Here is a 69,060-nt window from a genome sequence, read left to right as displayed (position 1 = left end):
AAAAAGATACATATTGATATCCTGATTGAAACAAAAGTTAGTACCCAACAAAACTACTAAAACTACAAATGATATTGAAACTGTGCAATGTCAATTGATGGTAATACTAATAGTCTGAAATTGATAACTACATCAGAAAATCAAGAAACCGGTTAGGACAAAGATACACAATGACGTCTTGACTTGTTTTTCAAATCCTTAAGATGTTAGATCAATAGAAAAACTGTTATTAATGACAATTCAACTCTGTAAAAAGAAAGAGCTGCACTTGAAATCATGTCAATAAGCACAAAAAAAAAAAAAAAAATCCAATCCAAAGAAAAAAGAACTAGTCAACAACATCCTAAGAATTAGCATTATGGTAACTTCATTAGATATGTAGTGACATTGCCATAACATACAAAACAAATGGGAATTCAACTAGAAGGATAAGCCATAACATGATGTAAACACACATGTACACAGTAATAATTTGTGATTAGTAGGAAGAAGTTAACAATGTTAAAAAAAACAAGTTACTGTTCATTCACTGCTTTTGGCAATCAAAGAGGACAAAAAAGGCAACAAGAAAAACAAAAAAGAAAGACTAGATAGAAGAAAGTAGAAAATAGACCATTACTAGAAATTAAAATGAATTAGATTGCAAGTCTAGAGATGTCTGACGAAAAATTTTTCTTAGAAAAAGGCAAAGCAACTAAAGAATTATTTAGAGGGCAATAAAGAGGTCAAAATTCAAAGGATACTATTCAGATACAAAAGGTCAAATTCAGAGGATACCATTCAAATACAAACTTATGATGCAAGACATACATTTACAAAACAAATTTGGTAATAGATAACACATTCAAAGATACATACTTGTGATTCAAACTACACTTAGTCAAGGAGACAAAACAACAAATTTCCAAAAAAAAAAATTCAAATAACATACATTAATCAGGTCAAATTTTATAGACCATCATTTATAATAGAGTCTAAAAGCTCCCAACTACCAAAATTAAAGACACCAAACAATCACTCAATCTTGAAAGCATAACAAACATTTAAGGTAGTTCTACATTTTTCAAATTTGTGAGCATGAAAGGATATTGTTAAAATGTCAGCTTTCTGATGTTCAGTAAGGACATATTGAACGACAACATTTTTGGCAACCACTTGGTCTCTTTTTAATGGGCATCAATTGCAATATGCTTGGTTCTCTCATGAAAAAACAGGATTGAAAGATAGAACAATGACACTCTAATTGCCATACCAAAGAATAGGTGGAGTTAGAAACTCTAGCCCAATAAAGTTTCAATCCAAGCCATTTCAGTGGTAGTGTGAGTAAATGCTCTATACTTTGCTTCAATGGAGGATAATGCTAAAGCTTTTTGTTTCTTAGAGCACCGTTGAATCAAATTGGTGTCAAGAAATAAACAATAACTAGTAGTAGATCTTCTATTTTGAAGACTATTGGCCTAATTAGAATCTAAGTAGCACTTTAATTGAAGATTGGAGTTTGAGTGAAATAAAAGACCATAATTCAAGGTGCCTTTTATATACCTCAATACATTTTTACAAGCTTTCCACTATAACTGAGTGGAGGCTTAAAGAAACTACCTGAGTTTATTTACAAAGTATGAAATGTTTGATCTTGTTAAAGTAAGATACTAAAGAGCTCCTATTAAGCTTTTGTAAAGGTAAGGATGGTCAAAATTTTCATTATCTTTTAGATAAAGTTTGGAGTTAGTGACACAAGGAGTGGAGTAGGGTTTAGAATCCTACATATTTGCTTTTACAAGAATGTCCCTAGCATACTTAGTTTTACATAGGTATAGACAAGTGGAATCCTTAGTGAAGTGAAGGAAGCATAGATCTTTTAAAGCAAATTGACTATTTAACTGAGAGATAAGTTTTTCAATAAGAGCAATGTCATTTCTAGTTAAAAGAATATTATCAACATATACCAACACACGGACATTAATCTGACCTATAGATAAACAGACTAGTGTCTGCAATAGAGGGAATAAATCCCTAGTTCAGTAAGGCAACCTTAAGTTTTTTAAACTAGGCTCTTGAAATATCTTTGAGACAATATAAGGCTTTGTTCAGTTTGCACACAAGTTTATATTTTAGAGTATTGGTGGAAAAATCTTTAGGTTATTGCATAAACACAATATTAGATAATTCTCCATTTAGAAAGGCATTATTGACATCTATCTGTCTAACATCCCAATTATAACTGATAGTTAAACTTAAGATAACCCTAATTGTAGTAGACTTAACAATAAGATTAAATGTCTCAAAATAGACTATTCTAGCCTAGCTTTGTATCTTTGAATGGTCTTATCAAAATTATGCTTGACTCTAAAATCCTACTTACAACCTTCTACTTGCATATTCTCAGACTAGGGAATAAGAGTCCAACTATTATTTTACACAAGTATATCATAATCAAATTACATAGCTTGTTTACAGTCAGAGTCTAGCAATGCTTCTATAACTGATTGTGGTTTAGGTTTAGTGAAAAAGGAGACTAATGTATTGAGACATAAAGGAATTGGATGTCTAGTGATAGTGGAAGTGATGCACTGTTTTGGTTTTGATAACTTTCCAACTTTATTTCTAGTTAGCATGGGGTGAATGTTAGTAGTAAAGAGAACAATTGTAGGTTGAATAGGAATGACAAGTGGGCTTGAAAAAGGTGTAGAAGAGGAATCTTAAGGAGAAAGAGAGTTGTGAGAGTTATTTAAGGACATAATGTGTATAAGACTATGCTGAAGATTTGGTAAGTCAATAACATGATGAATAGTTGGGGAAAAACATATGGTAGATAGAAATATGTTGCTCTCAGAAGTCTTCTAAACAAAATCACATGTAAGTGTAGGTAAATTGACTTCTAGAGAGCTTATTGATATAGGGTTGGATGGCATATTAGACTTATTCATGACAAAGAATTTAGACAAACTAAGAGGTAGGAACCTAAATATGGCTTAAGACTCTTGTAAACATGAAAGATTTCGAGCAGACTATAATGAATTATCTTGTCTAAATAGTAAATAATGAAAGGAAATTCATTTTCATTAAACTTGACACTTTGATCAACATAAATCCTTCTAGTAATAGAAAAAACTTTTTAACCTTTATAAGACAGACTATACCCTATAAAGACACATTTTTTAGTGTGAAAGTTAAATTTATAAGAGTTATAAGGCTAGAGACAAGGAATGATAACACACCCAAACACCCTAAGTGTAGAATAATTTGGGGTTTTTGAGAAATAACACTTAGAAAAGGGATTCAAAATTTAACACTGTGGACGAAAACTTGTTAATAAGATACACAGAGGTCGAGAATGCAAACCATTAGAACTTTAGTGGCATACCATAGTGAGCTAATAAAATTAGCCAATTCTTAACAATCTGTCTATGCTTACACTTAACCCTCCATTTTGTTGATAGTGTGAGGATAGAGGTGTTTGAGACCTATGCCATGAATTACTAAGTATTAAGCTAATGGCCTATACTCCCCTCTCCAATCAAATTGCACACATTTGACTTTAGTACCAAATTGTTTCTTAACTAAAAACAACCTTAGTTTCATGCTTAAGTTTTAATAGGAAAATCCATGTAAACCTATTGTAATCATCAATGAAATAGATATAATACTTATACCTTTTTGATGAAATAGTAGGTGAGAGACCCCAGAGATTAGTGTGTATAAGTTCTAAAGGTTAAACAACCCTAAAGGTGGATGAATGGAAAGTATTTTGTTGCAACTTGTTATATTGGAAAGTAGTACAAAAGGTTTTGTTAGTTGTTGTAGTATGAGATAGGCTTATGAGTTTTAGAATAGATGATACAATTTTGAAATGTTGATTTATTAGCTTATAGTGCCATAGATCATAAGTAGACAATGCATTATAGTGAACACTAACATTCTACATTTTATTACTATCATCAGAAGTGGCACAATCAGAATTATGAATAGAGTTTAAAGCAATAGTTTGAGGTAAACTATTCATATTATAATTGAGTAGAATAGAATTACATATGATAAAGTAGGAGCAAAGTAATGCACTTTCTTTACACAAAGAGAGAAAACAGACTACTTGGGTAGAGGTAGTGTTAGCCTATATAGGTCATCCTTAAGTGTTCCCTGCAACAATGCAATATGTCTTAGTTTATCTTTGATGACACATTAGTCAGCAAAGAACTCAACTAACACACTATTATCTATGGTGATTTTGGATATACTTAGTAGGTTTCTAGTTATGTCAAGGACGCACAAAACATTTTTCAAATGCAAAACTTTATTATGAATAAGCCTAGGTAAGGATAGATGACCAGCATGAGAAATCATCAAATTCTGAAAGTATATGATAAAGTAAATAGAAAACAAACTATATTTTACATGGTTTGGACAAAAAGATCAATAGCCTAAGTTAATGTTGTTGTTATCATCTCAGTTATATAAAATTACAACATGAGTAGACAATAATACAAAAGCATTGCCAAGTATCTTTAGGTATCAAACGTGTATTTCCTTTTCCCATTGTTTTTTATTTATAGTAATTAAAGTTGAGGTTTCATAAGTTTAGAATAGTACAATAATTAATAAAGGGTGTCATAATGGTCCTAATATGGTAGAAGAGTAATTGAACTTTAATTGTGATTGTTAAAATTGGTGAGGATGATTCTTCGGCAATAAAAACACCTAAATAATACAAGATAACTATTGCGATCATGACAAATTCTGTCATTATTTCATGTTTTGTAGATTTTCTAGAAGAAAAGATATCCAACTCGAGGATGTTACCAATATTACTATTGAGACAAAATTAAAGAAAATAGAAAAAATAAAAAAAACAACACACTTCCGTATGAATCCAAACAACAACCGCCAACCGAAGTTCAATGAAATACTAACAACCAAAACATTTATCGTCCTGTCGATAAAAGATATCAACTAATTAAAAGAAAAAATTCCTTAAGGATCAAAAGCCGGAGGATTCGACGGGTCTATCTCTCCAATATTAAGCCACGGGAAATCATCAAAATGTGTAAGAGGCTGAGGGTCTTGTGGCATAAGGCAAGGCACAACAATGTTGGCGGCAGAACCAGTGGTATTATTTGGGCCATAATTTATTCCTTGGTCATAAGTCTGTGCTAGTTCTGCATTGGAAAAGTAAATTGTATAACCATCACTCTCCTCAAAGATGTTTATTTCCTTGGGCGCATGGCTCGTCGGACGAACAATTTCTAGCGCATTGCCCTCGGAAGGATTAGTGCTAGTTGAATCAACATTATCACTTGCCACATCATTCACGTCCTCCTCTACTTTCTCTGGCTTCTTATGGATCCTATATAACACACAATCATCCAGCTGCCAAAAAATATAAATTATTATCAATGATACTACAAGAAAATACATCTTTAATAGTAGAAAAATTGTATTGTAAATACTATAAAATTATATGTATATACTTCTAGGTATATAGATAATATATCATCATGTGATTTGATCATTATCTATGTATCTATTTGTATACTCAAAAGTGTATAAATATGTTATTTGTAACAAAATTAACTAATAATGAAGCAAGCGCTGCAAAAACTATGTAACACAATTTTTTCATAAAAAATTAATTATTTGTTATGGATATTTTATTTGTAAGGAAAAAAAATGCAAATTTATCTCAATAATCTTCTTTACAATAAATATACATTTGTATCAAATCACTTTTGGATGAAAAAAACTGGAATTGTACAAGCATCAAGCCAACTAGATGATGAACGAAAAAAATGCAATTAATTAAGAATTGAAGGGAGAAAAAATCTGTACCCTCATGTCAATAGGAGCAGCAGTATTTGAAGTTGAAGGATTCGGCAACTTTTTTTTGCAAGAATCAGCGGTATTTGAAGCCAATTGATATTCATACATGATCCAATTAGTCTTTACAGAATCTTTATGCGTCCCTTGATAAAAGACCAGACCCTTCCTATGCCCAATTACGATATCATCTTTTTTAATGAGATGGTCAACTCCAGTAGCCTTCCAATAACCATCAGCAGCAGAACGTTTTGGACGTTTCCCTTTGGGGTACTTACGGTCCCTTGAAGAGAAGAAGTACATGTACTTTTCTCCTTCTATCTTGTACATGTCTGTTGTTTAATGCAACATCATTATAATAAATATTATAAGATAAGAACATTGCCACAGGATTAAAACAGAATCTAAATTATACAAAGGGCCAAAAACCATGGAGCTTCTTTTGTATAATTAAGTTTGAGTTTGTAAAGCGGTAATATGCATGGGTCGCCAACATTAAACCCTATCATGAAACCGCTAAATTAAGGATAATTTTCAATATGCTAGGGTTTTAATGCAAACCCTAGAGCGAAGACACTGTAAATAAAGTGTAAACTATGAAGTGTTAGGGTTCACAAATGTTAGCACGATGTAACTAAATTAAGCATAAATTACAATGAGCTAGGGTTTTAACGTAAACCCTAGAACAAAGCCACTAAATAGCATAAATTACAAAATTCAGGCCTCTAAATTACGCATGTGGTGTGGGAGATATCCAACTAACAACTCAAAAGCATTCCAGTGAAAGAACAAAAACAAGTAAACCATGAAAAAGATAAAAACAGGCCAAAAGCAAGTAAACCAAACGATGAAGAAAGATAATGGAAGACGAACCATAAAGTTGTTGAGGATTGTAGTCGTATATATTAACTTCCTTAATCCTGTTTAATGGTAAACTCAAATTTAAGACTTTATTCTTCAGGTAGTATTCAATTAACTCTTCGTCTGTTGGGTAGAATCTATGGCCTGGAGGCATGGAATTAAAATAAGAAATCAAGAAGCTTTCAGTAAGTTGAGGGCTCATCACCGGCCAATTGTGTTCAGTCGTCATCTTTGGTCAACTATTTTCAGCCTTTCATAATCAACGTGATGGTCGAACTTTACGAGAGAGAGAGAGAGGGAGATGGTCGTTTTATGCAGCTTATGACAGTATTTTGCATGGCTAAATTGGCGTTAGGAGGATAAGATGAGTTTTAATCACACTAGGGGACTTTTGTTGTAAGATAATTATGAAATACTGTTGCATTTATGTTGCTTATATTTATTATGGTTTTGGGTTGCCACGTGGCTGAAGAATTTCAATAGTATGAGAACTCCGTATGCATAACGGAAGTAGGATGAGTCAGAAAATGAGTTTGACTTTAATCCAAATACTGGGCAATCAATCAACGAACCAATTAAAAAAAACTACTGTAATATTTAAGATTATCTTTATTTTATTTCTCCTTTTTCTAATTTTTATTAAAAAACTAAATAATTACATATAATATTAAGATCAATTTATTATATCTTTACTTTAAGATTGAATGTTTATCTGAACAAGCATTTGAGATTTGTTATAAAATTCGGGGCACAAAAGGCAAGCTTCTGTAAGTAGCCAGATAGTTAATTGTCATGACTTGGAGCTTTCTATAGTCATAAAAGCCATAAATTAAAATCGAAAAGTTGGGGATGTAATCACGTAATAAAGATCGTAATCAGATTAATCAAAGCTCTTGTGAGAAACTAGCGGGCAAAAAGTGAAGATCTATTGATAAATTATAAGAGGCTTGTTAGTTATAAATTTGATAAATAAGAAAAAACTGAAGCATTTGGAAAAGAGTGGCTCAATTCTGATTCTCTCTTCGTATCTTTTCAGTAGTTTCTCCAAATCACAAATCAATAAAATTATGGGCAAAAATATTAAACATAAATTTATGTATAAATAATAATATGTTATTATATAATTGAATTATTTTAATTTAAAAATAATGTAATATTTAATCGTGTAATAATATATTATTAATTTTACATAAATTTATATTTATTATTTGTAGAAGTAATAATACTCATTGTAAATTTATAGGCAAACAACTAATCAAACAAATGTTATAACAACTAGTTCAAATAATAATTTGCTAATTAAGGTAGATACCACTGACGGTTGAAAGCATGCACAATGGAGGCTTAAGATCCATCTTCTGGAAGCTTATCATTTTTTTTTTTTCACCGGAATTTAAATTAAAAATTTTCATCTTCATCTAACAATGAGACATAGTATGTTTGTGGATTAGCACATTGCAGTCACAGATCTTACTTTTTTTTTGTTTTTTTGAGTACAAAGAATATATTAGTAAGAAAATAACGAGCCTACAAGAGAGACTCACCGACAACAAAGTTCATACCACCAAAAGAAAGGACAACAAACAAAGTAAGACAGACCCAACCTTTGCAACACAAATAGTAACCTAAAGTCAACTATTTTTGAAAACCTATTAAAGTTCTTACAAATATAGAGTTTAAGAGGGGGAGAAAACAGAGACTATTAAAGTTCCTACACTGATAGACTCACTGTGGCTGCAAAAGAAATCGCACGCTAATGATATCACCCCTGTCTTGACCTTTGTTCCTGACCAAAGAGTCTTGTGGCATTGAGATGGCATATTTTGCCTCATAACCAAGTATTTGAGAGCTGCTTTCAGTGGAAATTGCATCAGGATAGGTTCCAGTAGGAATCAGAAGATTGTTTCGTGATTGAGCGTTGCTTCCAACAATCTTTGTTGCAGTTTTATGGGGCAATGAAACTACGTGTTCTCCATTTTTATCAATTACCTGAAAGCTCTGAAAGGACAATGCATTACAACGAGGCATCTTATTAGCCTTTGTTTGCTGTAGTGGGCACTCAAAAGGATTGGTTGCGTGTCTAGCTCCGGATATGCCGGGTAGGCCAAATCGTGAAGACTCTAATTTTGTTGTTACAACTAAATCTAATGTTGAATTCTTATTATGGAAACGAGTTGACAACTTATTAATTAGTTGGCTTTTAGCCTCGATTACGGTAAGTATGTTTAAGATTATTTTGAGTTGTCAATTTTCAATTGAGATCTGGAATACTTTAGAGTCAGTTTGTTGCTAAGTCAAAGTCTCAATTTTTTCATATTAGAAAACTCTGCAGAATACTAGGGAGGAAAACTTTAGCATAAGTGATTATGTTCTTAAGATGAAAGGTTTTGCCAAAATTTTAGTTTCCGGATGATAGATTATAAGTGATTATTAAGTATGTTCTTCATTGTCTAGGCATGGAATATGATATATTGGAAATCATATCACATCCACATCCTTGGAAATCATGCAAATCATATCACATCCACACCCCTGGAAATCATGCAGATTATATCCCAGATTATTAGCTATCACATAGAAATCATATTTACATTGATGAGCAGATTATTTTCTTCCATTCAAAGCATAATTCTTTTTTGTACAAATCTTATGTTACCAAAGATAGATTAGAATTTAAGTATATAAGCCATTGCATATAACAATTGAATATACAAGAAATAGAAAACAAAATTCTTCCTTTACTTTTCTTGAGCTTCTCTGGTTCACCATATTGAACCAACTCTGCTCTCTCAGATTTTAGCATGGTATCAGAGCAAGGTTCCGAATTGCTCCTTCTTTAAGCTTCTGTTCAGTTCCAATACAAGGCAACCTTACTTGCATTCCATTAACCTGCACAAAGAAAAACCGGATTAGATGGAGCCAATCAAAGCAACGTCCGTCGATCTTGTATCGCCTGAATCCACTACTGAAACATCACAAATGCCAACGTTTCGGCTAGTTCATACAAACAAAAATAAACCGGAGCCTGGAGATGTTCTTTATGCTTCACCATCGGATGGACCAGAACTCGTTTTGATAAAACAAACGCTGACCGGAGCTGAGAACTATACACAGTGGGCTAAAGATTTCAGAAGAGCGCTCATTGCAAAGGACAAGATTGGATTCGTCGATGGCACTGTACCCATGCTGTCGGAACCCAATCTTGCCCCATTTTGGGTATGATGTAATACCCTTGTCCGAGCCTGGATCAGTAACTGTTTGACTAAAGAAATTACTGCTAGTTTACCACCTACAGAAGACACTAGCGAGTTATGGGGATTCATCAAAGAAATGTATGAAGCTTTAGATCTTGCAAAGATCTACAGCATTTGACAAACTCTTGCAGAGATCCGACAAGAAAAGCAGAGCGTCACGAACTACTTCAATAGACTTTTCACCGCCTAGAATGAATTGGATGTTGTTGAAGAATCGATTGTTGCACCACCGAGGGTTCTCAGATAGATTCAATGAGCAAAGGAATGGGAGAGATTGACGCGTTTTCTGATGGGGCTGAATGAGGGATTTATAACTTTCAGAACTCATATACTTACCTTTGCAGAAGCACTATCACTACGACGAGCATACCATCTTGTCGTCCAAGATGAAAGTCAGAGAACCATCAACCATGATGAAGAGAAAGGGGTGGCAACTCTTAATGTTCAACAAAGAAAACAGGTGGCTGGAGAAGACAATGAATTAGGGCCACTTCAAGCCTTTAATTTATTTGGCAAAATGAATGGTCAGGATGGAGTCAAGAGATCCAACGACTCATATTCGCCCACAACACAAAATCAAATTAGCACACAAAATTTCAACAATTTTCGTCAAGTCCCAAGCAATTTCAATAATTACAATCAACCACCCAAACAAAAGGAAAAATTATATTGTGATTATTGCAAGCGATGTAATCACACCAAAGACACTTGCTGGAAGCTGCATGGTCATCCTGGATCCAACAAAACAAAGGCAGAAGGGCCCACTGCAAATCAAACTGCTTCAACTAGTTTAGGAGCTACAATCAGACTCTCATCTGAAAAATATGATCAACTGATCCAACTTCTAAATCAGATACTAAAGGGCAGCGACATCTCTACTTCATATGCAGGTATGATTTCGTGCTTTAATACTTTTTTTTCTCTAGATGTTTGGATAATAGATTCAGGGGCTAGTGATCATATAATATGTTTCCCAGAATTCTATAACAACACAAACAAATTTGTCCCCTCCAACATCAGTTAAATTACCTAATGGGACCATAACTCAAGCCACACAAATAGGAGATATCCAATTAGGAAACCTCATACTAAAAAATGACCTTTGTATGCCCACATTCCATTTCAACCTCATATCAGTTTCCAAACTGTGCGTAGATAACAAATGTGTAGTAACCTTTTTACCTACTATATGCGCATTTCAGGACCATTCGACTGGCAATCTGATGGGTTTTGGTAAAGAACAATATGGGTTATACTACTGGACACCAAACCCCAAAACATTTCCTTTGTTGAATAAAAATTGTATTACTTCTCCCTACTGTAATACAAATCAAATTAATAAAGTGTCATTAATTTCTCATCAAAGATTAGGGCATTCGAGTACTATTCCATATCCAAAATGTCTCATTTGCCCCCTTGCTAAGCAAACTCACACTACCTTTCCCACAAGCACTTCTTCAACCACAAAACCATTCAAATTGGTACATTTAGATATTTGGGGACCTTATAGTACACCTAATTATGATGGATCCAAATATTTCCTTACCATAGTAGATGACTTCTCACGTGCCACATGGTTGTACCTCATGAACTCAAAAGCCTAAACACATACTTTCTTCCTAAAATTCGTATCCATGGTCCAAACTCAATTCCACACGAAAATCCAGCAAATCCGAATAGACAATGTAAAAGATTTTTTTTAACCATTCGACCATTACCTACCTTAACTCTCAAGGAATTCTAAATGAAAGTTCTTGTCCTTACACACCACAACAAAAAGGTACTGTGGAACGAAAACATAGACATTTATTGGAAGTAGCCCGTGCTCTCAAACACCAATCCAAAATACCACCTAAACTCTGGGGAAATTGTGTGGTCACGATAGCCTATCTGATCAATAGAATGCCAACTAAGGTTCTGGGTGACAAAACATCTTATGAACTTTTCTTTGGCAAAGAACCAGACATCAAGAACTTAAGAGTATTTGGATGTCTCTGTTACTCCACCAAACTTCAGCAAGCAGACAAATTTAACACTCGAGCAACTCGCTGTGTATTCATGGGATATCCCCCACTACAAAAAGGATATCACCTATATGATATGGTTGCAGATAAATTCTTTATCAGTAGAGACGTCACATTTCATAAAGATGTTTTTCCTTTTGCTAATGAGATTAAGGACATGACATCCACTGGTTCACCACCAATGACACGTACTGAATTCCTTGAAAAAAGGTATGTTGTAATCCCATCATCTCACAACACTAGGATATATCTACAAGATCTGAACAAAATGTTGACTTTACCTATTTTGGATCCAACTTCACAATCCATGGATGTTCTAGTTACCTCTGATGATTTCATACAGGTTCCCTTGAGATGCTCATCACGGACCAAAAAACCTCCTATTTGGAGCACTGACTATATTTGTGTTGTTTCATCTGAACCATATGCTATCTCTCAATATATTAATTATGACAAGTTATCTCCAAGGCACAGAGCCTGCATCAGTTACATCTCTGAACATCGTGAACCCAACTCATATTTAGAAGCAGCTCAATTACCTCATTGGCGTCAAGCGATAGCAGAAGAATTAATAGCTATGTATCTCAACAGAACCTGAGACTTAGTATTATGACTCTCTCATAGGAAACCCATCAATTGCAAATGGGTTTTCAAGATAAAACACCAGGCTGATGGTTCCATTGAATGATATAAAGCTCGATTGGTTGTAAAGGGGTTCACTCAACAGAAAGGACTTGATTACCAAGAGACTTTTTTGCTTATCATTAAACATGTTATAGTCTGCACACTTTTTGCCATCATAGCCTTTCATGATTGGTCTCTTCATCAGATAGACGATCACAATGTCTTTCTTCATGGGGACTTAGATAAAGAAATCTATATGGAAGTTCCACCAAGAGTTCATAGACAGAGGGAGAATCTGATATGTCGACTGTGAAAATCCTTGTATGGCCTGAAGCAAGCATCCTGACAATGGAATACCAAAATTACAGAGGCATTGATCAAACTTGGTTTCAAACAGTCAAGACACGATTATGCCTTGTTCACAAAAAGACAAGGAAATTCATTCATATGCCTCGTGGTTTATGTAGATGATATCCTCATAACTGGGAATGATGCAATCGCCATAGAAGAGTTGAAAACTCACCTCCATAAGTTGTTTAGGATAAAAGATTTAAGATCTTTAAAATATTTTTTGGGAATCGAAATTGCTCGATCTGCAGATAGAATCGCCCTTAGCCAAAAGAAATATGCCTTGGAATTAATAGCAGACATTGGATTATTTGCTTGCAAACCAAGTATAATTCTAGTAGAACAAAATGTCAAACTTACCAGTCAAGAGTATGATCATAATAGTGGAATAGTAAAAGATCCGCTACTACAGGACCATCTTGAATATCAACGACTAGTGGGATGACTAATCTATCTCACAATGACCAGACCAGACATTAGCTATGTAGTTCAGATCCTTAGTCAATTTATGCATACACCAAAACAATCTCACATGGATGCAACCTTAAAGGTGATTAAATACCTAAAAGGATGTCCGGGTCTAGGGTTATTATTTCCTCGAGATAAAAACCTAAAAGTAACGACTTACTGTGATTCAGACTGAGGTACATATCCCATGACAAGGAAATCACTGACAGACTTCTATGTAAAACTTGGGGATTCAATTATCTTATGGAAAACGAAGAAACAATCTACTGTCTCTCTCTCTTCAGCTGATGCAAAATATCGAGCAATGACAAAAACTACTTATGAAATAATATGGATTCGTGGTCTGTTAGAGGTCTGGGCATGACAATCTCAGAATCAGTTGGACTCTACTATGACAATAAGGTAACAAAGGATATCTCTACCAATCCAATCTTTCATGAAAGAATTAAGCATATAAAGATTGACTGTCATTTTGTAAGGGACAAGATATAGAAAGGATTAATAAAACCTTATCACATTCGAACCACAGAATAGTTAGCCAACATATTCACCAAACCTTTGGGATTAAGACAACATTTTTATCTCTTACAAAAGCTTGGAGTTTACGATATCTACAAACCACCAGCTTGAGGGGGAGTATTGGAAATCATATCACATCCACATCCTTGGAAATCATGCAAATCATATCACATCCACACCCTTGGAAATCATGCAGATCATATCCCAGATTATTAGCTATCACATCCCTAGAAATCATATTTACATTGATGAGCATATTATTTTCTTCCATTCAAAGCATAATTCTTTTTTGTACAAATCTTATGTTACCAAAGATATATTAGAATTTACAGTAAATAAGCCATTGCATGTAACGATTGAATATACAAGAAATAGAAAACAAAATTCTTCCTTTACTTTTCTTGAGCTTCTTTGGTTCACCGTATTGAACCAACTCTGCTCTCTCAGATTTTGGCATGATGCAATAGTAGCTAGTTTATCCTCCAGACTTGAATCTAACAATAATTATGTCATTTTTAGATAATTGAATGAGGCAAGAGAGTTGTACTTTAGGGGAATTATCGGAGTAATTGAGGAAATTGGAGAAGGTAAGAAAGTATGAATTAAAGGAGAATGTTAAAATATAAAGCAAAGGAGTCGAGATACTTGAAAATTGTAAAAGAGAAAAACTTTAAAAGGGCGTTTGGTAGAGTTTATTCAAAGACTACTCTGTTAATTTAGAAATATTAATTATAATAGACACCAATTTTTTTTGCATAAATCCTTTTAGAGAAATTTACAGTGATTTTACTTTTATAAACAAATTTAATTTTGATTTCAATAATGCCCCTATCGACTAATTACGTCAAATTTGGTATAGTTTTTTTTCAAAAACCTTTAAACATACTATGTTTGGTTTTTTATGATTCAAAGATTCAAAAACTTATTTAGAAACTAATTAACTTTTGTTTTAATACAAATCAAAATGAAAAAATGAACATAAGTGAGAAGAATGGTGTGACCGTGAGTGCGAGTGGGTGCATATGGGTGCAAGTGGGTGTGCTCGGGTGCGTAATGGTGCATGCGGGTGAGTTTGGATAACTTTAGGTACGTGCGGGTATGTGAGGTGCGGAAAATTACGAGCGAAAATTGCATGCATAAGAAAATTGAAAAATTGAATATAATTGTTATGAAGACACTTGTCATTAAACAATTGCATGAAAACAATTTAGATGAAGAAAATTGATTTTATTTATTAATGATTTTGATGGGGTAGCTTTAGAGGCAGATGAAAATATTTACTATATTAAAACACATCTTTGCTTAGTTGATTTTAAATAAACCATATTTCACTTGTTTCAATTGATTGATTAGCAACTGATTGATCAGAAAAAAAATGGTAGGAGTGATATTCAAGCTTGGATTTGTGGGCAATGACGCAAAGAAGGTGATAATAATTTAAAAAATATTGTTGGAGTTTAGACATTAATTTCAGTCAATAGAAAAATCAATTACAATGGATTTGAAGAAACAATATCTTCTTGATTGAGTATCGATCAAAGTTCTAATGAGATAAAAATTTATATGCCAAATCTAACGAAGTTCAGTGATTTGTTATATTTATTAAAAGATGACTATAATATTCGGATGATGATGAAGCTATCTAGGTCATGTAAAAAGTCCTTATTTCTTGAAATGGTGACACACCAAATTGAATTTCGAGCTAACTGCGAACAACAACATCCAAAAGAATTTCAAGCTAACTATGATTAACAACATCCAGAACCAGAACAAAAAATTCACCAAGGGGTTCATCAAAACCCATCTACTAAAGTTCAGTCTGTAAATAACATATATACGAAATTAGAAAGTATACTAGAAAGGAGTAGGGTAAATGTAAACTTTGGTCATGATGGTATTGGGATTGGTGTTGGTTGGAATCCTTCTCAAGATTAGGCACGTGGTGAAAGAAGTCAAGAACCGCTATGGGGTACACCTGAAAGATGTTATCAAATGGGCGATTTATCAACAAATAATTTTTACTTGAACGAAGAAGATGAATATTATGGTCATGATGATGATGGCGGTAGTGACTATAATGGTAGCAGTGACATTGATTATGCTAAAAGGGGTGATGATATTATTGATGATGTAGGAGTTGGTCCATCAAGGATAGTGCATGAAAGTTCAGTTGACATTGCTCATCACTAATCCAATCCATTTTTTGGTGGTCCAAAGTTGTATAAAGATTTAGAAAATGAGGGAATTGAAATTCATGCAGCTGCACCACGAGATGGCAAATTCAAAGTGAAAGATTAATTTGCTTCTAAACAAGTTTTCATAGATACCTAATATGGGGATGCACTGGAAAGTAGTTATCAATTCAGGGTATTGAGTTCAAATAAAAAGAGATGAGATATAAAGTGTGTGCATGAATAATGCAAATGGAAGGAAGGAAGGGTGAAGTTAAGTAACAGTAACATTTCTATATTGCGAAAGTTAGGAACACACGCTTATTCTCGGGATGTCATAAGACCTCATCATAGGCAACTAGACAAAAAGACACTTAGAAAAATATTACATACATTGTTTATAGCAAGTGATCATATGTATAGGCTGAAAGATATCATAACGGATATGACAGATAAATATCGAATTGATATCTCTTATGTACAAGGTTAGTGTGCTAAGAATTAGGCTTTGAATGAGATAAGAGGTTCATCAGAGGAGTCATTCAGACTATTATCGATATTTTGTTACAATTTTGAATAATGAAACCCTGACACTGGTACACAAATAGACAATGACGTGGATAATAGATTTCATTTTTTCTTTAGGGCTTTAGGATGTTCCACTAAACTATTTTGTAATTATTGTCATCCCGTTATTTGTACTGATGAGACATTCTAGAAAGGTCAAAATTAGGGTACACTTTTTATTATGGTGGGTCAGGATGGAAACAATCAAATTTATCCATTAGCATTTGATGCTGGAGAAAAAAAAGAAATGATAACTTGGACCATGTTTCTGTGAGTGTTACATAGGTGTATTAAAGATCTCCTAAATTTTGCAATCATCTTAGATAGGCATCACGTTATCACTCATTGTGTGAAAGAAGTATTCCTGAATGCACATCAGGGTTGATGCAACCATCATATAAAGGAGAATATGTGTAGTCGATATAAACAAACAAAACATATAGAAGGACTATTTTAGAGAGCCATAAAAACAAATCGAATAAAAGATTTTAAACAGGTTTTATGGATGGTTAAAGCTGAAAATCCCACTACAATAGCTTATTTGGAAGGTATTGACTATCACCGGTGGGCTCGTGCTCATTTTCTCAACATTCGATATAATATCATGACTATAAATATTATTGAGTCATTTAATACTTTGGCATGACATGCACACAAGTTGCTAGTGATAATGCTCCTTGAATTTCTACATAACTACAGATGGAATCAAAATAGGAGTTACAACATCTTGAAAAATGTGTTCAATAACTTAGTTACAAATTTGTAAAAATAGATATTTAATCATATTATATTATAAAATAAATCATAATAACATACTTGAGAAGCTTAAAAAATAAGATAAACATCCTCTTAGCCCCAACCTTCCAAACTCTTCCATCTTAACATTCAGGGAATATTTTCTGTAGACTTACAAGCTACAAAATGCATCAAATTATTAAGAGTTTTGTATATCCACATCTACAGTATTAACAATACCATATTAGTTTACATATTCAATCATAAATATAAAGTAAAATAATATATTATATTATCCGAAATGTTATTACATATCCCATTATTGCATACAATAACATTGGGATATCCTCTGAATATGGTGGATATATCTTTGAAACTTCATCATGCTTTTTCTCTATAGCCCAACTCATAAATTTTGTAGTCATCCTCCAAAAAAGTGTCCCCCATGGATATATATTAAAAGCATCTCAATCATTAACTATACTTAATATGCGTTCTGATATGACTTTCCTATTATCCGCTCCCATCAGCCCATGGTAAAGCAAATAGAATACAACTATTTTTACTGCATCTTCATCATTATTGCCCTATGTTTTCTCTTTAAAGACTTTTCCCAGATCACTGTAGGATACATGTTTGACACCTAGAAAGTACCTATCTCTCAACTATGAATCTTATACCATGTCACTTCTATCCATCTCTTTATCAATTTTCAACTCTGTTATCAGGTCAAACTCAATAGGGCCAAATCTATAATCAATCCTATTCAGTTAAAACCAAAGTTTCTCTCTCAATACTCTATTGTAAGCTTGTCGAAAGAGTACATAATGCATCAAAGTGGAATTATGTTTCAAGATTTCTAGACTCAGAAATTGCCTAAAGCAACTTTCTTTGAACAATTCTTTCTGCCTACAAGTAAAAGTACTCCTAACATGCTTAATTGTTTCTATGTGACTTCTAACTTTTATCTTAACCAGTAAATTATGCACATTATTATAACACCTTTCACCAAGCTAATCATTAACTGAAATTTCCTAAGAAATCCCCTAAAAACAACAAATATATATATATATATATATATATATATATATATATATATATATATATATATATATATATATATATATTCACATATGTTATAAATTGATGAATTTGTTCGTAATGTGAATTATGTTTATATGCGCCTGAATAATGAAGAATGCAATATAGTATAGCTTGAATAGGTGAAGAGATATGTGTATGTACATAGTTACCCTATAAAGTTTGATGGCTAGAGTTTAGATTGAATGAGTTTGGTGATTAACAACTTTTATCACTCATTCATGTTTAGGATTGAATATGTTAACGTTTTAGTCATATTTTCATGCTAAAGAATTGAATAAGTAATGTATGAGTGCTTGGAATCAAATTAGAGATCAAATTTAGGCCTTCTCGATCTGTTGTATGTGTTTGCCACACAATTGTGTGGTTGGACATATACTCTATATGCTTGAGTACCAGAATTTAGGTTGGGTTTTCTTGATGTTTTGATGACTATTGGATGATGTTAACCAATGAGCAATCAACTAGGACTTGTGGACTTCCTATGTATAGTTTAATACGACTGTGTGTAGGGTGAAATGACTAAAATATCCCTAAGAAGTAGTGGTATGATCGAGATAAGAATAAAAAAGAAAAGTGTAATAATTTTAAGGAAGGGCACACCTTCATTTCATTAAGATTACACATCTGTGTATAAGTAAATGGGGATACACCCCCGTGTATCAAAAAGCACATGTTCATGTATAAAAGGCAAAAGAAAGTAAAAAGCAAAAGAACTAAGCTAGAGATTAAGGGGTTGTCCCAAGAGATAGTAAAGAAATTTCAGGTGCATAGCAGCACCTTACATGCCTAAAAGATAAGTTTTAGTAAGACAAGAGATCTATCTTTAGAAGGAAACAAGAGCTAGCTAAGTTGAGTTAAGGCTTAAGTTGTATGCATGTTAGACATTATATGATCATTACGATGGGGAACCATGAGTACACATTCCCTCCACCAACCATAGTAGGACACGTTTTCAGTAGGATATCATACTTGTACTAAGGTACTTGCTTGCAGTAGAGCCTAATTGAGACATGATTTTGGTGTAGTGGAATACAGAGATAACTTACATGGTCAATGTGTCAAATCTCTATATTCGATCCGGTTCAATCAACCTAGTATACAACTTTAGTTATAGCTTCTAGCTAAGGATATTTTCATCAATTAAGGTTATGGTCATGTCAGATAGGATTCTGAGAAATAATACCTTAGTAACTAAGTGGGACATTGTCTGATCCATGAGTTAAGAGATGTAGCCTAGACACTCCTTAGAGTTCAGTATGAATAGAGATGACAAATAGGACCCACAATTATCCTTATGGAGTTTAATGCTGACTCTGGATAAAAGAAGTATATGGGTCGAGATTAAAGACATTTTGAAAATTTTGCAAAAGTTAGTAGTAGAGTTGTTTACTTATTGAGTGTTTTATCACTCACTCATATATTCTTTTCATGTGTTCAGGTACAAGTGATTGATGGCTGTGGGACAAGCGACAATCTACAAGCATAGAACGGTGAAAACATTTCTATCATTTTCTTGTTATTTAGTTTTTACAGTTTCTTTTATTTTTATGTATTTGGCTACTCATATCTTGACTTTTAGTTTGTATTTACTGTTATGATAGTTGTACGCTTCCAATTTCTTGTTTTAATAAGGGTATTTTAGTCATTTTTAAAGATTCATAAATGAGGTTTTATTTAAAGTTTTTATGAGTTTTATAATTTTTTTAAAATAAATGTGTGTTCAAATAGTCAATTTAGTAATGACTTCCTCTGGAAAGCAATACTTTTGAAAAGAGTGTTACAAAAAGTTAATAGTAAAGTTTCATATTTATTGAGTATTTTATCATTCATTTCCCTACTTTCATGTGTGGAAACACATATAATCATGATGGTTGTGGGATGAGTGGCGGTCAATGGGCATAGAAAGCTACAAGGGCATTTTTGTCTTTTTATCTTGTATTAGTTTTTGTTTTATCATAGATCTTTATATATTTGACTACATATATTATGACCTTTCAGTTTATGTTTTAAGTTTGGGATATCTTTTGTACGCTTCTAATGTAAATTTTAATAAAGATATTTTTGTAACTTTTAAGGATTAATAAATGAAGTTTTCTTCAAAGATTTTTATGAGATTTATTATATCTTTTTAAAATAAATGCATGCTTAAATGGTCAAATAAGTGACATCTCTCTTTGGAGGATAATACTTTTAGAGGAGGTGTTACAATTAGTGATTATATGTTAACTTTTATATTTAGAGGACAAATATTGGGTGATGAAGAACTTATTAGCTATATTATAAATGACTTAGGATCGAAGTATGATATTGTTGTAATAATCACTACCTCTAAAATCGGGAAAAAAATTAATTCAATTTCACTTCAAGAAGCCCAATTCCTACTCTAGTTACATGAGTTAAGACTTGAAAGAGCAAATGGAGCTCTAAATTTAATGTCAACCTTATTTTCATAGTGGATTAACGAATTACATTGACTAAGTTTACTGAACACAACTACAATGCACTTGAGCACTCTGCTCCTAAACCAATGAGAGGGTTAGTGCAGTTTGAATACATGAGTAAGTTCCTTACTAATAATACAACTAATTGGTCACTAATTAATCAAATTTCTAACTTCTTTCCAGAATTCATTATGAATAAAGGTAGAGGCAAAGGATTTGGAAGAGGAAAAATCATTTGCCAAGTTTGTGGCAAAACAGGACATATGACACTTTAGTGTTATTATAGTTTTAATGCTAGTTAAAATGTTCACTCTATTATGCCACAATTTTATCCCGGGTTACTAAGTGGAAATTAGTTTTCAAATAAGTTTTATATTCTAGATACAGTGATGTGTCACTTTTCAATCTGATGAAGGAAATTATGGTCTTTCCCCAATTTAGTAGTTTGGCTATATCATGACAAGTTTGTCTGGTTAGTTATGGAAAATTACACCAATTCTCAAAAGATTCTGCTACTTTTTCCATCAACCAAGCTTATCTTGCTTAACGCAATAACAAATATCAGTCCACAACTTTAGTGACAACTATATTAGTAGTACAAGATAGCTCTTGGCTTATGGACTTAAGTGGAACCAATCATGTCACTCCTGACATCTCTTAGCTTCTTGTTGTCTCTAACTATAAAGGATAAAAAAAGGGATATTGAATTTTTTACCCTAATTTGGGTCTACCTAACATTTATACCATACTTTTCATAACTTAAACATTTTTACCACTTTATATGTTAAAATTGCTAAATTGTCTTTTTATTCAATCTTGAGAAATTAGATAAAGCAACACTATTCTCTTTATGCATTGTAGAGAGAAAATATGTATAGATATTTGGTATTAATATTTAAAACAAGATTTATATATATGTTACATAAGATCATGTGAATTTAAAATTTTTTGAGTTTAAATTTTTTAGATTAAATTTAAAAAATTTTAAATTCACTTAATCTTATTTCTGCAAATTCTAATTGACGTTAATCTAATATTGAGGAAACACATAAAAAAATAATCCAATAAACCACCTATGAAGAGCATGCAATATGAAGGAAAGCCTTGGTGTGAGACATAAAAAAAATATAAAACATGTAAAGAAGCAAAGAAGCATAGAATATATCAAAGAATATATTTTTAAGAAATATGAATAATACATCTCTGGATGTTTGTCTACTTTCGTGTGTTCATTCACATGAATGTACATATCTTTGCATACTTTTGCAAATATTTTTTGCAAAAGCAATTGCTTTTCTGTGAAGATCACATAATATATAACATCAAAGTATTAGCCATATATAGCATAAGAGATCATCAAATTGTTTTCTCGTGCATGAAGAAAATTTAATGAACAACTTTATTGATGATCGGTTGACAAAAAAACTTCTTGGATTGGGATGCAATAGCAAGACGATAGGTGAGGTTTCCTTTTAAAATGGAAACACCCATATTGCATCGTACCAAATTTAAATCAATTCGAATTTAATTAAGTCATTCAATGTAAATTATCAATTAAGTAATTCAATGCAAATCTTAATTTGATTCTGATCGAATTATTTTTAAATCAAAAGGTTTTGTTTGTTGTCGAGTTAGAAAGTGAAAGCCCAGGTTGGCGTCGATGCCATCCATTGGCAACACCACTAGGGGTTGGCGTCGCCACCAACCCTTTCTGCCACCAATTTTTATATAAAATTATCTATTTTTTTTACATCTCTCACCTATATCCATTTTACTCAAACTAGTTAGTTGAGTAGAATTTATTTTATGTAAGCTGGTAATTGAAAATCATCAAGTATACGTGATTAAGTTTTAAATTTTTTAAAATTATCAAGTATAGAATTATTCAATCTCTTATCCATCCTTAAGTTGATAGACTGAAAATTATCAAGTATACTGATGATTGAGTTTAAATTTTATAGGTTAGCATATGTGAAATGGCATTTAAACTCAAGCATGCTAATGTAAAACTAGGGTTGTAATTAGTTTATTTTAAAATATTAGAAACACTTATTAGGAAGATAAATAAACACTTGTTGTTATGAATCATGGACTTCGAGTAACATGCACTGACCAATCCTATGCAATCCGAGAGGGTATTGTACCTTGCAACAGTTGTGGCATGTGCACATAGAATCTGGGAAAATTAAAATTTCCCACAGTCACAAGTTTGATGGAGAATATTCACGATAAATACCTACTGTCATAAATCATGAACTTCATATTGTTACATGTTAATTGGTTTAACCACCATATTGGCAGATTTGAGCACATGTCTAGTAAGTATATCCTCAACCTATGACGTTAATGCATGAGATCTTTGACTTATAAAAGCAACTAATAAACATAATGAAAAAAAGAACATCAAACCAATTTTAGTCATACGTACCAGTCATGTTTCACCTATTGAAAAACCAATGTTGAATTGTACTCCTCAAAAACTTAACTAATATGGTGATACGCTAAGCATAAGCAATCTATATCAAAGCGTTAAAGGACTCAACAATATTGGTTATCGTTATATTGTACTGTCATCCTTCAAAGTAGGCACGGGCCAATCTTTCATACCTAATATCAGTCAAATAAGCTATCATAGTAGGATTTACTTGGACAATTCTACTCATGGTAGCTTGAAAGTCTTTGAGGCGATATGGCTTAGCAGCTTTCCAAAATAATCTTTCAATATGTTTGGTTTTTTAAACTGTGTATGTATGTTACCTTTTATATGATAATTACAAAATCTATGATGGGCACGAGGCAATACGTTCACTACTGACGTAATTATTGAATGATCATAATAAGAAAAAAGGGTCAAATCTGACAAATCACCATTGCACATGCGTAAGTATGTCAAAAAGGGGATTTATGTATCAATTCCCTCTTTGTGCCTAATACCGAAGGCGAGCGAGTAATTTGATTATTAATATCATTTATAACAGTAATAAAAAGAGACCCAAGATACTTTCCCTTTAAATGTGAAGCATTAATGCATATCGCCAAATGACAGAATTGTTAAAACCCTCTTATTGAACAACCCGTGCACATAAAGAAAAACTTGAACCTATTTTTTGAATCAATATTAATACATGTTACAGTTTCTAGGTTTTTAAGCTCCAAATTGTGACAATACTCACACAATAGTATGAAAAGCTCTTCGAGAGATCCTCGTAATGCATTTAGTGCATATGTTTTGCCATGTCATGCTTGCATGTAGGAAATATCGATTTTGTATCTGTTTGTTATGTTTGAAATAATTTTCTTCTGACTTGAGTTCAATTTGAATTTAAATCAAATGAATCTGAGCCAAGGTAAATCGAGTCAAATAAGCTTTCAAAACCAAGCTGTTTCGGATCATATTGAGGCCTAAACATACATATATATAACATTTATTTATAATAGCATATCTAAGCTTTCGGCCTTACTATACTTACATATAAGAACATCCTAACTTCCATTTCAAAACAGAAGAATAAGTTTTTGGTTAGGCCTCCAGCCTTTCAATATTTACAAAAAGCTCAAAAAAAAAAAAATCCACATAACATATGCAAAAGGAACACTTACTAGAGATGCTATGTTGTGGTACAACCTTGAGTGGAATCATTGCTCGACACAATCCTAGAGATGTCTTTGAAGGGGAAAAATTCTATAAAGATGAGCTAAAAGTTCAGTAAATAGACAATTTATAAAAGAGTTTTGAAATATTTGATTTCATATCAATAAATAAATATGTAACAGTTCATAATATAATAACCAGTCCAAAGATGTTAAATTTCTAAAGAAAGAATTCGAACCATCAGTATTGAAATAAAATTATTCACTGTTAATAATTAAGACTTATTGGTAAACATCATTTGAATTAAATATTGGAAATTCTATAGAAATGAATATAACAACCTCCTAATAAGAATGCAAAGTTGAATTTACCATTAAACCAGGTTCATAACCACTTGTAGAAATTATTTTTTTTTTAAATTTGATAACATACTCATAACAACAAGATTGTAAACTCTTTCTATGCGTACTAAAACATTTGGATTAAATTTAAAGAAACAAGCATCATATAAGTGATAAAATATACCTATAGAATATTCTACTTGAACAGAAGATATGATTATCAACACTTATATATATGTATATTTATTTATTTCTGAACCTTTCACCAAACAACAGTTTGCACTGTTTCACTACTAGTATTTTCAAGGAGAAAGCTATTATGCCTGATAGGTGTCTTTTACACACGTTGAGTAAATAAGAACTATCATACTCAACATGTTGTAATCTTGATTAGGCATAGCAACTGGAATTTATCATAACTGATGTGAAATACTACACAAGCAAAACAACTAAAATTTGTCATACCTAATGTAAAATATTGTACAGTTGACATGAAATACTATATAGGCAAAGCAATTGAAATTTGTCATACCTGACATGAAATATTGCATAGGCAGAACACTGATCACATCATATCCATTGGCAAAGAATATATATGAATGATACCTTCTCTTAATACTATATTCATAAAATAAAAACTCCATAATAAAATTTTAGAATAATCATCATCAAGTAACCACAATCTCCCCATACTAAATTAATTACATTCTAATCTACATCCAACTACAACGCCTATTTGGTAGCATTCAACAATATAATCATAATCATCACTAAAATAAGATTTTTTAGTTTTACAGCCACATACAATATCAATAAATAATTTATTCAGCAACTTCAATCATCCATGAAACTTAATCATATAACTTACAGCTATACAACCTCACAAAATATCAATTCAATAACATTTAGCAATTTCAGTCCCCCATATAATTGAACTAAATGTCTTTAGCTCTACAACTACACGCAACATCAAATCAATTAACATTTAGCAAATTCAGTCACCCATAGTATTGAAATAAATATCCTTGAGCTCTTAGTTACGCACAATATCGATAAATAATTTATTCAACAATTTCAATCATCCATGAAACTTAATCACATAACTTTGAGCTATACAACCTCACAAAATATCAATTCAATAACATTTAGCAATTTCAGTCCCTCATATAATTGAACTAAATGTCTTTTAGCTCTACAGCTACACACAATATCAAATCAATTAACATTTAGCAAATTCAATCACTCATAGAACTGAAATAAATATCCTTGAGCCCTACAGTTACGCACAATATCAATAAATAATTTATTCAACAATTTTAATCATCCATGAAACTAAATCATACAACTTTAAGCTATACAACCTCACAAAATATCAATTCAAATAACATTAACAATTTCAGTCCCCATATAACTTAACTAAATGTCTTTCAGCTCTACAGCTACAAACAACATCAAATTAATTAACATTTAACAATTTTAGTCACTCATAGAATTGAATTAAATATATTTAAGCTATATAGCTATGCAAAATATAAATAAATAATTTATTCAACAATTTCAATTATTCATGAAATTGAATCATTTAACTTTCAACTATATAACTTCACAAAATATCAATTCAAATAATATTTAGCAATTTCAATCCCTTATACAATTGAACTAAATGTCCTTCAGTTATACAACTATACACAACATTAAATCAATTAATATTTAACAAATTCAGTCTCTCATAAAACTGAATTAAATATATTTTAGCTCTATAGCTATGCTAAATATTATTAAATAATTTATTTTGCAATTTCAATCATCTTTAAAATTGAATCATATAACTTTTAGCTATACAACCTCACAAAATATCAATTCAAATAACATTTAGCAATTTTAATCCCCCATATAATTGAACTAAATATCTTTCAGTTTTACAGTCACACACTATGTAAAATCAATTCACATTTAGCAAATTCAATGACTTATAAAACTAAATTAAACATCATTAAACTCTAAATGTACACATAATATCAATAAATAATTTATTCAGCAAATTCAATCAAACCAATACTAAATCAAACAACTTCAGTTTCACAACCACACATACAACATTAATTAATTTAACATTTAGAAAATTTTCAATAGTATACAATATTAGATTTAATGATCTTCAACTTACAACTATCCACAACCAAAATCAATAACATACTTGAAAGTTTTGTTGTTTTATGAAGAGATTTCCATAAAATCTATAATACCATATGTCAAGGATTTAAATTAAATACTATAAAATTTGTATAAAATACAACTATAGTTAAAAGTTTGTTTCCCACTCACATATTTGAGTAAACCCAAAACTGACACTAGAATCCCTATAAGTCTTCCTCTTTCCTCACCTATTTGCACCAATTTGAAACAACATAACTAAAATTTTGGAAATCCTAATTTGAACAATGAACTTAAACCCTAGAGCTAATATGAGTAAAAATGGATATTCTACCCTCTTTTCCTATAAATTTCTTTTTCTCTTTCATCTTCTTCTTCCTCTTTCTCTTTTTTTATTTTTTTGCTTTTTTTTTTTCTTCTCCTTTCTTCTCTTCTCTCTTTCACTTTCTTTATCTAATAACTCTTCTGTCTCCCGTAAATGAAAAAGAAAGCCTAAATAGCTTTATTTAATAAGACAATGACAATTTACCCTTAGACCCCATACTTGTACACAATTTCACATAACTCTATAAGTTTCACAAAAGAATATTTTGAATTGACCTTTATACCAAAGTAAAATTTACTCCTTGAAAACCAATTTGGGTATTTCAACTTTTCCCCCTTAAAAAAAAATTGCGTCCCCAAAGTTATGCATCTAATTGAAACAATTATGTAATCTCTCTTTTCATTCCTTACCACCCAAAATGTTCCCTTAAGGTATGATACATCTTAGTACTACTTGAATGCAAGGCATACCCTGAAATATAAGCCTTCTCTAAATTTGTCTACTTAACTCTTTAAGATTGAATACACAATTTTGTTCCTTATCATTAGCCTCTCATCTTTCTTTACTGTAAAATTAGCTCACAATTCATAGTCTACTTCTTTCTTCAATTCAATCAGATGAGAGACTAAATGTTGCATTTCACAAATTTGATCAATTAGGACAAGTCACACTTCTTAAATCATTTATACTCAACCTAGTCATTAAGGTCTTCAATTCAATCAACAAGGAATATGGTTTCACTTTCATATGGGTTACAACAGTTAGAGATTCCCTACTAAGTGCATCTGTAGTAACTTTGGCCTTACTCAAATGGTAATGAATCGATCTCTTCTCAAATCATCATCTTTAGCATATAACAAAGTCATTCCATTTTTTTTTCAATTGCAATCAAGTTTGGCTATTCTTAACAAGGAACATAATCATACCCCAGTTATTTAAATTGCATGTAAGCAATTCTAAGGACATGATATTGTAATCATAACCTACAAATACATAACCTAACTCAATAACCACACACTCAAACCCATTTGGTTCACATAAACACGCAATTGAAATTATCTCTGTGCTAATAGTCAGATAAAATCCCACTTGAAAAATTCTAAGTTGTTGATAGTCTAGTTATAATGCAATAGTAAACAAGCGAAACCAATTTAAGTTGCCATTGGACCAACTTGTTGGAAATGCTACAAGGTTTCATTACTTTTTAAGTCAAACTACTTTGGAATTTCGCTTTCAAGGTAACATATGTAAGCCTTTGGCAAACAAACCACCCCAATGTTTTGTTATCTTGCATGTACATCGCTTCTTTAAGTTTTTCATTACTTTGAGATACGCATACAAACACATATTAAACCCCATTTGAATATCTAGTGATGTTATATCATTCAACATTAAAAGTGTGAGAATTGCAAAGTGGTGGATCTATATGTAATTTTTGAATAATAATATGGTGTTAGAAAAGTTTTCATAAACTGATGGACTTGTCTTTGTTTCTCAAAACAAATGATGGTTTTATATATATAAGTTTTAACCAAAACTAACCATCTCAAAATAAAGGGGAGAGTGTAATCTAAAATGGAGAAGGTTCTATTAGGTTTTCATTTCCCCTTCCTAATCTTGATTTTTGTTTTCTCTTTCATCAAACCTGCATTTTTGTTTCATCAAATCTAGGTAACTTTCATCAAACCCTCCTCTAACCTTTCAAACTATTTAAATCGATTACTAACTCATCAATAACTTTGCATCAATTTCCAGTCAACAAAATATTATCCAAATATATAAACACATAGATCATTAACTACTAAAGTTGTGAAAAATAAATGGACTATTATTTGAAACTATATTCATAAACCCTTTATCTATTAAAGGTCTTCTCAATTTCTCATACTAGGCTTTAGAAGCCTATTTTAATCCATAAAAGACCTTTACTAATTTGCACATATGAGTGTGCTTGTCTGAATCAACAAACCCCTGTAACTAACTCATACATACATCTCATTTTCATTCACTAGTCAAAAGTGCATTTTAAAATCAATTTGAAAAATAAGCCATTCAAAATATGACACTACCACTATGATTATTATTTTAATGGTTATGGGTTTCATTACTAGACTAAATATCTCAAAATAATAAACTTCAGGTGTTTGTTGAAACCCCTTAACGACAAGCCTAGCTTTTTAATTTGTGTAAAGAACCATCAAGATGCAACTTTGTCTTAAAAGTAACACTATATGCAACTAAGCCTACAGGTGGTACTTGAGGATTTAGTCCATGGGTGAGTGACTTTCCTATTACTTCATCTATAGGTTCATTTTCCTTTTTTGTAACTCGAGGAGTTAATAAATCTCCAATAAGTCTCATGCGAGGTTGGCTACATCGTCTCATATTGATGTTTATAAGATGTAATTAATTGGACTTTAGAAAAACTCCTATGTATGCTTCATGAAATGGTTGTAGAATCTAAAACCTAAGCTCTAATACCAAATTGACAAGACCCTTCCCAACCAGTTAATCTCATAATATCCTAACACTTTTATGCAACCTGAAAGGTTGAGGTGCATCTTATAAAATTGTTTAAAATATTCTACAACACACATATATATAACACCTATTTGTAACATCATGTCTAGGCCTTTGGCCTTACTATACTTACACTCAAAAACATCCTAACTTCCATTTCAAAACACGAGAATAAGATTTTAGTTGAGCCTCTAGCCTTTCAATATTTACATAAAGCTCCCGAAAAGATCCACATAACATATGCAAAATGAACACATACTAGAGATGTTATGTCCTAGCATAACCTTGAGTGGAATCACTACTAAGGACGGTCCTGAAGGGGAAAATTTCTATAAAGGTAAGCTAAAAGTTCTATGAGTAGGCAATTTATAAAAAAGTTCTGAAATATTTGATTTCATATCGGTAAAGAAATATGCAACAGTTCATAATATAATAACCAATCCAAAAATGTTAAATTTCTAAGGAAAGAATTTGAACCATCACCATTGAAATAAAATTATTTACTACTAATAATTAAAACTTACTGAGAAACACCGTTTGAACTAAATATTAGAAATTCTACTGAAATAAATATAACAACCTCCTAATAAAAATTCAAAGCTGAATTTACCACTAAACTAAAACTAAACTAGGTTTATAACCACTCCTAGATTTTTTTTTTAAACTTTGATAACATACTCCTAACAATGAGATTGTAAATTGTTTCTATGTGTACTAAAATATTTGGATTAAATTTAAAGAAATAACATTACATAGGTGATAAAATATACCTAAGGAATATTCTACTTGAACAGAAGGAATGATTATCAACACTTATATATATTTATTTATTTCTAAACCTCTCATCAAATAAGAGTTTGCATTGTTTCACCATTACTAGTATTCTTAAGGAGAAACCTATCATGCTCGATGGGCATCCCCTACACAAGTAGAGCAAAGAAGAACTATTATACCTGACATGTTGTAATCTTGCTTAGGTAGAACAACTAAAATCTGTCATACCTGATATGAAATACTACACAAGTAGAACAACTAAAATCTATTATACCTTATGTGAAATATCGCATATATAGAGCAATTAAAATCTATCATACCAAACGTGAAATAATGCACAAACAGAGCATTGATCACATCATTGCATTGGCAAAGAATAAATGAATGATATCTTCTCTTACTATTGTATTCATAAAATAAAAACTCAATAATAAATTTTAGAATAATCATTATCAGATAACCACAATCTCTCCATACTAAATTAACTACATTCAAATCTACATACAACTATAACACCAATTTGTTAGCATTCAACAATATAGTCATATTCATCCCTAAAATAAGATTTTTCAGTTTTACAGCCACATACAATATCAATAAATAATTTATTTAGCAATTTCAATCATCCATGAAACTGAATCACATAACTTCTAGCTATACAACCTCACAAAATATCAATTCAATAACATTTAGCAATTTCAATCCCTCATAAAACTAAACTAAATGTCTTTCAGCTCTATAACTACATACAACATCAAATCAATTTACATTTAGCAAATTCAATCACTCATAAAACTGAATTAAATATCTTTCAGCTCTACAATTATACATAATATCAATAAATAATTTATTCAATAATTTCAATCATCAATGAAATTGAATCATATAACTTTCAGCTATACAACTTCACAAAATATTAATTCAATAACATTTAGCAATTTCAATCCCTCATATAACTAAACTAAATGTCTTTCAACTCTCAGCTATACACAATATCAAATCAATTAACATTTAGCTAGTTTAGTCATTTATAGAATTAAATTAAATATCTTTCAACTCTAAGCTTATGCACAATATCAATAAATAATTTATTCAGCAATTTCAATCATTTATAAAACTGAATCATATAACTTTCAACTATATAATCTCACAAAATATCAATTCAACTAACATTTAGCAATTTCAGTCTCTCATATAACTGAACTAAATGTCTTTCAACTCTATAGTTATACACAACATCAAATCAATTAACATTTAATAAATTCAGTCACTCATAGAACTGAATTAAATATCTTTTAATACTACAACTACACACAATATCAATAAATAATTTATTTAACAATTTCAGTTATCCATGAAACTAAATTATATAACTTTAAGCTATACAACCTCACAAAATATCAATTCAAATAACATTTAGCAATTTCAACCCCCATATAACTGAACGAAATGTCTTTCAGCTCTACAACCACATACTACATAAAATCAATTAACATTTAGCAAATTCAATGACTCATAGATTTGAATTAAATATCTTTCAGTTCTACAACTACATACAATGTTAATAAATAATATATTCAGCAATTTCAATCAAACTAATACTAAATCAAACAACTTCAGCTTTGTAACCACATATACAACATTAATTAATTTAAAATTCAGAAAAATTTCAATAATACACAATACTAGATTTAAGTGACTTTCAATTATTAGCTACCTATAACCAAAACCAACAACATACCTGAAAATTCTATTGATTTGTTAAGAAATTTCCATAAACTCTATAATACCATATGTCAAGTATGGTATTAAATAAAATTTGCATAAAATAAAACTATAGTTAAAAGTTTGTTTTCCACTCACATATTTGAGTAAACCCAAAATCGATGTTAGAATCCCTTATGAGTCTTCCTCCTTCCTCACCCATTCTCATCAATTCAAAACAACATAATTAGAATTTTGGAAATCCTTAATTTAAATAGTGAACTTAAACCATAGAGTTAAAATGAGTGAAAAATTGATACCCTATCTTTTTTTCCTATCATTTCCTTTTTCTCTTTCTTCTTCTTTGACCTCTTTCTCTTTCTCTTTTTTGTCTTTTTTTTATCTTCTCCCGTTTTCTCTTCTCTCTTTTTTCTCTGCTTCTTTATTATGCCTCTTTCTCCCGTAAATGAAGAAGAAAGCTTAAATGGCTTTATTTAATGAGACATTGGTAATTTACACCTTAGACCTCATACTTGTACATAATTTTCCATAACTCTTATAAGTTTTCACAAAAGAATATTTTGACTTGACTTTTATACCAAAAGTAAATTTACTCCTTGAAAAGAAATTTGGGTGTTTCACATTGCCATTAACAGTTACCAGACTAGTAGTCGTTGGGTTGACAATCCAATGGCTACTGGCCTTGGTTTTCCTTTTTTATTTATTATTTTTCATTTTCTATATAAACCCCCTTAACATTTCTCACTTCACTTAACTTTCATTCTTAACTTTCTCAATCTCAATATCTATCAATCAATTTTTAATTATTCCCAACAATTTTGTTTCCATTTATATTTATAATTTTGTCAACTAATTTTTTTTTTTCATTCAATATAAATGGATCCAAACACATATGACTTTAATCTTTTTGAATACTTTGATAATGAGAAAACTTAATATATTAATGTAGAATGTCAAATACAAGCATGTGGAGGTGCAACACTATCATTGGGATCAAAAAGAAAATAAAAATTGACAATGTGAGAGCACTTCAATCAAATCAAAAAAACCATTTATGGTAAATTAATTCGATGGCTAATGTGCAAACACTGTTATTCATGTTTAACATGTGTCTGTTTAGAAGACATCGGTAATCTTTGCCTCTATATTAATGAATATTATAAACAAATATCACACCACTTAAGAGAGCAATAACAAAATACCTTCACAAGATCGCAATCACTTGTTGGATCTACTACAATTAATCTGAGCGGTTCAATCATGGGAGAAATGACCAACTTCTCTTATAGTCAACAAAAAATGCACGACTATATGGTGAGGAATATTGTTGCTTTTTATCAACTCTTTGCTAATGCTAAGAATAAAATATTATAATAGATAATGCAAAATAATGTACAACATGTTTTAGAAGAATTCATAGGTCTTCACTAAAATAAGACATGGTTAGGAATTATGAATTGATAAAGTTAAATATTATGAAAAAGCTACTAGATTTTGATGATGTTATTTCTATATGATTTATAGACAAATAGTAACCAAGTGCTAGTATATATTTTTGTAACTATCCATTATATTAAATCTAATTGGTAATTGTGCAAAATAGTTATTACTTTTAGGTCAATAAAATATATTCATTCTTGCATCACAATTTGTCAAACTTAAAAAAATATTTTTAATGAATATAAAATAAATAAATCTATTTTTTCAATTACATGTTATAATGAAAAAATTAATGGCAAATTAGTTGAGTTAATGATGAATCATTTAAATTTACTATTTAGTGGCAAATTATTTTATGCTAAGTGTGCATGTTTACATAATGAATTTATTGGCACAATATGGTATGAGTTTAGCAAAACATCAAATTGGAGCAATAAGGTATGTCATCACATATATTTTATTATCTTTAGCACACATGCAAATATACCATGAAATGTGTAGACAAATGGGTTTAAAACGGAAAAAATAAAAAAACCGATGTCAAAATGTTAATCAATAGTGTCAATAAACTTGGTCCTTTATATTATAATTCTTCTCTGTTTTGGAGCAATTATATAGGAATAATTACATTTTAAAATAGAAAACAATCCTCCTATAAGTAAACTATATATTCGTATATTAATATACAAAATTCCTATAATTAAAGCACAAAGACAACTTATATCAACACTCCACCTGAAGTTGGAGCAAAAATATCAATCATGCCCAACTTGTCAACTATAGCATGAAAGACCTTTCTTGAAACTATTTTTGTGAGTATATTAGCTAGTTAATTTTTTAATTTGACAAATGGGAATTGTATAATCTTTTTATATAACTTCTCTTTAATGAAATGACGATTAACTTCAACATATTTGGTACAGTTATGTTGTATGGGATGTTGTGCAATTGTAATAGTTGTCTTATTATCACAATGAAGATTCATAGGCTTTGTATATTCAATCCCTAAATCTTTGAAACTTTAATCCATAACAATTCACATACACCATGAGCCATACCTCGGAATTCAACTTCTGCACTTGATCATGCAACAACCTTTTGCCTTTTGCTCTTCCAAGTAATGAGATTACCTTCCACAAAAGTAAAGTAATAACTAGAGGTGGATTTTCTAGTTGTTTGATTTTCTGCCCAGTTGACATCCATGTATCCTTTGATGTGAGAGACAACATTCTTTAAGAATAATAAACCTTTTCTCAGAGCACCTTTCAAGCATCTTAGGATTCGATATATTGCATCCATATGTTCTTTACTTGGTGCATGCATGAACTAACTCACAATATTCATAACATATGTTATATTTGGCCTTGTATGTGATAAATAAATTAATCTTCCAACTAACCATTGATAGTGACTTATGTTTGTTGGAACTTGATTTGGAAAAATTCCAAGCTTATGATTCACTTCTATAAGCGTTACCACTGGTTTCCAAGCAAACATTCCACTTTCAATCAGAAGATCTAGCACATATTTTCGTTGTGAAAGAAATATCCCTTGATATGATCTTGCTATTTCAATTTCTATGAAATATTTAAGTTGTCCTAAATTCTTCATTTTGAACTCAATAGCCGAATATTCCTATAACAATTTCATTTCCTCTAGATCATCTCATATCAAGACCATACCATCAAAATATACTATTAAAGTTGTTACCTTCCATTCTTTGTGTTTTATAAACAAAGTATGATCTAAACTACTCTACCTATAACCAAATGCCTTTATTGTAGAGGAGAACCTCCCATGGTCTATCTTTGTTGATACTCCTTCCTTATATATCCATAAATGCTCTTCAAATCAAGTTTTAGATCTTTTTGTAAGATTTCTGTACAAACCTAATCAAATTTAGAATCTGAGTCCACTTAGAAAAATATGAACTTGAAGCCTAGCCATTGTTGAATGTAACTAGACCACTACTTCAACTGTTCCTTCTTGAGAGATTGTCATGTGATCAATCCTTTGAAAAATATCGACAAGTTCATTGTAGTATGTTGACAATGGTTTGCCATCTTATCTGGTTAAAAAAGATTTTTGATTCAATTCAAAGAGATGGGTTTCGTTCAATCCATCATAAAGGTTTTTGACACAACCTCTCATATTTCCTTGACTTTGGAAAGACAAATAAATCACTGCATAAGTAATAGACTCATTAAGTCAATAAGCCAACTTTTAACTCTTTGCTTTTAGTGATCCATGTTGCAAATGTAGGATCTTCAGGTGTAGTTTTTTTGCTTCTCTGATGAGTTATCCAACATTGTTGTGAGCACTAGTGTGCATCTCCATGAGTTGAAACCATAATGGATAACTGGTCTCTTCTAGTATGATATTGGTAGGGAAGGCATAATTGTCTTGGTGGATAAAAATTGGTGGTGTTGGGTTGTTTGGTATAGTTGGGATAATAGAATCGCAATTGGCCATTTAGTTTTCGAGTATGAACTTTGAAAAACAAGAAATTCAATTCGTGTGTAAGCAATTCTATTGGGACTAGAACCATTTTGATACCATGTTAAACAATGGCATCAATGAACTTGTTTTTTCTGTTATAATTCTTCTCCATTTTGGAGCAAATATATAGGTACAATGATATCTTAAATAATGAAATAATCTTATTTTAAGGAAATTATATATTCCTATATTAAATACAAAATTCCTATAATTAGGAAACCAATTCCTATAATTACAACATGCAAACAACTCATGACCAGCACACAGACAACTCAAGTCAACACAAAACTAGATGGAAATAAACATATTTAATATTAAAATCCTATGAAAGATACAAAACTGCTATAACGATCCAATTTTTTTGAATGAGTATGATTGGAACATGGATAGTGCTCTAATGAACATGTTAAAGCCCCTAATCAATATTCAAATGTTTGTTATTCAACAACTTGTTTAATTTTATATTCTTTGATAAAAATTAGTTTTATTTTTAAAGAATATAAATTTTATAATGTTTTTAGAGATATTGCAAGAGAAATAGAAAAGAAATGTTAAAAAAATCGAAAAAAAATTTATTATTTGTTGCAACTACCATTTTAAACCGTAAGACAAAATTATTAGAAGTTCAAAATATTTTAGTAGTTATAAGTGACAATTTATTAGATGTTTTAACTTTTAAAATAAATGATATTCTGGATTTTCTACTTGAAATGTATAATATTTATGAACTTAAATATGGAAAGACTTCAAAGACTTCCAAACTATGAGTAAGTTTGGGATGATTTGCCTAAAGGTAAGTTGCGTTTGTGGTCTATTCTATGCAAAGGTTAGCAACAAGTGAAAATTTCAGTCATAGTGAATTTTATAATTTTATTAATAATAATCTTTTTTCTAAAATTATGAATAAAAAACGTGATGCTTTCGATGCATTGAAATAATAGAAAGCACATTAAAACATTTATCTTGTGTTTTCTACTATGAGACATGATCTATTAACATCTCTAATATTTACTATAGTTTTAGAATTAACTTTCAATATAAGTAGATACAAGCTAAATGATAGACAATCTAACTTACATCTAAGTTTGGTTAAGATAATAACGTACATAGAAGATTAGGTGACTGCAAAATTGAAATTGCAGAATCAAGTGGCGGAGGATATCTTTAAAGAATTTAAACACTTAGATGTTGAAGATAAGATTTAAAAAAATATAGATAAATAGATATTAGAATTTGTATATTTCATAATTGAGTTTATTTTCCTCATGTATGATAACTTTATTGTTTTTTATCATATAGTTACTATGTTCCTCTGTCATAAGATATTTTCAATAAAAATTTTGGGATATTATTCTCATTTCAATTCATTTGAAAGTGAATATCAATTATTTAAATTTAATTATATATTAAAATAAAATATATAATTTATAAATAATCTAGGCCCAATCCACTGAGGGCCTCACATGACACAACCCAAAAAACCAGGAGTCATGTTAGAGTCCTCATGTGTTGACAGGTCAGGTGGTCCACTAAACCCATCAAGTGACTAGCCTAAGCACAATCCAGCTCAACCCACCCCTTTTGGTATGTCTAGTTATAGAGATTTAAGTACTTGAGAATTGGTTGATTTTGTTTGTGGTCATTCCAATTAATATCTATTTTTGAGGGGATGTGTTAAATAATTTGATACTGTCAAATTACTCAGCCCAGACATACTTACTTTGTCAGATTAGTATTATTGTTTGCTAAATTCACTTTCGAAAGAGAAATCTCAACCCAACAGCAATAATTTTTCTTTTTTAAAGAAAAATTAAAAAAAAAAAAAACGCATTAAAAATGGACGCTATTATCCATTTAGTACATATATGATAAAAGCCTGAAATTTACATACAACTCCATCATCACAAATTCACAATGATGGAATGGATAAACAAATATATAAACACTTTATACATCAAATGGCTCAAGGATTTGTTGTAAATAGAAAACCGGAGAGGGATCAATTACAAAATGACTACCCACAAACTCAGCATATGCAAGAAATTCATTTTTCTTTGGAAAAATGATTTGGAAGTAACAAACTCACCAATCTAGATTTGCAACAATGATTCTTCCCGCAAATCCTAGTGTAGAGTAACAGTGTATTCTACTCACCGGGAAGATCAAAAGCTTTCAGAATCAACAAGAAATAATGTGGATTTTGCAGCTTTGAGACCTCCAAGCATTTCAGTGACAACTCAACTAAGTATTGATAGTTTCTTGTCTACCTCAAATAGAAGCATTTTTCTATACTTGAGTAGGATTAACAACCCGCGGCTTTTAGGAAGTTATCATATGGACTTGATGCCGGCAGTCTGAAAAATTGAGGATTATGCTGGTACTCAGCTGCGCATTGCATTGGAACAGAACTGGCTGATGATGTGTTCCAATTGGCTGTGAGATTCTCATCGAGGAATGGATTGCCAGCCTGCAAAGTTTATTAATATTTAAAGAGTGAAGGGGTTAAGCATCATTCACAACAATCTTCAAGAGTTCATTTAATTGAGCAACCAGTTAGTGTAACTCAGAAGTTTACTCCTTAATAAAAGTAAATTTTTGTGTGTATACTTTTATTTGCATATATGTGGAAAATGAAGTGTAAAAGAGCAGGGAAGTACCCCATGGGAACCAACATCAACATGTGAAGGAAAGGTCACAGTTTTAGCCTCAACTGCATGGTTTTGAACTGGGACGTGAATCAAACTTTCTTGCCTCAATTGAGCAATCATCAAATGAGACATCTTCTGCTGCTTTCCCAATAGGAGTGCCTCACAGTGACCAGCCATTTCCTTGTAAGTTATGTCAGGTCCAGTGGAGACCGAAATTCTCCCTACTTCATGTGTCGTCTCCAATACCTGTGGACAAAAATTATGAAGAAAATTATCTGTTGCTTCCTTCTTTTTAATAATGTAATTAATAAGTTTCATGCAGATTCTAGATCTATAAATCCAATTTTGTGCCAATGTGCGTAGCATCTTCATGCAAGAAAGAATAGTGTAATAAGAAACTGATTTTTAAAATAAATCAACCAGGGCCTGTTGTACTTGTTATAGACTTTAGACCGGAAAAAGAAAAGAAAGAAAAAATTTTAAGCAGTAAAAGAGTAAAATGTGAATAGCATACTGATTCTAGAATTTGATCGACAGTCAACAGGTTGGGCATTCCCACGGCCAAATCTGAATTGACTTTTGCTTGACTTTCACTTGGATCTGTAAAACTTTCATCATCTATTGAAAAGAGAAGAGCAGTCTGCACCAAACAATTCAGATTATTTGAGTCCCAAGCATAAATTGTAAGTTGTGGAATATATTTAAACAATTACCTCCTTCAGAGATGTACTATGATTTGGATCAATAAGATATACTTTGTTTGGAGTATCCATGAACTGTGCTCCCAGTGGACATATGTCATCTGGTAAGAATTCATTAAGTAGTTGCTCTTTTATGGAGTGCAATTCAGACTGCAAAAAGATATCAATAATTTTTAGTGAATACATTACAATTTATAATCATAACAGAAAGCATATTAAAATGGTTATAGGGTTCACATAAAAGTACCTCAGACAAGTTTTCCAAGCTATTAACAATCTCAGAAGCAAAGCTTTCCTGTGTTTGGTCCTGTGTGATATCTATTTCAGAGAGGAATTTCAAAGCCAATTTATCATCTTCTTTTGACCCAAATATAATTTTCAGGTGGTCAGTTTCCTTCTTAATAACCTGTAACTTGTGATCTCCAACCAAGCATAGAAAGGGATCCACCTGATTTAAGCACACAGAGATGGTAAAAAGAAGTCACTGAGTTTGATCTTGCATAATTTATCAACTTCAGAACAAAAGAAAACCAGGCATGCTAGCTCTCATGCTTGGAAAGCTACTGGATCTGTCAGACCCAGAAAAAAAAAAAGGACTCCCTTCTGGTACAATATGTTGATAGTTTTATGCACTCTATCACATGCATAAACAGTAATGATAAGTTCTCATGGTAAACATAATAACTTAAATACAAAATAAAGACAGGTCAATTACAGTTCATCAACAATAGCCACTTACATTTTTTTCTGTAAGTGTCACTCTAGAAGACTGAACAAGAGGAAGAATATTAAAAGCTTTTGATGAAAAGAGAATCATAGAAGTTGCCAAGGTGAAGAGGGACCTGCGACATGATGGTGGGAGTGACCCTGTAATAATAGTGGACGTTGGGTTTGAGATTAAGCGTTAATATCTCAATAAAATAGATCATTATTCAGTTTATTACTATCTAAGTGATAAATGGTAAAATACAATTCAAGCACTAGCTATTTTTGCCAAACTACTTTTGAATATATCTATATCTTAAAACACATAAACATGAACCTTAAAACATCCAAAATTTTTTATATGCATTGAGTTCTTGAATATTCTATCAGCTTTGGCTTCCTTCATTTCTTCTTGAGAAAATTTTGCCTTAACATTGTCTGCAGTTAACCAGAGTTTATAGTTGTATTCTATTTGCACCATAGACAATTTAAAGAATATGAAAGCACAGAAAATACGATCATTTGCATTCATAAAACTCTGATTGCTAGATTATAAATAGTTGTCTTAATGGCCTGCAAAATAAGTCCTTTAATTTCTTAAAGCAAAGAGAGCTAATACATGATTGTATGAATGGTAAGGATTCAATCACAATGCTGCAAACATAGAACCTTGGCCAAACTTATGTCATGTACTATCTGCATGTTAGACATTCCTAAAGCACAGTTGAACACTGATAGCACAACCAAGTACCAAGTATCTACTACCAATACATTGATTCGAAACTTAAGTTCACCAAAGACACAGTAAGAAGTTGTTCCAACCCTGGATTGAAATTCTTGAATCAAAATAAGCTAGATGGAATTTGTAGATATTGAATTGAGTATTTTTTATTGAAGGTACAATTATAAAAAAACTCAAATCTTTGACGCTTCATCTAGAGACTCCGCTGGTGCTCCACTTCCCAAAATACAACTCTACAATGAAATTGATTATCACAAAGCTCTCTTAAAAACCCTCCAATTCATATAATTAAAAACCTAACCCTATTGGTAACATTATTTAACTTTTATACTAATTTCTAAAAAACTAATGTTATTAATTGATAATATATTACTAACAATATTCCTAATTAAATCTTAATATCCTAAATCACTAAACCTAGGGGCCTAACTGTTCCTCTCTCGTAACAACAACCTTGTTCCCAAAGCTAAAATATGAAAATTGGTTACACCTTAATTTCACTGAAGTCTTCTCATATCGCCTCTTCCATTTTTTATAGAGAGAATCCATATAAAGGAAATATTATCATATTAAGAAAACCCCCTATCCAAAATGTAACCTGTCACATGTGGGAATTTGCAAGTGGCAGAATAGGTAGGTTGTTTTGGGATGGAATTGAATTGGGGAAATTGATTGTGGGGATGAAATTGATGCATGGTTACGGGTTGTTGCGTGGATGAATTGTTGAATTGAAAATTCTGCAAATAGAATTGAGGATCTAACTTGGGTGGTTGTGTGAATAATTTGTTTAATTGAGCTTTGTGGGCATAAAATCTAAGGTTTCAAAATGTATGAGGTCTGGCGGGTGGATGATGAGGTGGAGTTGAAACTGTTGGACCGTTGTGGCTGATTTAAGTCTCCTGGTGTGTCAACAAGAGTGATTTGTTGGACAACTTTTTATGACTGGGCAGGCAACCAATTTTACACAGGTGCAGTAAAATTGGAGGTTCTAGCGGCTGATGAATTCAGGCCCGTTGTTTGATTAAGGGGTAGATTGTGTGGTTGATTGAAAGTTTGGTGAGGCTTGTGGGTGGAATTGATTGTGAAATTGACTAGGGGTTGTTGTGCAGGCAGGTTGTGGGTGGTTTGATTTGTATTGGATTATGATTGATGATTGGTTCCTGTAGGGTGGTGATTTTGAATCGGGTGTAGTTTGTTTTCCCGCCATGGCTTGTTTTCCTCCCATTGCAGCCAACATGTCTTTTATCACCGTAATCTCCGAGAATTTCTCTTCCAATGTTTAGAATTGAAATTCCAAGAGTTTCTCCTCCACCTTTTAGAACTACTCTTTCAACTCTTTGATTTCTTTTTCCACAGCTTCCACCCTTTCCATCTTGTATTAACAATAGGCTTGAAACAAGGCTCTAATACCAATTGTTGTAGCCTCAGATTGAAATTCTTGAATTAAATTAAAATAAATGGAATTTATAGATATTGAATTGAATATTTAGTGAAAGAAGGATGGAGATTATAAGTAAAAAAAAAGAACTAAAATCCCCGGCACTATGTCTAGAGACTCTCATGGTACTCCACCCCAAGGAATACAAGGCTTCGTAGAAATTGATCATTGAAAAGCTCTCTTAATCCTCCCAAAACCCTACTATTATATAATTAAAAATCTAACTCTGATTGAACTCCTAATCCTAATTGATAATACTATTTAACTTAAATACTAATTCCTAATAAACTAATTTTCCTAATTGTATCGATAATATATAAATAATAATATTCCTAATTAAACTTAATATTCCTAATCAAATCTTAATATGCTAAATTACTAAACCCGGGGGCCTATCACAAGCAATAACCCTATTTTTCTAATTTTGATTCATAATGATGTAGTTGATCATTTCTTTTCTTAGAGTGATAATTTTCTTATATAATTAAAAATCTAACTTTGATTGGACTCCTAATCCTAATTGATAACATTATTTAACTTAAATACTAATTCATAATAAACTAATATTCTTAATTGTTTAAACTAATATTTCTAATTGATAATATATAACTAATAATATTTGCAATTAAATTTAATATTCCAAATCAGATCTTAATATCTTAAATTACTAAGCCTGGGGGCCCATCACAAGCAATAACCCTATTTTTCTAATTTTGATTCGTAATAGCATAGATTGATAATTTCTTTTCCTAGAGTGATAATTTTGTTCACTTTCTTTTATGCTTCTTTTCATTAGGTTTTCAATCCAAATAAAGAGTTTGCTAATTATTGAATGAAGCAACCCATGATCATGATTGGAGTTCAGTTCCCCCACAAAATGCATACATATGCTCTAATTTATTAGCACATTGAAATAAGTTTATTTAGATTCAATTTCTTTATTTAGAATGTCCAAGATTTTTGAAAATTTTATTTTATTTTCAATAAGATATAGCCATATACAAGAATGCAAACCATTTTCTAAACAATAAATAGTTCTTCTGATAAATTAAGGTATATTGCATTCTCACTGGTTTTTAGATATATAATATTTATTTTTAAGAAAAATTATTTGTAGTCATTATGTGCAAAAAAACAATATGTACTTAGTGCATATATAAATATTGTAGAAACTAAACCCTAATCCACCCACCTAAAGCCTGTTTGCTATTTTAAGCACAACTTTGAGAGCTTACCTCCTTCAGTGAGAGAGATCTTTCGTAAGGAAAGTGCTAGCTGAAAACTTCGAATCAGAGCCTCATGACCAGAGTTCTGTTAGACAAATCAAACAAAAATAAACCCTCAAGAGAAAATTAAAAATAAAAGCCAACTCTAAATTCTAGACAATAATTAACTATAACAACATATTATCAGTAGAATGAGTACAATTCCTCAGAAATGTAGTAAGTTCTTCTCATAAATCTGTAAAATCAAAATTCATACATGATATCTATTTAAAATAATGTTGCACAATGGTGAATTAGCAATGCCTACAAGGATGGAGCAACAAAAGTTTTGAGGATAACACTTAAAAGGTGTACAAAGCCAACAAGTTCATGCATTGAAAAGCCATTAACCACAATAATACAAACTGATGGGCTAGATTCAATCCAAGATGCTCAAGCTCGGATCAAACAAGCCAAGTTTGAGCCAAGGGTTGGGCTTGTTTTCATAAAATGAGCTAAATTCGAACTCATATGAGCATTCAAGTTTTGGCCAAGTTAAATTGAATCTAAAGTAAAACTATCTTTTACCTAAGTTCAAGCCACAGCTTATCAGTCTCGACAAAGCCTTGTTCGGGCTTAACCCAAATCGAATACATACCTAGCTATAGTGTTTAAAACTCCACTAAGAAACATGTGCAATTCCAAATTGAATTAATGGGTTTATCACATATATAACGCAAACAATAAAACTGAGGATCCAAGCACAAACCCACACAGTTATGGGTTCATTATTTTTAATGTCAGTAGGGATAAACAATTTCTCCCAAAAACTTGAAGCAAAGAGAAAAGAGTCCAACAATAGTATTTAAACTCGACACTTCAAAGGATAGACACATTTCTCTCTATTGAAAACGAAAACAAGATTCAAGGCATACAACGAAGAAATCCCAACAAACTAGAAAAATTATCAGTAAATAGAAGTGTGTGCTCCAAAAGTTTCAATTAAAATGTAGGAAAAATGAAAAGCCCAACTTTCCCCCTACTATAAAACCTATGGTCAGGTGTTTTATGGGTTCCTAGGAAAGCAATCAAAGATGTGGCAATGATAATTGACATTACAAGGAAGTAAGTTTAGGAAAAGGAATCCGACCAGATCACTAAACAACTCACTACGTCCTTTGAAAGTGCCTAAAATTTGTGAAAACAGTAAAACTCACGAGGTTTATTTGAACGTGTAAGGAGTACTTAATGATGATGATTATAATAATTGATTCGAATATTATTATTAGTATTTCTTTAATTATAATAATTATTATTATTAAGAAAATATTTAATTTGAATAATATTTGATGAGGAAAAAATAATAAAGATTATGATAAGATTTTTTAAATTAAGATAAAATATTTTATATTAGTATAATATATATTTTGGGATAATATATTTGATTAGGATAATGTTAATAATATTTGAATTGAAAATTAAGATATTATTAGAATAAATAAATCTGATTGAATATTATTATTTGAGTATTCTAATAGCATGGGAGGTTACGGTTTTTGATTTAATATTTCTAATATTTGTGCTAACTCTATATAAAAAATTAGTATCAAAGCATTACAATTATCATACAAGATGAGGGTGGACAATGGAGGAAGGTCAGACAACTAATACAACTAGAAGCTTGAGCGATAGGGGAGAATGAAATTTGTCTCCATTGTGAAAGCAAAGAAAAACTTAAGTATTGAAATACAAGTCATAAGATGTCTTATTGATGGATAAAAAAGAATATAACGACACTAAAAACATTGTTAAAATACTTTTACGAAAGGGTTTTTTTCGAAAACATAAGGAAACTTTTTGAAAAACAAGAAATTTTTTTTGGTTTTAACCCTATGACATAAAAGCAATAGAAAAAAAAACTATATAAAATCAGTTTAAATTTAAAACGAATCAATCAGCCTAACCTCTAAATTTATTCGAATTATAAATGAATTTTCATAATTTTAGACAAAATGGGGATTGTCGTCATTTTGATCATAGACGACAAACAACAAAGGATGAAAGAATTTATTTGGTCAAGACAATAAATTCTTATAAAAACAAAAAAAAAGACTATTACTTCCGATGAAGTTATTTTGTTGACAATGAAATAAGAAAAGTCATCAACAAAACCTAGGATTTAATTGGTCAAATACGATGACCAAGGGGTGAAATCAACCAATTCAATGGTTCAATTGATAGATTCAAATGAGTCTCAAGTGATCTGATTTAATTAGTAATAGAGACAAAACGAGCTATGAACGAAGAAGAAAACGTGAAACAAAAAGAAGAAGAAGAAAATAAAATGTTCATGGAGATGTACCAAGGGTTGAATTGTGGCAACTGAATAATAGCAAGATGAAAAGGGTTCTTCAAACTGGGTTGAATAAATGTAAAGATCCAAAAAAAATTCATCAAGATAGGTGCATTAAAAAAATAAAAAAAATGAAATTCAGTTTTGTCCCACCTTGACCACAAGGTTTTTTCAAAGGTACAAATAATGCTAAGATTAGATAATAATAATAGCATTAATATTAGCTTTAATCAATTAAAAAAATATTTAAGATATTTGAGATTAGAATAAGATATTTGAAATTAGGATAAAATATTTCATTTCAAGATCATAAATTTGATTAGGATAGTCTATTTGTTTAAGATTATATTTGAATTTAAAAATTAGATATGGTCAGAATAAACAAAGTTGATTGGATTGAGGAAGAGAATTTTGTTATTTGGGTAACTAATTAGGAGGCTACGGTCTTTGAGAGGAGTTAACAGTTCTTGCTGTTAATATCGTTTTGTGTTAGGAGATGTATGGATGGCTATATGCGGCTGGCTCTAATCTTCCTTGATTGTAGTTTAAAGACTGAACAGCTCTCGCTGTTAATATTGTTTTGTGTTAGGAGATGTATGGATGGCTATATGCGGCTGGCTCTAATCTTCCTTGATTGTAGTTTAAAGACTGAATTTAATGACAGAAACATATAACGGCTATAAAATTTGATTTAAAGCGTTGGGAGATGTATGGATGCAAGAGAAACATCTGAGAAATGAACCTCCAAAAATAGCATCACCAACTTATAGAAAAGGGGATGCAACCATACAAAGTCAATGCAACAATTACCTTGACTGTAGAGAAAAGCATAACAAGGCTGTATGTATGTGAAATTGCTTGAAAGTTTTCAGGTGAATTTGCAGGAGAGAGAGACTCTGCCCAAATTGATGAAAGCAGGAGTGTAATCTGGCGGTTACTCAACCTTAGAGACTTACTATCCTGAGGCAAACCAGAAAGTCACAAAAAACCAGTAAGTAATCATAAGAACACTAAGTGTTAATAAATGCTTATAAAGTCGATTGTTCAGAAATTCAATCTTACAGGACTTAAGGAACACACCAGAAAACTAACTAATCGTCATGCCCAGTAAAGCGTACATGTAAAATAGCCTAGATCCTAATCAATCTAATATATGAACTCTCAATTTTAAACTAAGACCATTGATTATAGAACTTAGACTTCAGAACTGAGCCCAATCCTATGGACAAAAGTCATTGCAGTTGAGGTATGTATTTGTAAAGCTCACCTCACACAAGATCAAATATTGCTCAGACAAGTAGGTAATATGACTTGAGTACCTAACTCAGATCAACCCATCAAAACCAGGTTTCAAGGTCACGGGAGATACAAAAGTTGGACTCAACCTTAATCTAAATGAATGTCAGATGATAATTAATGCAGTGTAAAGTAGATCACATGAGGAAATAACTATACAAGAAACATATTTTTGAGAAAAAAAAGTTTGAGATATTGACTACATTGCCTAAACTTACTTGGTCTTTTTTGGAATTATTCTCAGAATTTCCTTCGGTGGTTGATAGAGGGGGATTTTTCACGCTATAAACTCGATTATAAGATGACTTCAATCGACTAAGCACATCAACTTGGTCTTTTATGGAATTATTCTCAAAATTTTCATCAGTTGCAAATAGAGGGGGATTTTTCACACTATAATATCGACTATAAGATGACTTCAATCGTTTAAGCACTCCATTATTATTGTTTCTAGGTTGTCCCCCATTAACAACATTATCCTTCTTGTCTTGATATGGATTTTTCCTCATCAAAGATTTATCCCTTTTTAGCTTGTCAAAAAGGGCAGCTGAAGAAGAAAAGACAGAGACAGTTCTGGTGAGTGCCCTTGAAAGATCCATTGCCCTCTTCGGCTGAGAATTATCTGTGGATGGATGAACCGAAGAAGGCACAAGAACAACAGAAAATATCTGGTGGGCTCCAACCCTAGTTTCATGGTCTGGATGGACCATAGCAGGGAGTAACTGATGAAATAAAGCCTCTGGGAATGCCTGCAAGAAAGAAGATTGATCAACTGCCGAAATACACAATAATCAAACAAATAAGAGAATTATGAAACTAAACCAAACACACAAAAGTGTCACTCTTGCCTTATTTCTGTATGATAAATTTGGCATAGATGCCACAATTTGAGCTGCTCGATATACAGTAGCAATTGTGTTTCTGGCTATAACTGTGATTGTTGAGATATTCTCTAACATCACAGCCATAACATCAAGAATAGGGCCCGCATCTCCAATCTATGTGCACCAATAAAAGCTCAGTTGTTTCATTTGTTTAAACAATTAAGCAGAAAATAATTACACATAAACTTTACAACAGCCAAAATTAAAGAAAAAATTGTCCTAAAAACATTTTTAAAATCCATGAGACTTCAGCACAAATTTAGAAACTATATGGCATAAGTATCACCTTGTCTGACAACTGTACAAGGCACTTATCCACTGCTTCTCTAAAGTTTTTGTTCCATCTTTTTATATCATCTCCCAGAGTTTCATCATCAAGTGAACAGTGTATGCTCTTCCGCAAGTGCCTCATTACATCACTGACTGCAGCAATTATTGCTACAGAAGGCTCAACATTGGTTTGTTCAGCAAGAAGTGTGGTGACACTAACAATGTCAAGTTGCATGTTTGATTGCTTAAGAACATTTTTATGATCAAGATGCTTAATCAATGTGGAGAGCAAAAAGTGAGTATTTTGCCCTGCAACACAGAAGTAGAGGAATGTGGAATCAATCTATGCATTAGATTATAACTAACTACACAAAGAAGATTCAACAAGCAGCATTATGATCAAGAAACAAGAGATCCTAAGAGATGCTTAAGGAAAGTTAAATATTACACAAGTACCAGTATTATCCATTAAACTCTGCAAATCCTTCAACACCAAGAAGGCAAAACCATTATCAAGAGACCATAAATTTTCGCAATCAAAGTAACGGAACAAAGACTCCAGAATTCGCCGAATGGTTGAAGCCTCCATTGCTAGCTTAGCCATGTTATGCAGGCAAACCCTAGACCAAAAGCAGGGATTCTGGGCATCTTCCCTGTGGGAGGAGGAAAAACCCTTTTAAGAAATAAAACAATTTGGGTTGTGATGTATAAAAGAATGCGAAAAGTTTCAGGCCAAGAGATTACTCTGTCACAATTATTTCGCCTTTGTCATTGATGATTATACTCATAGGAGGAACCTTTGTCAAGGCATCTGGTGAAGGACCAACATGACCCTCTATTTCGCACACTTCTTCTACACACCTGTGCTCGGCAGGGTTCTCCATATTTTTCTTAGGACATCCATAGTTTTCCAAAACCACAGAAACAACCTATATAAAGATATTAAGAGTTTGAAGAAAGTCAACAAAGATAATAATCATGATCCAATCTTTTATATTTCATCTCCAAATTCTATATGAAGGCAAAAGGATAAGGATGAATCATGAGATGATACTAATAGTACAAAACTTTTATTAAATATTCCATAGCTTAGACACTCACAAAACTCATAACCACCAATATCTGAGACTATTATTCAGAGTGCATCTTAACTTACCAAAATAGTATTAAAATGAGAGTTTATATAAAATTTTCTATGGAACATTCATGAACTTCCATGCTTAATCACAGTTATATATAATTCTCCGACAACTAAATAAATCCATCATAGTTTAGCATATATATTTAATATGCATTTGCACAAACATATACATGTATAGTTGTGTCATTGTCTAGATTTAAAGAGTTGTCAAGTGCAATACTTCATGTCTGAAGCAAAAAACTCAGGTTTACACAAACATAATCATAGATGAGTTATATCGTTATAAACAGAATGCTTAGAACATAGTTAAGACAATCCCAAAGATGATACTCGAAACCTGTTGACCAGATATGTATTTGGACAAATCTTTACAGAATTAAAGAATTGCACTTGGCAGCGTCTGCAAAGGTGATAAGCGCTCAAGAAATCTTTCAGTTGGTATGCTTTAATATTTTCCAGCAACCTATAGAGGAGGCTATTGTAGACACCTTCACCAACTTGCCCAAAGACATAATGGTCAGACAAATTAAGAGTGTTAATGTGTTGAAAATCTGCAACTTAAAGCCTATTATTGTAGACACATCACCAACTTGCCCAAAGACATAGTGCTCAGACAAATTAAGAGCATAAGCGTTGAAGAATCCTTGGGTGGTGTTACCTGAATCATACCCATCAATGTCTAACTCATAATCTGCCTCAGCAAGTAATCAATTTCTAATTCTATTTGGAGTTTACTAAAAACATTAAGATGCAGATGTTAAAACATTAAGATTTTATCCCTTAAGTAGTCCCTTTTTCTTTTCTATCTTCTTCATCTTTGTCCTGCCTAGTGCCTTTGACTTTGAGTATCCCATCTCCAGCAATTAAGGACATTATCAGTGGGTCTCTTGTAGAGGATGCATGCAGCAGAATTCTATATTAATCTATTTGCTGGAATGGTAGATGGAGTGATTGGAGCCTTGAGAGTCATAAACCTGAGTGTAATACTGTGTCTATGATCTCCTCGTAAGTGTATACCCATTACTCTTCCTTGGCTTTATAAAGGAAACTCTAGGTGAAAATGTGCATGCAAGATTTGCTTAATAAAAGAAAGTTATCAATGGTTAAGAATGTACAAGTATCCGATTGGCACTTACCAAAAATTATTTTCAAGAAATCAAAATGTAAATGACTATCAATCAACTCCTTGACTTTAGATCAAAAACTAGAGAAAACAACTACTAGAAACCTTCATAATTAAAGAAATGTAGAAAGTCAATGATTTCCTGTCACTTAACCAAAAACCTTAAGACAATTATAAAGAGGTGGATTAGGAGCAACAGAAGCAACACAAGTTCAGTAAGTTAAAAATGCTTACATTGTCAAACTCAGCCGAAATATGAGAATGCTCACCCATAAACTGCACCTACACAAAAAATAATAAATAATAATAACATTTGCATTACGATAGTTTCATAAATAATATTATATAAATATAAAAATAAACAGAAAAAAATTAAATTTAAAAAATACTTTTAGTATAACTGCTGCTGACTAAATTATGAAATAAAGATGACAGAGAAATCCAATTTTCACATATGAGAGAAACAAGGAAATGAAATAAAGTATATGCATATCAGAGTATACAATTTTGCAGTGGCATGCATAGCCATGAATTTAATTTGGATCAGGCTAGAAAAATTTTAAAATAATACTTCATCATACAGTATATGTTTTGTTTTAATAATTTCAATGGTATGAAGGAAATTTTAATAGAAAGCACAGCCACTTTAGCCAAATATTTCTCAAGGCCAAATTCCACTCAACATGGCCAAGTGACACATCCTGTTGGATCTTCCGGTGCCTACCAGACCATCATGTTTGAATTAATGCAAAGTATGCTTGATCCAGTGATCAAAACTGAAACAGGCCCTCATTCACAGAGCATGATTATATGGTGGAAAAAGTGTTCATCTTCCAGCCCGAACCCAGCAGAACATTCAAAAATTTAGAAAATGCATGCCCAGCAAAAATTAGAACATTCTATCCCCGAAGGAAAAACCATCTAGAATAGTTGCATTAGGTTTCTTGATCCACATCTAGGCTTCCACATAGAAGGTAATTGTTTAAACTATTTTTTATGCAATTTTCTAGTTTATTAAGCTTTCAAAACATCCCATTTAACATAAAATGATAAGAGCTACTCAATAATGTTTTCCTTTTTTATTTTTATATTGCCACTTCAGTCACAACCAACTCTATCCCAGCCAACATGGCCACCACATGGGAATACTTATAGATACTGAATGTAGATATATTGCATTATTCCAAATACTCCTTTCACAAGATTAGCCTCAGCAGCTAGGCTACAACGGGCTAACCATATTCTTCAGACCAATAGCAAGCAACCTAAAAATCAAGCAATACTATCCTTTCATACTGTCTTTTCTACCAGATCAAAAATGATCTGCAACTAAGTATCAGTAACTTCTAAGTAAAAAGTTACTTCCCTATCAAAACACATAAAATTTAACGACACATTCTCTGAGATGAGTTCTGATTCAATTACACAAATGTTCTCAATTGCCACTCAACTCCCTTAACACTTATTAAGGAGGATGGATACTTTCATAACCATCACTGCCTTTGTTTTCTATATCTTTTAAACTCCCAAGACTGACCACAGTAAACACAATTCGCACAGGGAATCCCTTTGGCATTCAGCTATTTTAAGACCCAAACACATCTTCCTATTCCTTTCTCATACTTTTCTTGTTGCAGGGAAATTTATTAAAAATTAAAAAAAAAAAAAAGTATTGAAACCTTCAAGGATTATAATTTTTCTATAATAATAGATTAGTAATAGTGAAAGGACAAAAAAAAGAAGAAATATATTCATTATGACTGCTAAAATGAAATTTCTATATGAGCAATTGAAGTTTTCCAAATCATTCCATGTTTAGGTTCAGGTCACCATCCACTTATAAATTCCAACCTCAAACACCAAAACCAAGGTGAGGTCCCTTTTACCTTTATTTTCATTTTCCAGTATAAGCCCAAGCAAGCATTACAAATATTTAAGTTATTGTTACACATGTAAGCACCTTTTAAAGTGCAACATTTCAAAATGAATATCAGTTTCGGACAGTACTGGGAGGTACAAATAAAATGGATAAACTATAAATACTTAAATATTTTGTGATCAATTGAGTGAATCTCCTACAAACACTTTAAAGATATTGCCTAACCGGAAATATTTCATCATTATAAATCAGTTGGTCAAAGTGGGGCACATTGACTAAATGCTCCAGTCAATTTCTGAGAAATTGAACGGAATTTAGATTTTAAATTTTACAGCAAATGAAACTTGTTGAAAAGTAGTGGTCTGCAACAAAATGAGACAAGAGAAGTATGGCACAATTCAGGCAATGATATTCTCACCAATTCAGGTTGCATTATGATAATCAACCACCTCTTAGTTGATATTTGGAGTGGTTAGTGTCGACCACAACAAGCAGGAGGTGGTGCGGTGGCTTTTAAAAAGTAAGCAAGAGAGAGAGAGAGAGTAAAAATTATGTACTGATTCAAAAAAAAATACATAATTTCTAGTCTGTCAAAAAACAAAAAAGTAAACAACAGCTAGCATACACCACAGTCTTATCTGGTTGATTCAAACTAAATAGTATTCAAGCTATATCGATTTCATTAAAGCTAATACATAACCGAATGGCTTATAGTTATTTTGTGTACCATGTCAAACAATATGACAGCATATAAGATATAGAGAATTATATTTTCTTTCCCAACATTTACGTGGAAAGCCAAGAAAAGGAAAGATTTAATAATGAACTCAAAAACAACAGAAGCAACATGGAAAGGGTACCAGTGCAGAAAGGGCTTGCAGCGCAGCTGCACGTACACTTCTGGGCCTTTCATCCTCCCCAACCTCCTGAGCTAACTGACAGAGTTGTGGAATGAAGCATTCTAAGTTAAACATGTAAGTCCCATCTTTCTGTCAAATTCAATAGAATGAAACAAGGTCAATGCACAGTGAGCTTGCCCAAACTGTGAAACTGAGGTACACTGAAGAAGGATATCTTCTAAAACATTTCACATTCAAACATATTGAAAACAGTAAATGCACTAACCTGATTATTTACAAAGTCAAAAAGAGTCAGACAACCTATAATCTGTATTTCATCCCGTCGTGTTTGATCCAAAAGAGTTTGGATAATGCTTAGTAAGCTACTAGCAAACAAAGGCCTGTAAAAATATCAGGTCATAAATTATGTATGATATGGAAATTGCAACACAGATATAATTTCACTGTTCACTGCAGGTAAGGTGAAGAAGCTATAAGTGGAGGAAAAACAACACTTAATGTTCAGCGCATTACTTGGAAGTCATAGGCTTGAACAGACTGTTAACTTTACATCAGTATGTGACTAGCTATTTAAACTTGAAAGGAATTATCGAAACAAGATAAGCATCAGTGACACACTCATTCACATTGACATTTTTAACGTATGCATGTATGCACACATGTATTTATGTGTTTTTATTCACTTCAAAGGCCTAAAAGATTTCATCAAAATCAGAATTGTTGAAAACAGACAAAAAAAATCATAACATATTATGTCTCCGAATAATCCGCAAAAGTGAATATTGAAGTGCAATATTTCACAAAATATAAAGAGGATAGGAACTACAGAAGGAATAACTTACATTTGTTCTTTACAAGAGATCAACAATTTTCTATAAATGCACATGACAATTTTTGCAGATTGGAAGTTCTCATTTCTCAATTCCTTGTAACACCTTTGCTCAAGAGAGGTTGTAATCTGTTCACAAAATTTCCAATTTTAATTAAGGAAGCAACAACTTCAACTAATAATCAGAATGATATTAGGTAACCAAGTAACTGCAAAAATTAGAATATGAAATGTGAAAAAACTAAATCAATATGGTCATTTCAGTAGGGAAGATATGAAATAGTACCAGGTATAACAGAAATTGCACTTACATCACCTTTAAATATAAGATTCAGATGACTTGAAAGGCATTTGGTAACACATTGATGGATAAAAAAAAGGAAGCAGAAGAAGATAAATACAGAGATAAGCAAAGGAATCAACACAAAAAGTAGTCACTAGAATAGACCAGATGAACACCTAAGAACCTAACCAGAAAAGTTATTTCCTTGCTCATCATGAGAATTCTACTTCTGACCCTTCGGATTGTTCCTTTGGAATCTTTAAGACAGAATTTATAAAACTTATTGGCAACTTCCTGCATTCTAGAACTTACCCTTAACTTCTCACCATTACAGTTGATAGTAACAAAAACAAAGAACCAAAAGAATTTGTAAAGATCTTGTATTTTTGGCATCCAAACTTCATTAAAAACTTAATCACATTAAGTTTAGCAATGTTCACATCAAGAAATTATTACTAGAATAGCAACAAATACATTATGGACGATCCAAAGATCAATCTATGAAGTATCATGACGCTTATTGTCCAACTTTTTTCCTCAGTTAGACTATAGTTTTGAATTTTAAGGCAACTAAAGCATGGTTGAAAATATATTATAATTATCCATTGAAGGATTCCAGAAATACTGCAGACATGAGTCTATTCTTTAGTATAATTTGATAGAAAAACTAAAAAAAAAAAGAAAAATAAAAAACAAGCAGTAATGAAATGGCGTGGAAACACTTAATCAACTATAAGTGTGGAAAAAAAAATCTAAACACTTCCTGTAAGTTGTAAACTTCACTACAAACAAATATTTCTTAACTTTGAAAAATGCTAAACAAATATCTCTAGATGGTCCACAAAACCTTATTCCTCTTTTCAATTCCCAAATTATGTTGCACATTGGTAAGTTTTACACGCTCTAATATGCTAAATCTCATTACTAAGGCACTTCTCATTTAGTAAAAACAGTTCTGCATCCCAAAGTTCTAGCAATGATAATATAATCTACAACTTGCACTTGAAACAAAAATCTAAACAGTCCATTAATAATGAAGAGAAAGAACGGGAGTACAGTAAGAATTAGAGGTTTAAGTTATCATCAATTTACAATTAGCCTTGGAATAGAGACATGAACCTCTAGCAATAGTCCACATTCTATTTTAAAAAATCTTTTAAAACATTGGTCAAACTGAAGTAGAAGAGAACAAGGGAAAGCATATGGAACAGGTTAAAACTTCTCAAATTTGTATCCCTCATATCAACAAGCAAACCAATAAAAATATGCAACACATAGAAGTTCCCAGAAAGATTGTTGCTTTATAGAAGAAAACTAAGATTAGTTTGAGACTTGCATGAAATAAGTTATACCTGTGGTATGCGCAAAGGATTCTTATTCGCATATTCACAAAGTTTTCCTATCTTCCGATCATTTGGTCCTTCTTCCTACCAAATTATAAAGAACAAAGTGCATATTAAATAAGATTTTAGTGGAATAACATGAAATTCAAAATAGGAAAGAATAGAATCTTCAAAATTAAATCAAGCTACCATAAAATCAAACAGTGCTAATACAAAAAAGGTATGTATCATGCATGCTTGAAGAACCCACTTTTCATTGGAAGAAACAAAGACCAAGTGGTTATCCAACTTCAGTGGGAAGTAGAAACTAGGCTCTATTTCAAATTTTACATAAAAGTATGAGCATTGGACAGAGAAAAATTGATGGGAAAATAAGCAGAGCTATTCAAATCCTACTAAAACAAGATTGGCAGGATAAACCAAGATAGCATCCTCTCCATTACTGGCATAACAACCAAAACTGAATTAAAAATAATGAGAGATAATTATGTCAAGTTCTTTAATTAAAAGATAAACAAGTTGCATGTCAAAATAAAACAAAAATATTGCCTTAAATATCAGTCCACCACAGGAAAACCGTAAGTTAACAAACATATTCAATGAGTGAATAGCATGAATCTTACAAACACCCACAGAAGGATTTGATGAAAATAAAGAAGAATGAAAATCAGCAAGCATGAAATAACTTGTCTTTACCTTTAACTCTTCATGATAAAATAAATTAACCCACAGATACAGCAATGAAAATGTGGATAAAGTACAAGGAGATAATCAAAACGAAAAATCACAGCAAACTCAAAAGATACCAACCTGTGAACGAGGAAAGATATCAGAGATCAGCTTCTTGTACCTCTTGACAGGCTGCCTAGACCTAGCCCTCATTGCAGGGCAAAAGAAACAAAGGCTACCACATGCAGGCAAAACTTGCCTAGAAATCACGCCTGAAACGCTCATTGTATCCAAACTATACAAGGATACTAAAATCTTTTATTTTCTTCAAAAATGTGCTTTCTTTCCCTTCTAATCAAATTAAAAGTTCAGACCATGAAGCCAAGAAGGGAAAGAAATGCTTATTCACAAACGAGTAACTCTAAGTCAATAACCAGCCTGTAACCAACAATTCGTGATCCCCTTATCTCCAATTGAAAATCAAAACTAATACAATGTACACAACAAATCCACAAAAGGGCTTGGGAAAACAACAAAACTAAATCAAAATTTCAAAACTACCAAATAATATGAAATTAACAAATAAAAGCTAGATTCAAAATTAAACCAAAAAAAAAAAACTAGCTACATTATTGCATAGAAAACACAATTGAACCCGATATCACGCAATGCCGATTGAAAAACCAATCAGACAAGCGAAATGAGATCTTTTTTTTTTGTTGAAAATCAACAAAAACTTGGTGAGTCAAAGGGGTGAAAACTGAAAATTTAAGAGGAAAATGTTTGAAAGAATACCTTGAAGCGCAGGTGAGAGGTTGAAAATCCCTCTAAGCCATGCAAAAAAAAATGTTGCGGATTTCCAGCATCGCCCACACCGCTGAATTATACCAACTTTCTCTCTCTAAACACTATTTTTCAAAAATTAAATCTCAAATCTCTTAGTCGTTTTGAGACTCTTTAGCTGCGTTTTATTTTTTAGTGACCGGCAGGCCGGCCAATTAACAATTGACAATTTGAATACCCACACACGTTCCATTCAAGTTCAACGGCTCTCTACTTGTGGGTCTCCGCTTTTCTTATTTATTAGTAGGACATTTTTGATAGTGCCAGTCCATATTCATTATTAATGGGGTTAATTTTGGTTTTTCAATTTATTATCCTATAGAGAAAATTACAACATCCTTAAAAACATTTTTCTATCCGTGTATGATGTTAATAATACTTCCTAATTCAAAATCAAAATGATAGTTTTAAAAATAATAATTATACCCAAAAAATTACATAAAGTACAATAAATCAACAGTGTAAATATTATATTATAAATTATTAAAGATATAATAAAATTTAAAAAATATAATAATTTTTTAAACAATAAAGGGAAAAAATATCCATTTGCACTTTAAAAGTTTTAAAAATTGACATTTATGTCCCAAAATAATGTTTAAAACAGTTGATTTGATGTGTGAAATAATTATTTTTCAATTTTTTTCAAAACATATGATAGTTAAATTAATATTTTGCTCTTCCATCGTAAGGGTACGTTTAGTTCAGATAATTTTTTATTATTAAAATTAAAAAATTATATAAAAATAAATTATTTAAAAATTTAATAGGTATAAATTATTATTATATTTGATAAAATTTAATAAAAATTGATAAATATAAATAATTATTATATTTGATTAAAAATAATAAAAAATACTAATACATTATTTTACTTAAATATCTTTAGATATAATCATTTTAAAATATTCTTCATATTATTTTATATTAATTGAAAATTAGGTTATTTTGTTTCAAAAAATTAATAAGTAAAGATATAATTATAATAAAATCAAGATTATTTTAATAATATTTTAATATTTACGGTGAATATGGTAATCATAAGATTTTTTTTTCGTGACATTATTTTCTTTGATTTGTTAAAAAATAAAAGGTAAAGTATCAAAATATTTTTTAATATTTGAATTAGACACTTTTTATTTTTTTATTGGAATTTGATTTTAAGTAAAAAAGTATTACATATATTATATGATATCACATAGGGATGGAAAAATAATTTTAGGTCAAACCTTTGGGATGTAATTTACTGTTTAGGTTAAAGATGTAATTTTCCTGACCATTCAACTCATGAACGTGCTGGGTGGATATTTTAACCGTTACTACCCGCATTTTTGTGCTTGTCCGGTTATGCTGCACACAGTTTCTTACAATTCTTTGAAGAAAAGCTCTAGTGAAATGTTAGGTTTTTTTTTTTTTTTTTGCCCTTTTTGAAAACTTCCACAAAAAGGTAAAGAGCATAATTGATCAAACAATAAAATCAAAGTGTTACTCTTAATTTTGAATATTTAAATAAATATATAAGTAATATATTATTATATAATTAGATAATTTTAAATTAATAATAATATAATATCTAATCATATGATACATATTATCTGAATATCTAATTATATACTAAAAAATATATATACATAGTATTACTTTAATTCAAATAAAAATATAATAATAATAATAATAATAATAAAACAATACCATATATACATATTTTTTGGTACATAATTAGCTACAAACATGATGTGTCATCATGTGATTGAATGTTACTTTATCATTAATTCAAAAGTCTCTAATCATATGATAACATATTATATGAATACTCATTTATATATCAAAAGTTTATACGCATAGTTTTATTAATAATAGCAATAGGTTTTCTAAACAATAAAACTATATGTATTGTCTTTAATTACATAAATGAATACACACTTAATATATTTTATCATGTAATTAAGTGATTTTGAATTAAAGATAAGATAACACTCAATCAAATGATAACATATATAAATATATATTCATTAGTATACACAAAATAGATACGCATAATATTACTTTTTACTAAAAGTTTTCAATTGTAATATTTTAAAACCATTATTTCTCGTGCCAATGATAACATTTACAATAAAACTATGTACGTCTATTTTGAGTACACAAATATATATATATTTAATGTATGTTATTATGTGATTGAATGATTTTAAATTAAAGATAAAATAATATTCAATCACGTGATAACAAATATAAGTATATACATATTTATATACTCAAAATAAATACGCATGATATTACTTTAACATTTAACATATTTTAGGATTAAAATCACTACAAATATTACATAAAGATAAAAAGTAACAATGAAAAGCATAGATGATTTGATTATATCCCATTCGTCAAAGCAAACTTAACAAATAAATAATTTGGGAATGATTATTTACATTTCCCCCCTCAAGGTACCTTCAACTTAAAAACATGTTCTCATCTACAACATAACTCAATCAATAGAAGAGAATCCTAACACTATTTTTTCCCTATTATTTTTACCTTTTTCTTCCTTACAAATGAATCCGGTGAGTTTGGATTTGGGTGGGTGGCAACTCTGGTGGGAAGCGGATGGAGGTTTTGGTGGTTTGGGTTTGAATGGATGAGAATTGTGGTTTTCAAAATTAAATTACAAACATTGAATTTTAGGTTTTCATAACCGTAAAAAGATCAAACTATTATATTTGACATTTTTAATAGATTTGAGTTTGGGTGGTCGGCAATTATGATGGATTTGGACTTGAGTGGATGACAGTTTTGATGGATTTAGGTTTGGATGGATGACAATTATGATAACTAAAATTTTTAAACTTGAATTGTATAAACAAAAATGTAAAGTTTGAAAACTATTAAAAAGTTAAATTATCGTATATAAAACGTTAAAATGAGATCTTAAAAAAATGTTATTCTTCTAAAAATCTTTTTAAAAATTTTGAATACTGAAATTACTGTTTTCTCTTATAACTTTTTGTTTTTAACAAATTAAATTTTAAATAGAAAAATATGATTTATGCATTTAGTGGATGAAAAAGCATTTTAAGCCAAACCTCGGTTGGGAAATTTAAATCACTCTTAATTTGAAAACCGCTACTATGTAAGTATTGAAATTCTCTTATACCTCTTCACCAAGCCTGGAATATATCCTAAGAGGATCCAAAGCCTTTTCTTAGCTTATTAAGCTTCATTGCCAAACTTTGAAAATGTCAACCACTTCTACTGCAGCATCAACGAACGGCGTAAGTACAGTTAATCCACCCTCAAATAGATTAACTCCTGAGCATAAAGCCAACCTATCAACTTGATGGGACAGTTTTTTAATTCTTTTATAGTAGAATCAAAATCATCCAAATTTCCTTAGAGAGTGATGTAAGATCTGATAATGTGAAGCCTTTAAATGGAATCATTTTGATTGAATAAAAGGACTAAGGGGCATTTGGTTAGAGAGTTTTAAGATTACCTTGATAATTTATCTTTTATTTTCTTGTTTGGTTTGTCAGTAATAAAAAATTATAGTAATTTTTTATTATCAATACTGACGTGACAGGTAATATAGGTGGTAATCCTTCACCTTAAGTATTTAAAGATTACTGAGATAATCTTGAGTTTATTATAATTATATTATTATTTATTAATTTTTTAGATAAAAATAAATTTATTTTTAATTAATATGATAAATAATATAAAATATATTTAAAAATAATTATATTCAAAGACATTTAAGTAAAATAATTTACTAGTAATCTTTTATTACCTTTAACCAAATACAATAATTATTTATACCTACCAAATTTTATCAAACATAGTAATAATTTATATTCAGTAATCTTCTAAGTACTCTATCTTCAAGGTAATCTTTTTATTTTGATAATAAAATATTATCCAAACCAAACGCTCTCTAAGGGTATCTTGATTTTGAGAACAGTAAGTATATTAAATGATTATTCTAAATACGTTTATAGTTGTAGAAGTACGATAATTAAACACACTAATAATGCAAATAAACTATCATAACATTGAATGATTTTATCAAAAGGTAAAGATAAATATTATATGTTAAAATTGTTTGTTAATATCCTAATATAACACATATATGAGTGTTTATTGTTAGAATTGGTACTCTTAAACCAATCATCTTGATGATACAAATCCATATCAAATCATATTTAAATATTTTAAGTAACACTTTTTATCTATAAGGATATATATTTACATGCATATTTAGATAAATATTTTTAAAATAGTATAACAATGACAAAGAGATTTATATATAATTTGATTGTAAAGACTTTATAGATACATATGTAACACTCTCAAATACACTCTAAAGACATTTTTACCCTTATATTTGGATTCGAACTTAGACAGACTTCAATTAGACCTAGAATTTAAGAGTAGGACTTGGCCTAATGTACGACCGTGCATGAGATGGTGTACCCTCATCCATTGGTTGCCATACAGACAATCGACACAAGTTGCCATACTGGCAGGAATTAAACAATGCACACTTGTACATCTTTAGGATTCTTGAAAGATTCAGGTGGTCAATAAGAGACAAATTCTACCGCAAAATATTATGTCATTATTATATTATTAATAATTATATAATATATAATATAAAAGATGCTCTGATTATCACTTTCACAATAAGTTTTAAACTATTACTAAGATAATTTTTATTTTATTATAATTATATCTTTATTTATTAATTTTTTTAAAACAAAAATAATATTATTTTTTATTAATATAATAAATAAAAAAATATTTTAAAATAATTATATTTAAAAATATTTAAATAAAATAATATATTAATATTTTTTTTATTATTCTTAACCAAAAATAATTATTTATACCTATCCAGTTTATCAAACATAAAATAATTTATACATAATAATCTTTAAAGTAATCTATTTTTAAAATTATCTTCTAATTTTAGTAATAAAATATTTTTCAAATTAACCGCCAACCAAGTTCTTTCATTACTCGGATAAATTAATACATGAGATTTATTGAATTTGGGTGGAAGAGAAACTGTGAACTGCCTATATATAAAACGTGATTTCGAGAGCTTCTTGAAACCAGTTATGGAAATGATAGCCACGAAATATTTGACTTTGTTTGTTGCCTTGGATTGATGAGTTAATGTTGCGGTGCTTGCATTATCGAAATCTAAAGGAAAAATCCTGCCTGCCCAGAATGGCCAGAATTCAAATCCAGGACAGAACAATGTACACATGATAATATATCATCTATACACCTAAATTATGTGAAAAAAATTGTACTCGGAGTACTGCTCCTTCAGAAATCTTCGATAAAATCGACAAAATTCAATTAGTTTGCTGAAAAAGAAAAACCATAAATTTAACAACTGAAATATTTTCAAGTAAAAACGAGATTAGGGTTCCTAAATAAAATATTTTCAACATAATGAAGCTCTTTTGTCTTTTGTGCCAATCCCTAAAATAGGCTAATAAATCTTGAATTTATTTATCAACATAACTTAATTTCAACATCTATTACTATTTTACCTTGTCGAGATAGCCTCTTCCACTATCAATTTATTCACTCTTTCAATTTCTTTCTTGGTTCTAATCCTTATTTGTAGCCTAAAATAGATGACGACCTTCTTAAATTTTGAAGGAAAAAAACAGAGGAATCAAAGTATATGATAACTTTGGTAATCAAAGAAATTGAGTATCCATACAAATCCAACCATAATTTGATTCAAATGTCAAAATCTTAAAACAGAATTGTCCAAAAAAAACCATACATTTGAAACAAACAAACTGTAGTCTATACTAAAAGGCTGACCAAAATTCAACAAACCTAAAGTAGCTCAAGCATCAATTCCATGATCCTCTGCGATGAGCAGCTTGCCAGTAGGCTTTGCCAAGAGATCAGTGTACTCTTGGAATGGAGATTTCAGGAATCGGGTCTCCCTCCAAAAGTCAGGAGTGAGGAATCCATATGTCTTCAACAAACACTCAAAAGTTGCCTGTTGATTTTAACCAAGTAAAACATCAGAAACCATTCACTCAATATTAACTTGCAATTATCACAAATTTTGTCATAGCAAAACCAAAAGGCCTCAGTCCCAATGTCAATTAGATGGAATAACCGCAACAAAATTTATAATATACAATGCAAAAGCAGCAAACTGTACACTACAAACAGAAGAAAAATGCTCAAGGACAGCATCGATGACGGCTAATCAAACAGAACTCCTTGAAGAATGAACATCATTTTCAACCAAAAATAAAATCAGAACCTCATGAATAACAATGAAACAGTATAATACATAAAAAAAGATCAAAACAGAAGTTGATCAATTATATAAACATTTAACTACATCTCCCACAAACAACAGTGAAAAGCTCTACCAATGTACATGAATCTTAAGAATATATATAAATGCAAAATATTACCTTTGCAGCGCCAAAACAAATCCATTGGGAAAACATAATGAAACACAAATTGGTAGAAAACTCAACATGAAATACTACTTTCAGAACGTTAAATTGAATATGAAACATAATTTGAACCTTAAAAAAATGCAGTAGAACTAACAGAAACACAATTGACTTGTATTTGAAGCAATTTATCGTGATTATAAATTAAATACACAACCAAACATGCAATCTGTAATTCATCTATAAGATCTACCACAAAAACAAAATTCACAATAAATAGTGATTACATCTTTAAACTTAAACCTTAGTTATAATATTTGGTCACCAAATATATAAATAATCAATCAAATCAATAAAACTTATCAACGAAAAACAAGTAAAGATCTAAACCTTAACAAAATTTCCAAGAGTCTTGGTAGAGCCACGTGACGAAGTGAAAACATCCTCAATCCCAGCGAACTGAAGGACTTTCTTGGGAACCCTAGCAGCCACGATCCCAGCACCACGAGGGGCTGGCACCATTCTCACGGTAACACTACCACACTTCCCGGTAACCTTGCAGGGTACAGTGTGTGGCTTACCGATCTTGTTACCCCAGTATCCTCTCCTCACCGGAATAACGGAAAGTTTTGCCAATATAATGGCCCCTCGAATAGCGGTAGCCACTTCCTTGGAGCACTTAACACCGAGCCCCACATGGCCGTTACCATCTCCAACGACAACAAAAGCTTTGAACCTGGTTCTCTGACCGGCACGAGTTTGCTTCTGAACCGGCATGATTTTCATGACCTCATCCTTCAAGGAGGGGCCGACTAGTTGGTCAATAATTTGGTACTCCTTGATCGGTAAAGAGTGGAGATAGATCTGCTCAAGGCTTCTGATCTTATTCTCCTTAACTAAACGACCGAGTTTAGTGACTGGAACCCACTTCTCTTCCTCCTCTCTACGGCCAGCGCGGCGGCGGCCACGAGGGCCTCCACGGTCACCACGGCCGCGGCCAAACCCACGCCCAAAAGCTCCACGCTCACCGCCACGTTCTGCCATTCTTGCTGCTAGGATAGACTAGAATAGGTTTGATTAGGGTTTTGGCGAAGACGCAATGCTGAGGCGGAAGAGATAAAGATCATAAATTGGGAGTATATATATATATATGTGCCAGTTAGGGTTTGTGGCAACTGTTTGGATTGGAGATCTGCAATCGTTAACCAGGTTAACTTGTTTTGTTTGGGCTGGCCGTAAGGACCCAAAGTGATGGATCCACTCCAAAATGATTTTGAAGCGTCAATTTTTTTTTAAATTAGTCACCATTTAAATAAGGGTTTATTTTTGAAAATTTTACTGTAAAAACTAAAAATAAATATATATTCTCAAATTTCATTTGCAGCCTATTTTAATTTTTAAAAAAATCAATTTAATTTAAAAAATAATCAATAAAACAGTTTTATAAAGGAAAATAATAAATTGCTTAAGCACAATATAGAATGTCAAATCTTTGAAAAACAATGCAAGCAACCTATATGGATTTGAAATTAAGTGTGCAAAAAATAAAATTATAACCCATATTCATGTAATTCATTCATAAAATACTAATGCAAATTCCTTGGAAGGTTTACAAATTTCATTCTCACAAGCTTCAGAAACCGCAAAATGCTCTAGATGTGATTCACTCTTTACAACCTATACCCTATAAATTATGTAATAAACCCATTTTTTGTGTGACTCAGATTTTTCATTATGTTAGTAGTAAATAGATTTGTGATGATTGTATAATTTGTTAGTTATTCATTCACATACTAAGATCGGCCTCAATTAAGTCATGATATTAACTTAAACGACAAAGAATTGGTAAAAAGCAAGAATTTATCAATAATACAGTTACTATACAATTAAATTATTCCATCAATTAATACATTCCATTAAAATTAAGGTACAAAAATAGTGTCGGCCTCAAAATAATCATTTATTTATGTTATTTGATTTTTGTAGCAATGACCAAATAATATTAGATTGAGTAACAATTCAATTCTATTATGCTTACAAATTTAAATACTCATTGACATCCATAAGATACCCCAAGAGATATCTATTCTTTTATCTAATAGTGATAAATCATTTATCGATCTACTGTGTCTTTCATATCTCTCTCAATATAGTCAATCATAAACATTCTAATTATTATAACTTGAAGACTATATTATAGTAGTGTCAAATTATACCAATCAATACATAAGACAATATAATAATTTTAAGTTAAAAGATCACATACACCACCATTTGCTAGAGGACATATTCTATAGACACTATAACAACCATTTATATAAAATCTAATAGACATGCATACAACATGCACTAATATATCACGCCATGATATTAACAAATAGTTTTGACATGTGAGATTTATCACTATTTTTCAATGAGGTCATTCAATATTATGATAATCTTACTATATTACATATGCCCTTGGTTAGGATAATGCTAAGACAATGGATGTTTCTAAAAAGTATAATCAAAAGCGTACATAGAGTTTTTACGATTAAGATATACGTTGATCCTCTAGTCTCTATTATAATATTTTAAGGATATTTATTTATTACATAAAAAACAATATGTAAAGTCTATGATGAAGAAATGTTATTTTATTAACACAAATGCGTCAAGATTATTTGTTAACACCGTAATACAACGCATGTGTGCATGTTGACTGAAATTATTGGTTTTAGAGTACCCATTCTAACAATCTTGTGATAGAGTTCAAACTTAATTTTGTTTGTCAAAATTAAATAGTGGTGTCTCTCTAGTTATTCCTAATTTTGTGATATATTTGCAGTTACTAAGATAAATTTAATCAACAGAATTTTCAACCCTAATGAACCTTTCGAAGTTACTTTTGAAGCTTCTTGAATGAAAAAAGTGGACTTCTTCTACCCTTCCAGGAACTTTTCAAATTAAATGGCATTTATACAAGCATTCCTCCACTAATTATTACATAAAATTTAACAACATTTATGCATGCCTTTCTCCAATTATATATTAAACTTTTTAATATATTTAGTGCACATTTTTTAATACCTTTTCCTCCTCGTTTATCTAATTTAATTTACTAAATCTTCAAAATAGTTAAAATTAAATTAAAATATTTAATCGTAACATATATTATCTAGAAAACTTTTATCGGCTATTGAGAGGATCTATCGAACTATTTAATAACACACTTCAATCAACATATTCAATTTCATACCCCTTTATTATTATTTATTTTTTTTTCAAATTTATACCCCTTTATCTCATAAATGTAAAATATTTTATTTTTTAGTGTTATTCGACTCTACTGTTGTACCCTTGAAGTAATGCTCTTGAACTACAAACTATAAAAATATATAGTAATATGCAATGAGTGCTATTCAAAGCAACAACACTAGTAAGTTAAACATCAGGGGTTATCAAGCAAATAACATTTATAATCATAATTTATTTTTAGTTTTGTATTCTATTATGTTAGTTAAGTAGTGGTAAAACATGTTTTTTGTTATTAGCCAGTTAATTAGTTTTGTCACATCAGCATTAGTTTTTCGTTTCTTCTTTATATAACTGGAACAATAGCTCTTTACTAAATACAAGCTTCAATTTTCAGCTTATCTCTTTTCTCTTTGTTTTCTTGTTATGGTATCAAAGCATTCTCTCTATCCCTAGAATTTTCTTCCTTCACTTTGTTTTTCATTTGATTCAGTGGCTACAAATCAGTTTCTTGTAACTCCTAGACTAGAAGAGTTTGTTTCCAGTCCATATTTTTTTCATCCACACAAGAATCCATCATTAGTTCTTGTATCTCCTGTACTCACTGGATCTGACTGCCATTCATGGTTCATGTCCATGAAAATGACACTTCTCTTGAATAATAAATTGGAGTTCGTTGATGAAACCATTCCAATTCCTGCTTCTACCAATCCAGCCTTTTCTGCATGGCAACAATGCAATACAGTGGTGCTTTCTTGGTCAGTTCATTCTCTTTCTCATTCTATTGCACAGAGCATTATTTGACTAGACAATACAATTGACGTTTGGAATGGTCTTAAAGATAAATTTTCTCAAGGTGATTCTTTCAGAATTTCTTGTTTGTAACATGACATTTTTAATTCCCAGCAAGGAGATTTGTTAGTTATTAACTATTTTACTCAGCTGAAAATCCTATGGGACGAGCTAATAAATCTAAGGCCAATGCTAATTGTTCTTGCAATCCAGCATGTACTTGTGTGGTGCAATTGATGTTGTGAGTGATTACAAATGTTATTCGCTTGATCTCAACTTTTTTTGAAATACTAATTTCATCTATTAGAAATATTGTTCTCCAGCTACGAGCTACAAAAATATATAATAACATGCAATTAGTGCTATTAAAAGCAAGTGATAACACTAATGAGTTAAACATCAGAGATTAACAAAACTGATAGAACATTAGAACTTTCAGAGAGAAAACCTAAAAACATCAGTCCCAAGATTTCATAGTGATTATAATATAAAATTGTTTAGTTATGAAAAATGCTACTAATGAACTTTGTAGTAGCATTTGCAAAAAACTATTTAAAATTTTTAGTAACATTTCTAAAATGCTATAGATAAAATTCCCATTGCTCTAATCAAATGCCACAAATAAGTTTTTATATAAAGCTATATATCAAATTTGATTTTTCTTGCAATCTTTAATTATAATAACAATATCATTGTTTTATTACTAACAATTTCTAATTAGAATAAACTTATTCATTCACTCAAAAATATTGAAAGCTTTGAACATGAAAATAACTTTTAAGATATTTCATTCCTTAAAAGAAATAATTACATTATCCCAATAACAAAACAAATCTTTTATAAATAAAGACTTTCATGGAATGTAACAATATATATGTGATCTTATAATACAGAGATTAAATCATTCTTCATATCCATCCGTTTACAAGCTCTGATGGTGTCCATTTTTTTAACTAGTTATATGAATACTAAAAGAAAAAAGAAAAACAGTCACTCGTGAAGAAAATAAAAATGTTATATCAATACATCAAGTATTATTTCAATAAACGATAATATATGAATTTACATCAACTTTGTACAAGAAG

General features: G+C 31.0%; 3 protein-coding genes across 4 annotated transcripts; all 3 read right to left on the bottom strand.

The window, feature by feature from the left end:
* Positions 1–4,968: 4,968 nt before the first annotated feature.
* Positions 4,969–6,141, bottom strand: LOC123198095 (NAC transcription factor NAM-B1-like). Its single transcript, XM_044612679.1, has 2 exons — positions 5,824–6,141; positions 4,969–5,364 (listed from the first exon to the last, which is right to left on the bottom strand). Exons 1-2 carry the CDS (start codon positions 6,139–6,141, stop codon positions 4,969–4,971), a joined length of 714 nt encoding a protein of 237 aa, XP_044468614.1.
* Positions 6,142–38,134: 31,993 nt separating this feature from the next.
* LOC123197354 (protein SEMI-ROLLED LEAF 2) lies at positions 38,135–57,682 on the bottom strand. Of its 2 annotated transcripts, none has more exons than XM_044611609.1 (20): positions 57,462–57,682; positions 56,808–56,961; positions 56,007–56,081; positions 54,385–54,500; positions 53,808–53,922; positions 53,543–53,671; positions 51,038–51,085; positions 49,284–49,468; positions 48,996–49,192; positions 48,556–48,848; positions 48,234–48,383; positions 47,604–48,134; positions 46,900–47,049; positions 43,767–43,842; positions 40,386–40,513; positions 39,894–40,094; positions 39,659–39,796; positions 39,460–39,585; positions 38,955–39,191; positions 38,135–38,764 (listed from the first exon to the last, which is right to left on the bottom strand). In XM_044611609.1, the coding sequence occupies exons 2-20, from the start codon at positions 56,949–56,951 to the stop codon at positions 38,600–38,602; spliced, it is 3,204 nt and encodes a 1,067-aa protein (XP_044467544.1). In that variant the 5' UTR covers positions 56,952–56,961; positions 57,462–57,682; the 3' UTR covers positions 38,135–38,599. The 2 variants fall into 2 exon arrangements, with proteins under 2 accessions (XP_044467544.1, XP_044467543.1); XM_044611608.1 differs by having other exon boundaries at positions 56,808–57,104; positions 57,462–57,681.
* A 5,552-nt stretch (positions 57,683–63,234) lies between these two features.
* Positions 63,235–65,117, bottom strand: LOC123198325 (40S ribosomal protein S2-4). Its single transcript, XM_044613010.1, has 2 exons — positions 64,340–65,117; positions 63,235–63,534 (listed from the first exon to the last, which is right to left on the bottom strand). The coding sequence occupies exons 1-2, from the start codon at positions 64,991–64,993 to the stop codon at positions 63,376–63,378; spliced, it is 813 nt and encodes a 270-aa protein (XP_044468945.1). The 5' UTR covers positions 64,994–65,117; the 3' UTR covers positions 63,235–63,375.
* Between the last annotated feature and the right edge of the window lie 3,943 nt (positions 65,118–69,060).

The sequence above is a fragment of the Mangifera indica genome, chromosome 15 (assembly GCF_011075055.1).
Source record: "Mangifera indica cultivar Alphonso chromosome 15, CATAS_Mindica_2.1, whole genome shotgun sequence".
NCBI classification, from domain to species: Eukaryota; Viridiplantae; Streptophyta; class Magnoliopsida; order Sapindales; family Anacardiaceae; genus Mangifera; species Mangifera indica.
Note: the sequence above shows the minus strand (reverse complement) of the source record. Positions and strands in the feature narration are given on the sequence as shown.

What these genes read in the sequence shown, in the direction of transcription:
- LOC123198095 (XM_044612679.1), bottom strand. Translation starts at nt 6,141, where the DNA reads ATGTACAAGATAGAAGGAGAAAAGTACATGTACTTCTTCTCTTCAAGG. An exon ending in CTGCTCCTATTGACATGAGG is followed by an intron (nt 5,365 to 5,823) that starts GTACAGATTTTT and finishes ATTTTTTGGCAG; the next exon opens with CTGGATGATTGTGTGTTATA.
- LOC123197354 (XM_044611609.1), bottom strand. Translation starts at nt 56,951, where the DNA reads ATGAGCGTTTCAGGCGTGATTTCTAGGCAAGTTTTGCCTGCATGTGGT. An exon ending in GAGTTTAATGGATAATACTG is followed by an intron (nt 48,849 to 48,995) that starts GTACTTGTGTAA and finishes TCTGTGTTGCAG; the next exon opens with GGCAAAATACTCACTTTTTG. An exon ending in TCGATCAAATTCTAGAATCA is followed by an intron (nt 39,192 to 39,459) that starts GTATGCTATTCA and finishes TTTTGTCCACAG; the next exon opens with GTATTGGAGACGACACATGA.
- LOC123198325 (XM_044613010.1), bottom strand. Translation starts at nt 64,993, where the DNA reads ATGGCAGAACGTGGCGGTGAGCGTGGAGCTTTTGGGCGTGGGTTTGGC. An exon ending in CTCTTGGAAATTTTGTTAAG is followed by an intron (nt 63,535 to 64,339) that starts GTTTAGATCTTT and finishes TAAAATCAACAG; the next exon opens with GCAACTTTTGAGTGTTTGTT.